This window comes from Miscanthus floridulus, chromosome 18 (assembly GCF_019320115.1).
Source record: "Miscanthus floridulus cultivar M001 chromosome 18, ASM1932011v1, whole genome shotgun sequence".
In the NCBI taxonomy this organism is placed as follows: domain Eukaryota; kingdom Viridiplantae; phylum Streptophyta; class Magnoliopsida; order Poales; family Poaceae; genus Miscanthus; species Miscanthus floridulus.
The window spans coordinates 2129464-2201552 of NC_089597.1; the positions used below are offsets into that span (position 1 = coordinate 2129464).

The 72089-nt window shown below is 45.4% G+C and overlaps 3 protein-coding genes across 5 annotated transcripts; 1 reads left to right on the plus strand and 2 right to left on the minus strand.

Annotated features, from left to right (window-relative positions):
* Positions 1 to 12717: 12717 nt before the first annotated feature.
* Positions 12718 to 15731, plus strand: LOC136520587 (cytochrome P450 709B1-like). Of its 2 annotated transcripts, XM_066514138.1 has the most exons (3): positions 12819 to 13996; positions 14117 to 14540; positions 14735 to 15730. In XM_066514138.1, the coding sequence occupies exons 1-3, from the start codon at positions 12851 to 12853 to the stop codon at positions 14863 to 14865; spliced, it is 1701 nt and encodes a 566-aa protein (XP_066370235.1). In that variant the 5' UTR covers positions 12819 to 12850; the 3' UTR covers positions 14866 to 15730. The 2 variants fall into 2 exon arrangements, with proteins under 2 accessions (XP_066370234.1, XP_066370235.1); XM_066514137.1 differs by having other exon boundaries at positions 12718 to 14540; positions 14735 to 15731.
* A 15102-nt stretch (positions 15732 to 30833) lies between these two features.
* LOC136521100 (mitogen-activated protein kinase kinase 5-like) lies at positions 30834 to 32529 on the minus strand. Its single transcript, XM_066514815.1, has 2 exons — positions 31406 to 32529; positions 30834 to 31326 (listed from the first exon to the last, which is right to left on the minus strand). Exon 1 carries the CDS (start codon positions 32471 to 32473, stop codon positions 31430 to 31432), a length of 1044 nt encoding a protein of 347 aa, XP_066370912.1. The 5' UTR covers positions 32474 to 32529; the 3' UTR covers positions 30834 to 31326; positions 31406 to 31429.
* A 1322-nt stretch (positions 32530 to 33851) lies between these two features.
* Positions 33852 to 38376, minus strand: LOC136521165 (DNA-dependent metalloprotease WSS1-like). 2 transcript variants are annotated; one of them, XM_066514864.1, is made up of 5 exons: positions 38107 to 38374; positions 37811 to 38006; positions 36358 to 36861; positions 34972 to 35187; positions 33852 to 34235 (listed from the first exon to the last, which is right to left on the minus strand). In XM_066514864.1, exons 1-4 carry the CDS (start codon positions 38262 to 38264, stop codon positions 34999 to 35001), a joined length of 1047 nt encoding a protein of 348 aa, XP_066370961.1. In that variant the 5' UTR covers positions 38265 to 38374; the 3' UTR covers positions 33852 to 34235; positions 34972 to 34998. The 2 variants fall into 2 exon arrangements, with proteins under 2 accessions (XP_066370961.1, XP_066370962.1); XM_066514865.1 differs by lacking the exon at positions 34972 to 35187 and having other exon boundaries at positions 38107 to 38376.
* Between the last annotated feature and the right edge of the window lie 33713 nt (positions 38377 to 72089).

Below are 72089 nucleotides of genomic sequence, written 5' to 3' on the forward strand. Positions count from 1 at the left end.
GTGCTCCAGGAGTCTTTGGAGGCTCTAGAGATGGAGCAGAGGGCCTAGTCAGAGGTTGACCAGGAAGTGCTCATGCTCCGGGGGCGGGCGCTTGGGCTGGAGGAGTCGAATGCCCGACTGCTCGAGAAGGTCACCCAGCAAGAGGAAGGGCTCTCCATCCTTAAAGGCACCTAGCTCAGTATGTATCTATTCCATCTTTGGTTGATGTCTTGGTTTTTTCCTTTCCCTTGCTTCTGAGCTTGTCGTCCTTCTTCCAGAACTAGGTGGAAGGGTTCGAACATTGGAGCAGGAGCTGGAGACAGCTAAGGCGGCGATTGGTCAAAGTGCATAGGCGCTATCTAAGTCATTCGAAGAGCGACGTGCTCTCAAGGGGGAGCTCGACCAGATCTGCAATGTCACCTAGGTCATCATCTTAGAGGTGTTTGGGTCGACGTCGAGTACCAGCATGCCTGCCATCTAGCTGGCGGAGGTCCCAAATGAGGTTCGGGCACTCATCTCTGATGGGATGTTCTATGGGACATCAGGGGTGCTGACCTCAGTGGCGACGCACCACTAGGACCTAGACTTCGCCGCCATCTACAGCGGGTACACCGATGGCTAGAGCACGGACACCATCCATGCACTTAGGGAAAGCTTGCTGCCACATCTATAGTTGGTGGCCGAGCAAGTCTCTGCGTAGTGGGTGATGGAGGCTCGCCGTGCGAGCATGGTTGAAGGCATGCATTAAGAAGACGTCACCTAGCCGGTGGATGGAGTGGAGGCTGGGTTAGAAGCGAGCATCGTCCTGCCTCCGACCAAACCAAATGTTGCCTAGTTGGAGAGCTAGCAGCCCTTATCTTCGTCGATCGTGCCGTCAGCCAATGCCACCGTGTGGCCACAGTAGTATTTAGAGTAGAAGTAGTTAGCATATGTAAAGGATAAGTTCATGGGGAAGCCCCCATGTGAACAGTTATATTGATGAATACATCAATTTTGTTTTGTGATGAATCACTTCGTAAGGGGAAGCTTGTCCCATCTGTTCTTTGTTTTTACACTAGCATAGCTCTGTTTTTTTCCTTCCTTTTTTGCACCTACCTATTTGACCCATAGGCTACAACCTTAAGAACCTAGGCATGGCCTGCGAGGCTCAGCTGCTCGTAACCATAGGTCATGGCAGGGTGTGATCGGTCAAGAATTTAAAACAAAGTTACAAAGGGTAATTAAAGGAGCGGACTACCCTTTCATTTGGACAAAAAGTATTTACTATAGGATAGTAAAAAAGAGAGATGGTATCACACCCTCGTGGAGCCCTCGAGTGACCCAGGCTGAAAGTGTGCTTTGTAGGAGCGAACGTTGAATGAAAGAAAATGGTAAGACTGAATTTTTAGGGGAAGAAACAACGTAACTATTCAATGTTCTAAGTGTTGGTGAGAATGTTGCCGTTGTCATCCTTTAGTCAGTAGGCGCCCGGTCGGATCACTTCGGTCACCGTATAGGGTCCTTCCCATGGCGGAGAGAATTTGTGTTTCTCCTTGATTGATTGGGTTCTCTGGAGCATGAGGTCTCTGACCTCAAGGATCCTCCCTCTGATTTTTCTTTTGTGGTACCTACGGAGAGTTTGCTGGTAGCGAGTGGAGTAGATGACGGTCATCTCATAAGCCTCCTCGAGTAGGTCGACCGTGTCTTGCTGTGCCTCCATGGTTCGGTCGCGGTTGAAGGCCTTCACTCTTGGGGCGCCGTGGTCGAGGTCGAAGGGCAGCACTGCTTCAGCTCCATAGGCCAGGAAGAAGGGTGTGAACCCTGTGGATCAGTTTGGGGTCATTCTTAGGCTCCAGAGGATCGTTGGGACTTTTGCAACCCATCGCCTGGCGTACTTGTTGAGTCAGTCGAAGATGCATGGCTTGAGTCCTTAGAGGACCATGCCATTGGCTCGCTTGACCTGACTGTTAGTACATGGATGTCTGACTGAGGCTCAGTCGATCCTGATGCTGTATCCATCATAAAAGTCCAAGAACTTCTTGCCAATGAAGTTAGTTCTATGGTTAGTGATGATATAGTTAGGAACACCAAACCGGTAAATGATGTTAAGGAAGAACTTGACTGCCTCTTCTGAAAGAATGTTGGTGATGGTCTTCGCCTCTATCCACCTGGTGAATTTGTTCACTGCTATGAGTAGGTGAGTGAAGCCACCTAAGCCCTTTTTGAGGGTCCTACCATATCGAGGCCCCAAACCACGAATGGCCAGGTGATGGGGATGGTTTAGAGCCCCAGGGTTGGCAAATGAGTTTGCCGAGCGTAGAACTAACATCCTTTACACCTACGGACGACCTCCTCTGCATCTCATAGCACGGTGGGCCAGTAAAAACCTTGTCGAAAGGCTTTTCTGATCAGCGACCTCGGGGCCACGTGATGTCCATAGATTCTAGCATGGACCTCAAGGAGGATCTATTTTCCTTGGTCGGTAGGGATGCACTTCATGAGTATTCCTGATGGACTTCCCTTGTAAACTTCGTTACCGATTGTGATGAACGTCTTGGCACATTGAACGATCCATCGTGCTTTAGTCCTTTCGAGTGGGAGAACCTCCTCGAGGAGGTAGGTGAGTAGCGACACTCGCTAGTCAGTTTGATCGAGTGCTACCACAGCGACGTCGGTGGGTGATGACATCACAGAAGCACCAAGGTCGGAGCCCCTAAGCACCAGGTTGGCATCAGGGTGTGTCTAGATCAGACCTTCCAGGATGCGGGCGGACAACTCATGAAGGTCATTGATGAAGACCCCATCCGGAGTCAGAACCTACCTGGTGGCCAATTTTGCAAGAAAATCGGCAGCATCATTGTCCTTTCGGAGGACATGATGTAGTTTGATCCCCTATAATTTGTCCTCGAGCTTGTGCACCTCCTAGCAGTATGCTGCCATGAGGGGGCTTTTGCAAGAGGACTCCTTCATGACTTGGTCGATGACCAACTCTGAGTCACCATGGACGTAGAGCCACGTAGCACCAATCTCAATGGTGATGCGTAGTCCATTTATGAGGGCCTTGTATTCTACGGTGTTGTTTGAGGCTGAAAAGTGGAGGTGGATCACATAGCGGAGCCTGCTCCTGTCTAGGGATATTAGAACCACTCCAGCCCCCAAGCCGGGTGCCATTATGGACCCATTGAAGTACATCGTCTAGTACTCATGGGTGATGTCTAGGGTTGGTAGCTAGACCTTTGTCCATTCAGCGAGAAAATCCATGAGAGTCTGAGACTTCATAGCGGTGTAGTGGATATACCTGATGTCGTGGCCCATTAATTCAAGTGCCCACTTGGAGATCCGTCCCATGGCATCACGGTTGCGGACGATGTCTCTCAGCGGGTATGAAGTGACGACTAGGACTTCGTGGTCGGTGAAGTAGTGTAGAAGCTTCCAGGTCACCATCAGCACGGCATATAGAAGTTTCTACACCTAGGGGTACCAAACTTTGGTGTCAGTGAGTACCTCCCCGACAAAGTATATGGGTCGTTGGACCTTAAGGTGGTGTCCCGGCTCCTCCCTCTCAATGACTAGGGCGGTGCTTACCACATGGTTGCTTGCCGCAACATAGAGGAGGAGGGGTTCTCCTCGTTCGGCAGCGACAAGGATTGGGGCCGATGTCAGCGATGCTTTGAGGCTCTCCAAAGCCTGTTGTGCTTCCTTAGTCTAGATGAAAGCATCTATCTTTTTGAGAAGCTTGTAGAGAGGCATTCCCCGCTCACCTAGCCAGAAGATGAATCAGCTCAGGGTGGTCTGATAGCTGGTAAGCCTTTGTACGCCCTTGACATTGCGTATAGGGCCCATGTTGGAGATGGCCGTGATTTTTTTGGGTTGGCCTCGATATCGTGTTTGGACATGATATATCCAAGCAGCTTCCCCTTTGGAACCCTAAAGACACATTTTTTAGGATTCAATTTGATGTTGAACCTTTGGAGGTTCATGAACGTTGCGGCCAAGTTCGCGATCAGGTCACAATTTTGAGTCGTTTTGACCACTATGCCATCAACATAGACGGTGATCGTTGGTTTTGGCCGCTCGACTTGGTTAGGCTGATCGAGCAGGTCAATTTGATTGGCGAAGCATTGCTGCATTCACCATTGATAGGTGGCGCTAGTGTTCTTCAGACCAAAAGGCATGGTTACATAATAGTACAAACCATACGAGGTGATGAATGAGGTTGCAAGCTGGTCAGACTCTTTCATCATGATCTGGTGATAGCCTGAGTAGGAATCTAGAAAGGAGAGGATTTCGCATTCCGAGGTGGAGTTGACTATCTGGTCTATGCATGGCAAAGGAAAATGGTCCTTCAGACACACCTTGTTGAGGCCAGTATAATCAACGCACATTTTCCATTTCCTAGTCTTCTTTTTAACAAGAATAGGATTGGCAAGCCAGTCGAAGTGGTATACCTCCTTGATGAATCCAGTTGCCAGGAGTTTGGTGACCTCCTCGCCTATGGCCCTATGTCTCTCGTCATCAAAGTGATGCAGGTGTTGCTTGGCAGGCTTCAAGGCTAGGATGAGGCATAATGTGTGCTCGGCGACCTCCCGCGGTATGCCTGGCATGTCAGAAGGTTTCCATGCGAAGACATCTCGATTGGCACATAGAAAGTCGGTGAGCTCGCATTCCTATTTGGTTGGGAGATGGGTCTCGATCCGCACCATCTTGGTTGGGTCGGTGGAGTCGATCCCCACCACCTTAGTTTCCTCAAGTGGGCAGAAGGTAGTCGAGAAGGTTGGCTTGTTGCAGTCCGAGACTGCTAGGGTCGATGATTCTCCGAGCCGAGGGAGCTCGGCTGAGTTGATGATGGCAGTGGTGAGCTCATAATGCTCGTAGTCGCACATATAGGCATGCGAAAAGGTGCAACCCACAGTGATGATGTCATTCGGTCTAGGCATCTTCAACTTCAGGTAGGTGTAGTTGGGGATCGCCATGAACTTAGCGTAGCATGGCTGCCCCAAGATGGCATGGTAGGACCCCGGGAAGTCCACCACCGTGAAGGTAAGGACCTCCGAGTGGAAGTTGGCTTGGTCACCAAATGTGATGGGCAGGTCGATCTGCCCAAGCGGGTATGCCTACGTCCTCGGGATTACACCATGGAAGGAAGAGCTCACTAGGTAGAGCTCCGATCAGGGGATGTGTAAGGCGTCGAGGGTGTCAACGTAGAGGATGTTGAGGCCGCTGCCTCCGTCCATCAACACCTTGGTGAGGTGCTTCTTGTGGATAATGGGGTCGATGATGAGCGGGTAGCAACCCAGTCTCACGACATGGGTAGGATGGTCCCTCTAATCAAAAGTGATCGGAGATTCCAACCAGCTAAGGAAGGAGGGGACGGCCGTTTCGGTGACGCATGCTTCTCCATAGTGCACTTTGTGCTGGCACCTGGAGTAGATGGCATCAGATGACCCAAAGATCATGAGGCATTCCTCAGGATAGGAAAAGTCATCCCCATCCTTGCCCGCCGTGCCTCCTTTCTTGGCTGTTGCCTCCTTGCCCTTTCCCACTTTTGGCTCGCTAGCCTGTTGCAGAAAGCGCTTGAGAAGTTCATAGTCCTTATAGATGTGCTTGACGGGGTAGATGTGGTTAGTGCATGGGCTCTCCATGAGCTTGACGAAGTGGTCAGGTAGGCCCTGCTGGGGCTACTTGCCCACGTGATTAGCCACAGCGACCAACACGGAGTCGGCAGGTCAGCACCGATCCTTCTTGTTCTTTTTGCCCCTTTAAGTGGAGGGGCCCTTGTCTTGGTCCTCATGCTTGGCCTTGCCCTTGTCCCAACCTCCACTAAAGACTGCTCCGATCGCCTCCCCGTCGGAGGCGTGGTTTGTGGTGATGTCGATCAGGTTGTGGGTGGTATGAGACTTTAGATAGCCAAGCTTGTGGATTAGGGACTCACAAGTTATCACAGAGAGGAACACGCTGATGACATCCACATCAATGACATCAGGGAGGGAGTTGCATCATTTTGAGAGCTATGGATGTAATCCTGCAGGGACTCATTGGGCTCCTATTGGCAGCTCTTGAGGTCCTAAGAATTCTCAGGATGGACATACATCCCCTAGAAATTGCCAATGAAGATCCTTTTGAGATCCACCCAGTCGTGGATGCTATCACGTGGTAGGGATTCGAGCCAAGCCTAAACATGTTCCCCCACATAGATGGGGAGGTACTGAATGATGAAGTGGTCATCATCACTCCTCCGACTTGGTAGGTGAGCTAGAAGTCTTTAAGCCATATATCAAGATTTGTCTCCTCGATATGTTTGGCGATGTTGGTAGGCGATTGGAAGCACTATGGGAACGGCGCTCTCTGGATGCATCGACAAAAGGCCCGTGGTCTTAGGCCATCCGGACTAGGACTCCGATCATTGGGTCGGTGACCATGTCTGGGGTGTGTTTCATTGCTCCCCTTGATGGTTCGGCCGGTGCCCATGCTGCCTGCTCTCACCGCCCCCTGATGGACATCATCATCATGCCAGGCCTAGCACCAGTTGTTCATGATGCTGTGAGCATCTCGGTTTGGTGGTGCAGCTGTGGCCTCCTGTTCTGCGCCTGGCGACTGTAGAGGTGAGCGGATGGAGCGGTGTTACTGGTACGTCCCCATGCCCCTAGTGGGGAGAGAGGCCATGAGTCGGTGTTGCAACACGGAGCTCACCGCCTACTGAATGGCAGCCATTTCCACCAGCGCTTGGAGGTTTCGGTGGATCGCCTGCTGCTGGGGGTCGACTGGCTCTAGAAGGCCGCGCAGAAGCATCACCGCAGCAGCGATGTTCTGGCCAGCCTGAGCGAACTATGGGGGATCGTTGCCCCAGTCTATGATGTTGCGCTAGACCTGGTGAGCGTGTCCTCGGGCATTGCTCGCCGAGTTATGCGCGCGTGGCGCAGCGTGCTGTGCCGAGCACGCCAACGCAGGTGGCGGCTGGTTCTACTGCCTTTGTCGTAGCTCTTCGCCGTGCTCCTGTGCACATGCAAGGGCCTCCACACGAGGGTCTGGAGGGGTGTGGGTCTGTAGAGACTCCACTACCACCGGTGGCTGTCCCAGAGCATCTGCCATAGCGCACTCCTAGGATAGAGGGTGGCTAGGTGCCACAACGCCACCAATGCTAGAGCCGTCGCTCTCAACCTTGTCATCCATTAGGTCATGGAAAGAGGCAGGAGAGTAGCAAGCCATCCCCACGAATTTGGATGTGAGAGGGGCAGCGTCAGCATCTTTCGAAGCCCTCGTGTGTATGCATCTGTGGGGATGCAAGGCCATAAGGGAACCAATTGCATGGCGGTTGCGGCAGGGACAATGGGATCCCTCTAGAGAATCGGCGGAAGATAGTAAATAGCGAGTAAATAATAGTATGTACATTACTCACAGTAGGGTTTGAGCCCAGCGTAGGCTCAGAGCAAAGCGTAGGATCCTCGTCGTTGAGGTCATTGGGTGTCCCGAAGCCGACGGACGGTGCTCCTCCTCTAACAGGCGCTGGGATAGGTGCCTCCTCATGGAGGTGAAGTACACCGAGTCGGTCAGCGATGAAGTCCAGGCTTCCAAAGAGGAAAGTCTGGGATGGCTTGAAGACGGGAGGAACCCACATCCCAACAGGTGGGAGCATGGGAAACTCTAGTGAGCCAAAGCGAGTAGTATCGCTTGAGCCCGCCATGCCGAAAATGGCAAAAAGGTGGGCCATCCGATGATCAAAAGCGTGAACGTACGGTGTTCTCCCCATGAACGGTGCCAACTGTCGTGCGAAAAGTGACCAACTAGTAAATATTTGTCGTTTTGTCGTACGTTGTGATCGGATGTGGCATAACACTCAATGACACAGGGTTTATACTAGTTCAGGCAATGTGCCCTATGTCCAGGTTGAGTCGGTCGATGACTTTATTCCTGAGCCTAGGTGCTCAAAGTTTGCTGTGGGGTTACAAAAGACTAGGAATAAGATGGGGGTATCAGAGGTCCGGTCGGACCCTGGACCGAAGGGCCAAGAGTGATGGGAGCTCATATGTACGCTAAGTATTGGAACATATACTCTGTGTAGCTTTAGAATGTCTAAAGCTAGCAGAGAGTGAGTCAAAAATGATCCGTATGTTGTCTGTTGTTCATCAAATCGATCCCCTCGGTGGGGAGAGGGCGCATCCCCTTTTATAGATAAAGGGGACGGCCTTACAAGTGAGAGAGAGAGAGTGTGTGTGTTACCTAGTCTTGTTGCCCATACTATCGGGTATGAGATGGTTTGTCGGTGCCTATAATACTATTGATGCCCTGATGGATGTGGTTGGTTCCATCGTGGTCTTCTAGAATGGCAAATGTCGACACCTACCATACTGTAGGACAAATGTCGGTGCCCGCAACACTGTTCATGTCCTAACATGTCTGGAAGGTTGCAAAGTACCCTTCTGACATGCCCTAATAGTATTGTCCTGCAGGTGTGCAGGGTACGATCCTCGGTATTGCGGTTGACTTGTGCGCCTTACCTTATCTGCTCCGTCTGATTTCTCGGGTCCTCACCGAGCGGGCGTCCCCGTTCGGTCATTCCTAGTCGGCTACGACCGCACCAGTCGGAGAAGAGCCACAGGCAGAGGCTTGGTGTGTTCCCGGTCGAAGACGCAGGTCAAAGTTGGAAGCGAGCATCGTCCTTCCTTGGCCAGGCCTTCCGGTCGAAGACGCGGGTCGGAGTCGGAAGCGAGCGTCGCCCTTCCTTGGCCAGGCCTTCCGGTCGGAGACGTGGGTCGAAGTCAAAAGCGAGTGTCGCCCTTCCTTGGCTAGGCCTTTCGGTTGGAGACGCGGATCGGAGTCGGAAGCGAGCGCCGCCCTTCCTTGGCCAGGCATGGGTCAGAGTTGGAAGCGAGTGTCGCCCCTTCTTAGTCAGGCCTTCCGGTCGGAGTCGGAGGCCTTCCGGTCGGTGATTGGATCACTCTTCTGACCTGCCGTTAGGTATCTGGGCCAGCCCAGGAGTTGCGCGTCGTCCGTAACGTCGTCTGTTGAACCGAGCTTTTTGCTAGGAAGCAGGCCTATTAGGGACCCCAGATTTATGAACTCGACATTGAATGTGCTTGGGAGCCCTTTAACTCGCTTGTGCTTGCAAGAGTGCGAATCGATTGCGAGTGAGTGATTCTAGTGCGTTGTATTGTGAGATTGCATCGAGTGGCACAAGGTGATCGTATTATAAGCTGGTGGTGCTTGTTACTCTTGGTGTTTGCCAGCACCTAAATGGCCCGGACATTGAGGGATCGTTGAGCGGAAGTGGTGATTGCTTTCGGCTTGATCGATTAATTGTGATGGGTGCTGTGCCTTTTCTGACAGAGCGCCAAAGGCAACTCTAGTAAATTTCTCGTGTCATTGAGCGCCCTCATTTGTGTAGGTTCATACAGCGCCCGAGTGCTGGGCTAGGCGTGATACCTATTAGGGCGTGAACCACCAAGTGAACGGCCAACACAACGGGGACTAATTTACCGGCAAACAAGTAAACATCGGGATAAAAATCATCGTGTCATCATCTTTCCATGGATTTGTAATCTCCATACATAAGCTTGTATTTATTCATTCATATATTGTGCTTGTGTAGTTGCTCTTGTAACTAGTTAGCTTGAGTAGCTTGCTAGTTGCTCTCTTTGCTTGTGTAGCTTAGAAGTAGCTCCCTTGCGTAACTAGCTGGCTTGAGTAGCATTACTAGTTACATTGCTTAGTTTGTGTAGCTAAATAATTTAAGCTCTGTAATTTGGCTTGTGTAGCTTTGTTATTAAGCATTACTAGTGAGCTTAGATTTTATGCTTCTACATACTAGTATGTGTAAGAGCTTTCTGATTGCTTGAGTACTAATTGCATATGTTTGTGTGACTTTACTGACTAGAATCAATTAGGTGAGCTCTACCTAACTCAGCACCTTAGTTGCTTTATTAGAATCTTTGTAAGGTACTTGAAAATTTAAATAGCGGAGTATAGTCTTGGCAATACCGATAATTTAATTTTGTTCTTGTTTTGGTTAACCAACATAATTAAATTTTTAAAAAAAAATTATTCACCTCTCTCTCGTCCACCGTCTCGATCCTACACCGGCGACTTCTGTATCAAGATCGACTCGTTCGCTTTCTAAATACTGCTACTAGTACCACCTGTATCGATTTGCTTCTTGATCCTTCAGGTATTTGCTTTTGTTTTCTGATTTCTTGTGTCCGACTCTGACAGACAGCCAGTAAAATGGAATTCTGTCCTCGGAGCCCTTGACGATATTGATAGGCAGCCATTTGTATTCCAAATTTTCAATACAAATATTGAAAAAGAAGTAGTCTACCAACTTTTCTTTCATAAGTCCACATGTTGATCTCATACATTACTCAGTCAAATCAGATAAAAATCATGTTACCATCGGAAAGGCAGAGATAACAAAGACATTTAAAAAAGGTTAAGTCCAATTTACACCCTCCAACTTGCAGCAAAGTTCGGATTTCAACCTCGAACTTCAAAACCGGACAACTTTGGTCCTCCAACTCTCGAAAAAATTCAACTTTCCACCTCCTGAGCGGTTTTGCGGGTGAACAGTAACTTTTGATATTTTCGGAAGCGCGCGAAATTTTATATTATTTTTTCGAGCATCTTAACGTCCTCAAATGAAAAAACTCAAAACTACAAAGTTGTAGATCTCATTGAGGTCTACAATTTACATATAAAAATTATCTTCATCCTATATCTTATTGAAGGGTTTTCCATTTTTTGAAATTTGAGTCTCGTCACGCGATAAAATATGGTGCTGAAATTTTATATTATTTTTTTGAGCATTTTACTGTCCTCAAATGAAAAAAATCAAAACTACAAAGTTGTAGATCTCATCGAGGTCTACAATTTACATATAAAAATTATCTTCATCCGATATCGTCTTGAAGGGTTTTCTAATTTTTGAAATTTGAGTCTCATCACGCGACAAAATTGTTTCACGCGTGATGAGACTCAAATTTCAAAAAATAGAAAACCATTCAATACGATGTCGGATGAAGATAATTTTTATATGTAAATTGTAGACCTCGATGAGATCTACAACTTTGTAGTTTTAAGTTTTTTCATTTGAGGACAGTAAGATACTCGAAAAAATAATATAAAATTTCAGCACCATATTTTATCGCGTGATAAGACTCAAATTTCAAAAAATAGAAAACCCTTCAATATGATGTCGGATGAAGATAATTTTTATATGTAAATTGTAGACCTCGATGAGATCTACAACTTTGTAGTTTTGAGTTTTTTCATTTGAGGACGTTAAGATGCTCGAAAAAATAATATAAAATTTTGGCGCTCCCGAAAATATCAAAAGTTACTGTTCACCCACAAAACCGCCGAGATGGTTGAAAGTTGAACTTTTTCGAGAGTTGGAGGGCCAAAATTGTCCGGTTTTGAAGTTCGAGGTTGAAATTCAAACTTTGCTGCAAGTTGGAGGGTATAAATTGGACTTAACCCTTTAAAAAAAAGATACACCCTAGCCATACGCATGCCACCAAACTCTATATAAGAACTATAAAGAGGATCTCATCCTCTCACATCTGAGGTTGATAATACCGAAAGTCTTCTAGTCCTTGTTCACACGACAAGATGATCACTCATGGCGATGTATGAAGAATCTATATGCTAAAAAAAGATATATATGACCGCTGAGGGTATATACGTATATGAAAAAAACGTATACGCTTCCAGCCTTCGAGAAAGCAAGTACGTTGTTGCTGTCCAGTATCCAGATGCTCAACCAAGTCATCCGTGATCTCACCAAAAGGCCCCTGCCGGCTGCCGCCGTGCGAGATCGTTCAAGTCTGCGCCCGTCCATTCGCAAGGCCGTCGCATCTTCCCTAGTCAGACAAAGCTTTTGCCTTGTACTTAGCGGCCGGTCGCTGGCGACATCGCCGGACGCCCTTTCCCACTTTGGACCCCTGCCGGAGGGCTGTCAACTTCGCTCTATCTTCCGTGTCAGCCAGCTTAAACAACGCCTTGGTCCTCAAGTTGTCCCATTCCCTAACCTTCCTCTGATTGATGATCATGGCAAGATCAAAGTGGCCCCAATTACGATTCTTCAACGCTGTCTTGTCCCTCGCAACAACGTATCAGTAGTCCAATGATTGATCGCCTTGGTTCTCCAGCGTGTTCGTTTGGGCTTGTTTTGCTTATAAGCCATGACTGAAAGTACTGTTGGCTGATTTGGTATGAGAGAAAAATAATGTGCGTTGGCTGATAAGCCATGGCTTATAAGCCAAATATGACCAAACGAACAGGCTAGATATAGTGGCTCAACCTACCTGCTTGTAAAGCTACATGGGAGAATGCAAATTTTATTAGGAAGATTTTTTTTTCCATCATTTCATCATTAAGGGCAAGGATTTTTAGACGGGAGGTGTTGTCAGGAACTCTGAATATTTGGCTTCAGTCTGTCAGTTCAGTATACGGAATCAGGCTTCAGATAGGGAGTGGGCAAGGAAGAGTACCGGTTCAGCGGTTTCATTTAGAGCCACACATCAAAAATCTGATGTAGATCTCACAAAGGCTTGCGAGATCGCTTGAAGTCTTCGACCGTCCGTCAGCAAGACAGCAACTACCCTCGTCAGACAAAGCCCTTGCCTTGTACTTAACGCCGGTCGCAACTCGCAATCAGTCGCTGGTGTCATCGCCGGAGGCACGACAAAGCTGAAAGTGCTAAGCAGAGAAGCAGTTGAAAATTTGACATCGACACCGTATTTTACGACGGCAATTCAGCTTCTGCTTGATAATATATATACACAGTGACAATGGCACACACGACGACATCACATAGCAGTACTACCCTCCTCCGTGCGTATTGCAGTTCGCTTCGCAGGGTGCACGCCGAGTTCTCGTTCGTATCCTCCTGTTGCTCGACATGGGCACGGGAGGTGTAGCGCTGGTCGCCGCCGCCGTCGCCGTGGTGGTGGTCACGAGGCTGTGGACGGTGCTGCTCCACCTGGTATGGCGCCCGTACGCCGTCGCGAGGGCGTTCGCGCGGCAGGGCGTCCGCGGGCCGCCGTACCGTGTCTTCGTGGGCAACAGCAAGGAGGTTCAGGCGATGCGGGCGGCGACGAGCGGCGACACGCTGGACCTCACCTCCCACGACTACATCCCGCGCGTGATGCCGCAGTACCGCGCGTGGATGTCACTCTACGGCAAGGTGTTCCTGACGTGGTCCAGCTCGACTCCGGCGCTGTTCGTGGGCAGCTACGACATGGTGAAGCGGGTCCTCTCCGACAAGTCGGGGCTGTACGGCAAGCCGAACCCGGGCCCCACCATACTGTCCCTGATGGGCATGGGCCTCGCCTTCACCAACGGCGACGACTGGTCGCGCCACCGCCGCGTCGTGCACCCGGCGTTCGCCATGGACAAGCTCAAGTCGATGACGGGGGCGATGGCGGCGTGCGCGGCGGAGGTGATCCGGGCGTGGGAGGCGCGCGCCGCCGCAAGCGGGGACGGGGAGGGGGTGACGGTGGAGGTGGGGCATCAGTTCACGGAGCTCACCGCCGATGTGATCTCGCACACGGCGTTCGGCAGCAGCTACCGGCAGGGGAAGGAGGTGTTCCTGGCGCAGCGGGAGCTCCAGTTCATCGCCTTCGCCTCCATCAACAGCGTGCGCGTGCCGGGCATGCAGTACGTGCCCACCAAGGCCAACGTGCGCCGCTGGCAGCTCGAGCGCACGGTGCGGGGCACGCTCATGGCCATCATCGGCGAGCGCCTCGCCGCTGCGAAGGAGGCGAGGGGCTACGGCAGCGACCTGCTCGGCCTCATGTTGGAGGCCAACGCCGCCGGCGACGACGGCGGCAATAGGCAGCAGGCCATGAGCATGGACGAGATCATCGACGAGTGCAAGACCTTCTTCTTCGCCGGCCACGACACGACCTCGCACCTCCTCACCTGGGCCATGTTCCTCCTCGGCACGCACCCAGAGTGGCAACAGCGGCTCAGGGAGGAGGTGATCCGGGAGTGCGGCGGCGCCGAGGTGCCCCTCCGCGGCGACGCCCTCAACAAGTTCAAGCTCGTGAGCCCCCTCCACCTTAAGCTTATTAAGCTAGCTAGCGCCGAGCAGGTGTATATCCGCACGGTGACCGCCTGCGAGCGTGCATGTGCATCACAGCCATGTTCTTATGTTGTTTCGCAGGTGACCATGGTGCTGTACGAGACGCTCCGGCTGTACGGCGCGGTGCCGATGATCGCGAGGCAGGCGACAGCGGACGCGGACCTCTGCGGCGTGAAGGTGCCCAAGGGCACCCTCCTGCTGATCCCGATCGCGATGCTCCACCGCGACGAGGAGGTGTGGGGCGCGGACGCCGGCGCGTTCAACCCGCTCCGGTTCCGGGACGGCATGGGCAAGGCGGCGGCGCACCCGAACGCGCTGCTGTCCTTCTCCTTGGGCCCGCGGTCGTGCATCGGGCAGGACTTCGCGATGCTGGAGGCCAAGGCCACGCTGGCGCTCATCCTGCGGCGGTTCGCCTTCGAGGTGGCACCGGAGTACGTGCACGCGCCGGTCGACTTCCTGACGCTGCAACCGTCGAAAGGGCTCCCGGTCGTGCTCAAGCTCTTGGGTGCGTAGTAGAGAGGATTGGAAGCCATCCTAGTCACAAGTTCCATTTGAACTAAAGTAGGAGTATAAATTTCCTACAACGTTCATGTGTAACCTGCCGAGTCATTAATTAGGCTTCCGTCCTCTGCGATTTGTTTCCTTAGTTTCTTTATCATATTTCACAATGGACCTACAATATTATGATTTTGTGAACAGATTTACTCCTTTGCATTCTCGCCAAAAATTTAGCAATTGCATCAGTCACGTGCCTCCCCACGCTCTTCCTTCCCCGCGTCGTGCATGCGCGCCCGCACTGGAGACGAAGAAGAAGATGGCGGCGGCGTTAGGGTTCCGCCAGCGACGGCGCCCTCTCCCGAATCTGGTACCCGATGCAAGCTCCAGCTGCCGTAGAACTCCATGTGCAGCGCCCATGTACGTCCTGCCGACAGCCACATCCGCGACGCGCCCTGCTCGTTCGCCTTCCTCGTCGACGCGCTCCACCTGAGGCGACGGCGGCGCTCGGGCCCGGGACTCGTCGTCGCGAGGAACGCCAGCAGCACGGACCGCTCGCTCGGCGGCGGCCCGCAACGACCGCGACGGCGCGACATGCCAAGAGGCAGGCGGCAGCGAACAGGGCCGCCACGGGGCAAGCGCGTGCCGGTCGGCGCTCTGGATGGGGGCGGGCCAAGATGACGAGAGAAAGGCGCGGCCGCTGGCGAGCCTCCTGGCGGTGCGCCGCGCGCTGCAGATCGGCCTGGACCACGGACCAAGCGCGAGCACGACGGTGTCGGCATCCACCACGCCGTCGCGCCGCTTCCACCATGCCGATGACGACCTCGGCGCCAGACGGAGAGGTGTCAACGGGGCAGAAGCCGGGGTGGAGTCACACCAGTTGAGCGCCGCCGTGGTCCGCGGCGGAGGCGAGGTGGTAGAGGATGCCGGAGTCGTCCGCGTCTCCGAAGGCTGCCAGCCCCACCCGCGGCGCCGCGGCCACGCAGCGCCGCAGGCCCGTGTCGGACTCCTGCTAGCGGGCGGCGGTCAGGGAGTAGAGCGCGTGAAGCTGCGCAGACACAGCGTGCCGAACGCCGGCCTAAGCCGGGCGCCGTGCGCCATGCGCAATTTGCTTTGCGAGCCATGCATCATGATGATGTCATATACATTCTTTTTTCCTTTGTAAAATAAAGAATAAATATCTTGAAAATACAAAGCTATCATGAGCCGCCCATCCTTTAATCTATGGCAAAAAGGGGAGGAGGCATGATGATCTTTTCGCATGAGACTGCTCACTCGGATCCTCGTTGGAGTGAGGTGTTGGCGTGCCACGTGAACAAAAGTGACAATTTTATATGAAATTTCTTTCTCTACTGTTAAATCTGTAGCGCCAATTCTAAAAATGTTATCTTAAAAATTGCCATAAGTTATAATGGTAAATAGTTAAATATCCCACGGAGACACACACCTTTGTGAATGGATGGGCTTGGTCCAATCATCTTTTTTTTAAGAATGAAGAGGTGGCTTTGCTTGTTCAAAGTCTTGTGAGTTCAGGCGGCGTGTCTGGATTGGCTAGTCTGATCTAACTTTTGTTGTCCTTACCATATTGAATTTTTTTTTCATTATAGTATCTGCAATTTTCTAAACTTTTCAGCATATGTGTCTCCTTTGGTATGTTGCTATAGACGACCTCATTTGGATCAGGGATGTCACAATCCTGTTTACTGATTTTCTCATCTTGTCTTGTTTCGATTTCCACTTCTCTGCCCCTTTCTGGTTTTATTTGAAGCATGAAAAAGTTAAGTATGAGTTACATAATGATTGAAATATACTTTTAAGGAGTTGAGCATACCTTGTCCAAATAACTCGTATCCATCCTCGTTGTCTTGTTCATATATAACTCCTTCATTACCTGCATTGTAATCTGTAAGAAATTTGTGATGTATATATTGTTATATTTTCTACTCTCTGAGTATATATATGAGTATATAATATTGTGATTTTGTGAATGAATGGGCCAGGTCCGATCATTTTCTTAAAGAAAAAAAAGGAGGAGAGGAGGTGGTTTGATTTTCGGCTAGACGCCACCTCGTACTTCAACAACATTTCAACTAGACCGCATCCTTCCGGTTCTTTGATTCTTTCGCTGTTCCTCGGGTTCCCGAACGAGCACAGCACTCGGTACAGGCATCTTTCGAAAAGACAGTACAAAAGGAAAAGGCAAATAGTATGCATAAAACCTCTAATTTTAAATTATGGTTGATTTAATTTTATTCTAAAATAAAACCTCTAATGTAACTAAATTTTTTAAAAAAAGTTAAATGCATGTCACTGAACTTATCCAAAGATACCAGTGAGGTACACGAACTATAAAAACACATTTCTAGTCTATAAACTTGTTGAATGAGGCACCACTTGTCAAAGGATACCATCGAGGTACACAAACTATAAAAACACATTTCTAGTCTATAAACTTGTTGAACGAGGCACCACATAGTCGGTATGGTCTTGAAATGAACCTACAGTGCACTTGCACCATTTAACAAGTTTAGACATGTGCGGAGCACTACTTGATAAGTTTATAGGAACTCACAAATGTGTTGTTTCAAAAAATTTGCGAACCTAAGTGGCATTCGATGATAAGTTTAGGGACCACTAATGCATTTAACTCTTTCAAAATAATATATTATCATCTACAAGACTACAACCTCATATAAATACCCATCAAAATATATTTTATGAAATATCTAATAAAACTAATTTAATATTGTTTTTTCCTACCGTGTCCTTGTGACACGTGTTTTAGGTGATTAAAGTAAGAGAAATTTATTTAACTTATAATAATGCCAAACTAAGCTATATATAATTTATTAGAATGAAGCGACAGCACGAGAGGATGAGTAAACATCACCACAATCTTCCACAAGAAAAGGAATCCGTCGTGACCCAACAGGACTTCGTGGCGTAGCAGATGACCACAGCAGCAGTCTACAGAAAGTCCATCGGAAAAGCCACCGTTGCCCGGACGGAACTATAATACGGCCATTAGGAAGCAGATTTCGCAAAGATATATATTCCGTTTTCTGAAACGTCTTGTACTAGCAAGGAAACATAGAGGCGAAACCCTCCTCCAAATCTATCAATCCTTTTCTATAGGCTCTAGACAAAGATGGCTTCCAATCCTCTCTACTACACATCACATTTACAGGCTGCCGAGACGGAGATGGAGTTGTTATAAAACATGTTAACAAGCGGTTAGGATCTTTTCTCTTGGTTTCTCATGATTAAAATAGTATATAAAAATAGTAGAACAAATGAACACAAGATAGAGAGACTATTCTTTATTTCTCTGAAAATTAATGATTATAATATAGAACTCCCACGTATATATAGTTCTACCAAGGTCTAAGAATTTGATAAGAGCTCACATACAAACGAACTAGGATTAGAATTCCTCCTTCTCCTTTCCTTTTAGAATAGAGTCCAAATGTTTTACAACACTCCCCCTTAGGCGATTACCACGATATGCACATGCCTCATTAAAAACTCTATCCGAAAATCCAGTGGAAAAAATGGTTTTTGGAGAAAATAGTACATCGTATTCGTTAATTGCATTGCACATGTTGTCTCGTTAAAAACCTTGTGTGAGAAACCTTCAAGTAAAAACTCATATAGAGAAAAAGAATACAACATTTAACTTTCTTGGTCATATATACTTCATGATATTCTATTCTTCGTGAATATATTTTTATCTTCATGATCAATGCATAAACTTCAATGTTTTAACAAAAATGATCTACTTGATCTTTGTAATTCTAGTGGTTTACCTTCGAGGTAGATTTAATAAAAATATGTTCCCCCTCATAAAGCCAAAATTTGAACTTTATTGTTCCAACCACACTTTTCATAAATATGTACTTAATTAATGGTATGCAGCACCCGGTACTATATCTTTCAAAAAGTTGGCTCATAATTCTTCTATGAATTATATGGGTATAAACAAGAGCAATATGCTTCATGCATAATAACCACTTATTAGTTGTGCAAAAACAAATAAATTTTATCATTCAGGGTAATAAATCCTTTAAGAGGATTATAGGGGTAAATAAGTTAATATTCAATGTCTTCTAGATAGTGTATCAAACTTATACTAGAGTTTGAATACTGATAATTATTTCTTAGTGGATTTTCAAATTATATGTTCTCTAAATCTTCAGGACTTTGATTGTATCACTAAATAATAAATCCAGTCTTGCATTTGACTTTAAGGGGATAATTCAATTACCAAAATCACCATTATTCTTATACCTTCTATGATATTTACAGGATATCAACACTTCATTGCTAGCATGCACTTTTCTGAGTGTTCATATGACACCTTCATGGTGTTTAGGATTCTTTATTTTCTTTCACTCGGGTCTATATAAACTTCAGGGATTAATGATGTTTATTCAATAATCAATTGGTAAATCCTTTATTGATTAATTTCTTCAAGGATGTTCTCATTTTGGATGAATTATATTTCTCTTCTATGAGATATATTCTCTACTGCATGAGAGATTATTATGAGATGTACACAATAATTGTGTTATTCACTACAAAGTCATTCAATGACTCTATTCCTTCTAGGACATGCCCTTCTTAAGACTTCGATATTCATTCAGGAATATATTCTACCTTAGACTTCTTTAATACTTAGTATGAGATTTAATTTTTATATGTTGTGATTTATATTCTTCATGAACTATATGGATTTTTAGAATCCACTTACTAACTGCATATTTCATATTCATTCATTTTATTTGCCAGAGATATAGCAAAACATTTATTTTTTCTTAGTAGGAGATTCCACCTCAATTGCTTTCTTCATTGACCCGATATAATCGCTACAGACGACTTTGACATAGACTTTGTTTTCTAGATCCAGCTTCTCATAAGAGAAATATCTGTAATTATAAAGGTAGCGTTGTCGACAACTATTATTTTCTCACAATATTCTCACAATGTGAGATTATTCTATCTCTTTGTTATTTTCCAGACAAAAGATGATTTGTTGTTCTGCATACCCAACACTAATTATGCACATGCTTAGTGTGTTGGATTTTATCTTTACGATGATCCTCTTCATAAGGTGCTTAACCTTCTTCGTGAGGTATTCTCTTCATGAGAATGAAGGAGTTTGTTCTTATTTCATTTGATAAGTATACACTAAACTAGAATCCATAGGCATCCTCGTAGATTTTAGCTTAATAGTATATAATACTTAGTTTACTACTAGTAAAATTTTTTGGTTTATAACTTCAAGTTACTCCTCTCATTTTTTAAAAATATCTGACATATGCTCCTCTTCATGCTTCATAAGAGCATTTGTCAAACTATTGTTTGATTTAGTGTGTGATAATACTCCTGCTTCAAGCTTTTGAGGAATATTTTCTTTAGATCATTCTTCTTCTGTGGAAATAATATTTGGCATTCAAAATAGGCTTTCTCTCCCCCTAATGCCAATATTAGATCTTTATAGCATACTTCAAAAGATATCCCCTATTATGGGCTTAAAATAATCAAATTCATGCATCTCCAACTACAAGCGGAGGCCCATTCATGTATGCTATGATGAAATTTTATGGAAAATATCCACGCACATAGTTAAATATGGGGGTTATTATGTAGCGAGCTAGAATACATAAAGTGCACTTAAGAATATTTAACATTCCTACAAATTCAGAGATGTTCTCTCTCTGATTTGCACATATCATAGTTTAGAGAACTATTTCATTGTCTAGCTTCTTTATAGTTGAGCCAAAAAAAATTAATCCAATTACTCATACATAATAAAAAAATAGATCATATACTTCAAATGTATAAAATACGCAACATTCAAACTTACATGGAATTTCTTCTAGAAATTTCTAATTGCCATTAATGCAAAAATCCCTAAATGTCTTTTCTTCTTAAATTCCAAATCATCAAAAGTGTGTTATCCACCATCTTAATTCCCCAATTATTCATCTCATTAATTGGGTTAGTCTCCATTAAGCTAATTTTATATTAACTCACTCCCCCGATCGTAGGCTGCTCAGCCTTAGACCAATCGTATTGCTTATGCATACAATGCATGAAAAAGTAACATATTTATTACTTCAATAAAAACTAGCTTGGCATAACATGCTAGTGAACCAATTTGATTAGGTGGAGAAAGTAGTAGCTACAAGCTACGAATATAGCTTCTATGTTAATATTGATGTAGGAGTGGAGATATGTAGTTGCGGCTCAACGAGAGCACAACATAGTGATACACATTCATGTGTAATGTGAAATATTGATATTTAATTCAACATAATAGATAACAACAAAATACAAAGCTATAAGCTTGCTTGAAATTAGTGCAATGTAGAGAAAGTTAACTCGGACGAAAGGGACGCGGCTAGGGCTTCAAATCCTAATACATGCACTTAAAGATGGATTTAGGAAGGCTATGTCTATTAAATATATATTATCCATATTTTCTTATGCCTTTACCCAAAATTCCTCCCCTTTTCATGCAATTATTACTTCAAGTAGTAATATGCTTCATGCATCATCTATGAATAATCATTTCTAATATTCCATAGAATCCAATCATACCTCTAGTATTCATTGGTTGTGGCATAAAATTCATGTATCGAGCATATATTCAGTGTACAACAATTTAGGGTAGGACATAAACTTCTAGTTTCTAGGATGAAGTATTAAATAATTTGTTTATGGATACTATCTCTTGGCTAAACTGGTCCTTCTAAGATCAATTCATATGCCAATATAGTCCAATTGTTCATGTGGTTTTAGGAAATTCAATTTCCCTTCTACCTACGTGGTAGTGTTGCACGAAGAACTATAACCTTCATGGTTAACTGATACTTCTTTGTGGATAAAATTAATGCAAAACTTATTTAGATAGGCAAAAATAGGCAATTATTTATATGCGAAACATATAATCTTATCTATTCCATGTAAAGTTAACACATATTATTGCATGTAAGAATTGTAACTAAGAATATTAAATGTTTCATATTAGTCTTCAAGCTATTAAAATAACCATTAACTCTTCTACGAGTTTACAAAATCTATCCACTTAATTCAACGAGAATTAAAACTTAAAGCACCGCCACCACTAATACTTTAGGATAGTAATTCCAAAGACAAAACAAGTTTGTAAGCACATGATTTAAGTTCTTCTTCAAGAAAACCTTAAATATTCTAATTATTATCCATTCTTACATGTCTTAGATTCTATGCTTGACATTTAGCAGCTTCATGCATGCTCTACTTCATAGTGGTGATATGTAATCATAATCCTTCTAGGAATACATCATATGCAAGTCATAACCTAATTCAAAATGTTGTCTAAAAAATCTAACTCAATTTCTACTTGATATCGAGTAATTATGGATGATAAATTTGAATACTCCTATCACTTCAATGCTCTTGGTCTTTCTATTTCAAGAAATATTTCTTATGGAATTAGAAGAAGTCTTATTTATCATCTCGTATTCTATGACTTTTAATCACAAAGCTTCAAGCTCATTGTATTTGTTTATATAGCAGCATTATATCCCATATGGTCATATAGCTTGAAAATTCAATTTTCAATATTTCTGGCATTATACAATCATAATATAGGATATCTTCTAGAATTTCTCATTCAGTGAGTCTTATAAGACCTTTCAGATTTAGCTTGGTCACGTACTCATTCTTTGAGAGTAATATTAGGAGCAATGCTTAAGGTCCACTCCACTTCAGTGGCACTAGAATATTCTACTAGGATTTAATAAATGACCATGCTATATAATTCTATCATTTATGACAAGTCTAGGATATTCCTTCTTCACGAAGGTATGCATATGTTATTATTACCGGAATCATCATGTGCGTATGAGTTTACTACATGTAAACAAGTGGCAAAGTGTAAAAAGATAGCGGATGGTTATACAAAAAGATGTGCATATGAGTTTACTACATATTTAATGTTGTATATACAAGTTCTTATATATGCGGGTATAAGATATATATAGTAAATATGCATAAAGAGAGGGTCTAGGGTTAATTAATTAGAACCATAATTTCCAGAAAGCATAAATGCAATTCTTCAAGAATAAACAACTTATGCATTGTTTCTACGGGAAACATAGGCTTCTTTGTTAAAATTTAGCCTTTTCCTTTTTTCTGGTTTTTTTTTCATTGCTATAAGGCCAATTCTGCCACGTATTCTTCTCATCCCGTTAAAAACCTTCTTGGCCTTCTCCACTTCTTACGGTCCGATCCGATGTGGATTAGAGTTTTTTTTTTCATAGTAAAACTCTAACTGCCCCTTATCTTACAGTAAACCGGTCCGTCACCACAGCTACATGCTTCGCGTGAACGACTACGGCATGTTTCCGAACTGTGAAGGTGGGGTCTAGATTGGCAGCCGGTCGACACATGACACTTGACAAGCCAGCTGCGAGTTGACTATGCGGTGCCATGATTGCCTTCATTAGCATGGTGTGCGGCCATCTACCGTCTACGACATACTGGTTGCGTGCCAGCAAAAAAAACGGGTGATTATACGAGGCACCGGTGGCGGTGGCATGCAAACCACAAGATCAATGGCCATGGCGAACAGAGAGCGTGAGGCACGGGCAGTGCACGGTTACAGCGCGTGCGTGCCGGCCGTGTGCGAGATTGGTGGCAACCGACGCAAAAGGGTTTGACGGTGGCTGTCACGGCTGCAAGCCGGCGAGGGGCATCCTGTCAGCGAGTCGTGCATGGCATCCAGAGTCCGTGATTCATCTGGGGACGGCCATGGTGCCATGGCAGCATACCAGCCACATGGTCATGTGCGCTCATGCAGGAGTTTAGGTTCTGATCAACGTGATATCAAGTTTGCTGGCTACAGGACAGCCTTGATGCTCTTGTTTTTTTTTAACAATTAACCCTAGAGTCAACTCACGTCTGCACTGCATATACCAATTTTACGTACTACGTGTACCGTAGCCAGGAGCAAAGCAAAAGCCTATCTTGCTGGTCAGGACAAACGCAATCTACGAGATACGATTTCTTTCATACCTCATAGAGGATGTCAATTTGATTTACCTCATATGCCACATAGAGCAGTGGTTAGTAGATATATACCGCGTAGGGCGTTTTGTATTATCGTAAAACTGCCTACTTGACAGCGACGGTGCATATCGATGCAGTGCAGATTCGTTGCAAGTAGAGGTTGCAGATCCGTTCCGCTAACAACGTCGGAATGTCGACATCGTCGAAGTATTTGCAGCAGGGACATCGGCATGAGCGTCGGCATCGAAGATCGGCGGCGGCTTCAACGGCGATGTTGACGTAAAACTTGTCGTGCTGATAACGTGTTATAAAACATATTGCCAGCAGTTAGGACCTTCCCCTCTCCGTCTCTCGTGATCAACATAGTATATGAAAATAGTAGAACAAAATAGACACGAGATAGGGAGACTGTTCTTTATTCATCTGAAAATTAGTGATTACAACATAGAGCTTCCACGTATATATAGTCCTGCCCAGGCATAAGATTTTGGTAAGAGATCACATATAAACAGACTAGAATTAAGATTCCTCCTTCTACTTTACTTATAGGATAGAGTCTTAATGTTTTACAACAGCAGACTCCAAACAGGGCCAGCGACAGCAACCGGTGCCTGTTCCAGAGGATCTTCACCTTACCCACTGCTGCCGCCTTGATTATTTTGTTATTTATAACTTCCCCTATATCTCACGTGTCTGAATTTTTTTTTGTTGCTTAGATAACATGCAATTTTATTACTATTATTTAGCTAAAAAAAAGTTGTTCACTGTAGTTGTCCTTTTAATTGTATTAGTTGTCTTTTACGAATTGTTGCCTGAAACTTACCAAAAATTCAGACAATATCGGCGTGCTGTGCAGTTCCGTCGCAAGTCCCGGTTTCGCATGTGCAAGGATTCACATCATTGGCTTCTTCTATTCTACTACTGGGATTGGGAGAAGACAAGAGCTGCGTGGGCTGGTCTGCACACTGCACTGCGTTCATTCATCAAGCACGGACAGCATTCACAACAGACGGATCTCTCAATCTGTCGTGGCACACACTATCATCCCCACCAACTAGTACAGTACCACTCGCCAGGAGCCTAGGACGACGCTCTTCAGTTGAGGGAGCTAGCCACATTGTGAGACTTTTCCCTCGCGCTCTCTATTTCTTTGCAGTGTTAGAATCCACAAAAAGTCTCCAAGATCATGGACATCACAGGTCTGACACTCTTACCCTATGCAAGTGCAATGCAACGCACGTGTCGGTGCAGAAAGTAATAACACGTAAATATTTATAGTTTTGCCATACGTTGTGATCGGATGTGCCTAGCACTCAATGACACAGGGTTTATACTGGTTCAGACAACGTGCCCTACGTCAAGTTTGAGTCGGTCGGTGACTTTATTCCTGAGCCCAGGTGCTCGAAGTTTGCTGTGGGGTTACAAACGGAAGGGAGAAAGATGGGGGTACAAGAAGTCCGGTCGGACTCTGGTCTGAAGGGCCGAGAGTGACGGGAGCTCTGATATGTGCTAAGTGCTCGAGCGTTTGTTGTTCGTTGGGATCCTTGGTCGTTCGGATTGTGTGTGTTGTTCGAGTTGTTGTGGACTGATTCCTCTTCTTTGGAAGAGAGCGCATCCACTTTTATAGATGAAGGGGATAGCCTTATAAGTGAGAGAGAGTGTGTACGTATGCTGAGTCTTGTTGCCCACGCTGTCGAGTACAAGATGATTATAGGCGCTCATAACACTGTTAATGTCAGATGCATGTGGGAGGTTGCATCGTCTTCATCTGGTATGGCAGACGTCGACGCCTGCCATACGGTTGATGCCCAGAGGCATGCAAGGGGTTTTTACCGTGTTCGTCCGGTATAGGAGTTTTATGGGCGCCCACAACACTGTAGGGCAAATGTCGACGCCCACAACACTGCTTGGGTTCTGACATGCCTGGAAGGTTGCAGGGCACTCTTCTGACATGTCATGTCAGTACTGTCATGTAGGTGTACAGGGTACGGCCCTTCTCGGTATTGTGGTTGACTTGAGTGCCCTGCCTTACTTTCTTCATCCGTTTCCTAGTCCTCACTGAGCGGGCGTCCCCGATCGGTTGGTCTCAGTCGGCTCTGATTGCGCTAGTCGGAGAAGAGCTGTAAGCAGGGGTTCTACGCATCCTCGGTTGGAGACGCGGGTCCAAGTCGGAAGTGGTGTTTGGCCAGGCCTTCCGGTCGGAGAGGCCGTCTGGAGGCGGGCTGGAGTCGGAAGCGACCGTTGTTCCTCCTTAGTGAGGCCTTCCGGTCAGAGAGGCGGGACGGAGTCAGAACCGGGCGCCCTTCCTCCTCGGCCAGGCCTTCCGGTCGGAGTTTGGATCACCCTTCTGGCCTGTCGTTTAGGTATTTGGGCTGGCCCAGGAGTTACGCGTCGTTCGCAACGTTGTCTACTGGGCCGAGCCTTTGTTGGGAAGCTAGTCCATGAGGAACCCTGGGTTTATGAACCCGACAGGAGCCCCGAGCCCCCAGACGATTCAAGGTAGAATCGTCTAGGTGGTTTTTGTCTTTGACGGCGGGTGCGCGCGAGTGCACCCGTGGGTGTAGCACTCGAGCACCCGGGCGATTCGGGTAGAATCGTCTGGGGGGTTCTTCGTACCTGCCTCCGATCGAGCCGAACGTTGCCCAGTCGGAGGACGAGCAGCCCCTACCCTCGTCGGTCGAGCCGGTAGCCTATGCCGCCGGGGAGCCGCAGTACAGGTTTTTAGAGTAGAAATACTTTAGCAGATATAAAAGATAATGTCGTGGGGGAGCCCCCTGTGTAAAGTGTTTTTGTGTATTTATGAATACAACAACTTTGTTTTTGTGATGGAACTACTTCGTTCGGGAAAGTTTGTCCCGTTCGTTCCTTATTTTTTACCTTAGCATAACTTTATTTTTTATTCTTTCTTTTTCGCACCTGCCCGTTCGTCCCGTAGGCTGCAACCTTAAGAGCCCAAGCGTGGCCTGCAAGGCTCAGCTGCTCGTAACCGTAGGTAGAGGCAGGGTGCGATCGGTCAAAATATTTAAAGCAAAGTTACGTAAGGTAATTAAAGGAACGGACTACCCTTTTGTTTGGGTAAAAAGGTATTTACCATATGATAGTAAAAAAGAGAGGTGGTATTGCACCCCCGTGGAGCCCCCGAGCGACACAAACCGAAAGTGTTCGGGTTGGGGCACTTTATAGGAGCAAACATTAAGTAAAAATGGTAAGACTAAATTTTAGGGGAAGAAACAACGTAGTTGTTCGCTATTCCAAGTGTTGGTGAGAACGTCATCGTTGTCGTCCTTCAATCGGTAGGTGCCTGGTCAGATCACCTCGGTCACCGTATAGGGACCTTCAGTCATCCGGATCCTTGCCCGCCATGCCCCCTTTCTTGGCTGCTGCCTCCTTGCCTTTTCCTTCCTTCGGCCTGTCGGCCTATCGCAGAAAGCGCTTGAGGAGCTCGTAGTCCTTGTAGAGGTGTTTGACGGGGTAGGCTTGGTTGGTGCACGGGCTCTCATGAGCTTGTTGAAGTGGTCCGGGAGGCCCTGCTGGGGCTGCTTGCCCGTGTGATCAGCCGTGGCGACCAACGTGAAGTTGGCCGATCGGCAACGATCTTTCTTGTTCTTTTTGCCCCTCTGCGTGGAGGGACCCTCGTCCTGATCCTCGCGCTTGGCCTTGCCTTTGTCCCGACCTCTGTTGAAGACCGCTCCGACCGCCTCCTCACCGGAGGCGTGGTTCGTGGTGACGCCGAGCAGGTCACGGGTGGCACGGGGCTTCAGGCTGCCAAGCTTGTAGATTAGGGACTCGCAGGTTATCTCGAAGAGGAATGCGCTAATGACGTCCACGTCGACGACATGAGGGAGGGAGTTGCATCTTTTGGAGAACCTGCGGATGTAATCCCGCAGGGGCTCGTTGGGCTCCTGCTGGCAGCTCTTCAGGTCCCAGGAGTTCCTAGGACGGACATACGTCCCCTAGAAGTTCTCAACGAAGACCCTCTTGAGGTCCGTTCAGTCGCGGATGTTGTCGTGTGGGAGGAATTCTAGCCATGCTCGAACATGTTCCCCCAGCAGATAGGGAGGTACTGAATGATGAAGTGGTCATCATCCACTCCACCGGCTCGGCAGGCGAGCCGGAAATCTTCAAGCCATATATCGGGGGTTCGTCTCCCCGGTATACTCGGCGATGTTTGTAGGGGGTCGGAAGCGCTATGGGAATGGCGCTCTCTGGATGCGTCGGCCAAAGGCCCGTGGTCCTAGGCCATCCGGGCTGGGACTCCGGTCGTCCAGCTGACGACCACGCCTGGGGTGCGTTTCACTGCTCCCCGCGATGGTCCGGCTGAGGTATGTGTCGCCTGCCCTCATGGCCGCCCGATGAACGTCATCATCATGTCGGGCTCGACGCCGGTTGCTGATGACGCTGCGAGCATCTTGGTTCGGCCTGAGCCGCTCATGCACGGAGGGGCGGTGTGGAGCGGGCGCCAGGTCAGACCGTGGCGCGGCTGCGGCCACCGCGTCGCGCTCGGCGGCCGTAGCGGTGAGCGGATGGAGTGATCCGTCTGGTGCGTCCCCACTCCCCTGGTGGGGAGAGAGGCCTCGAGTCGGTGTCGCGATGCGAAGCTCCCCGCCTGTTGAACGGCAACAGTTTCCACCAGTGCCCGGAGGTTCCGGTGGATCGCCTGTTCCTAGGGGTCGTTCGGCTCGGGAAGGCCGCGCAGAAGCATTGCCGCGGCGATGATGTTCTGGCCAGCCCGAGCGAGGGATCGTTCCCCCTGTCCATGATGCTACGCTGGACCTGGCGGGCGCGACACCAGGCGCCGCTCGTCGGGTTACGCGCACGGGGCGCAGCGTGGTGCGCCGAGCGCGCCAGCGCAGGTGGTGGTTGGTTCTGCCGCTGTTGTCGTAGCTCCTTGCCGTGCTCTTGTGCAAGCGCGAAGGCCCCCACACGAGGGTCCGGAGGGGTGAGTCTGCAAGGACTCCGCTACCACCGTTGGCTATCCCGGAGCGTCTGCCATAGCGCACTCCCAGAATGAACGGTGGCCAGGTGCCACGTCGCCGATGCTGGAGCTGTCACTCTCAACCTTGTCATCTATGAGTTCATAGAAACAGGCGGGAGCATAGCTCGCCATCCCCACGAATTTGGATGTGAGAGAAGGAGGCGTCAGCATTTTTCGGAGCCCCGGGCGTACGCGTCCGCGGGGGACGCGAGGCCGTAGGGGAACCGGTCGCGGACAACGGGGTCCCTCTAGAGAATCGGTGAAAGATAGTAAATAGCAAGTAAATAACAAAGCGTACGTTACTCACAGTGGGGTTTGAGCGGAGCGTTTGCTCGGAACGAAGCGCAAGCGCCTCATCGTTGAAGTTGCCCGGAGTCCCGGAGCCGACGGAGGGTGCCCCTCCGATGGGCGCCGAGATGGGTGCCTCCTTGTGGAGGTGCAGTACGCCGAGCCGGTCAGCGACGAAATTCAGACTTCCGAAGATGAAGGCCTAGGACGGCTCGAAGACGGGTGGAACCCACGTCCCACCAGGTGGGAGTGCAGGAAACTCCAACGAGCCGAAGCGAGTCGTATCGCTTGAGCCCGCCATGACGAAGGTGGCGGAAAAGTGGGCGATCCGATGACCAAAAGTGTGAACGTACAGCGTCTTCCCCACGGACGACGCTAACTGTCGGTGCAGAAAGTGACCAACACGTAAATATTTATAGTTTTGCCGTACGTTGTGATCGGATGTGGCCTAACACTCAATGACACAGGGTTTATACTGGTTCAGGCAACGTGCCCTACGTCCAGTTTGAGTCGGTCGGTGACTTTATTTCTGAGCCCAGGTGCTCGAAGTTTGCTGTGGGGTTACAAACGGAAGGGAGAAAGATGGGGGTTCAAGAGGTCCGGTCGGACTCTGGTCTGAAGGGCCGAGAGTGACAAGAGCTCCGATATGTGCTAAGTATTCGAGCGTTTATTGTTCGTTGGGATCCTTGGTCGTTCGGATCGTGTGTTGTTCGAGTTGTTGTGGACTGATTCCTCTTCTTTGAGAGAGAGCGCATCCCCTTTTATAGATGAAGGGGGTGGCCTTACAAGTAAGAGAAAGAGTGTACGTATGCTGAGTCTTGTTGCCCACGCCGTCGAGTACAAGATGATTGTAGACGTCCATAACATTGTTAATGTCAAATGCATGTGGGAGGTTGCGTCGTCTTCTTCTGGTATGGCAGACGTCGGCGCCTGCCATACTGTTGATGCCCAGAGGCATGCAAGGGGTTTTCACCGTGTTCGTCCAGTATGGGAGTTTTGCGGGCGCCCACAACATTGTAGGGTAAATGTCGGCGCCCACGACACTGCTTGGGTTCTGACATGCCTGGAAGGTTGCAGGGCACTCTTCTGACATGTCATGTCGGTACTGTCATGTAGGTGTACAGGGTACGCTCCTCCTCGGTATTGTGGTTGACTTGAGTGCCCTGCCTTACTTTCTCCGTCCGTTTCCTGGTCCTCACCGAGCGAGCGTCCCCGGTCGGTTGGTCCCGGTCAGCTCTAATTGCACTAGTCGAAGAAGAGCTGTAAGCAGGGGTCCGGCGCATCCCCAGTTGGAGACGCGGGTCGGAGTCAGAAGTGGTGTTTGGTCAGGCCTTTCGGTCGGAGAGGTCGTCTGGAGGCGGGCCAGAGTCGGAAGCGAGCGTTGTTCCTCCTTAGTGAAGTCTTCCGGTCGGAGAGACGGACCGGAGTCGGAAGCGGGCGCCCTTCTAGCCTGTCGTTTAGGTATTTGGACCGGTCCAGGAGTTGCGCGTCGTTCGCAACATTGTCTACTGGGTCGAGCCTTTGTTGGGAAGCCGGTCCATGAGGAACCCCGGATTTATGAACCCGACAGCGCGTTTCATGACTCTCCTCTGCGTCTGCCATGGGCCTACCACCTACCATGATATATTACCACGTGCCGATATGGTGATGTGCTTGGCCTTGTAGTGCCAAGTGAGGAGATATACTAGAAGAAACGACTCTTCTCAAGTCTCAAGAAACAAAAGAACATCGGCATGCCAATTGTCACCGCCACCTTTGCCCGGGGCTAAGAAAAAGGCACATTGGATTTGGCAAGAGAGAAAGGCATGGTTCTCAGATTTCAGGAGCAACATCAAGAGAGACACGAAACTAATTAAAGTTGGGTTCTATTCGCATTTCCGGATTCGCTCTATGCAATCATATATCCGGATAAAGGAATCCAAGAACCTATCAAGCAGCAGCAGCTGCGGCAGCAGTATCATCATCATCATGCGCTCAATCATCGTCAACCAATTATGCGCCAAAAATATCAGAGAGAGATGCTAGCAGCCTAGCACAATTGCCAGCTCATGTGACAGCTCTGCTACATGGAGATTGGAGATAAAAAGGAAAAGTTGAAGTTTCTAACCAAACCTTTTTAGAACAATGAAAATTGGTACGAAGTGGACCTCTCTGTACTTGACATATGATATGATTTGATCTTTTACAAAAATCATTTGCACACACTTTTTTCTTTTTCTCATTTATGCTATCATCGCTGGAAGTAAAGAACATCAAACAACAGGAAGGAGAAAGAACCTTAATCGCAGCGAGGAGCTGGTTGAGGACGATCGTGGTGATGAATTGGTGATGGACACAACACCCAAAATTGGTTTGAAGAACATCAAGGGGGACCTTAACTGCAGCAGCAGGACGACGATGATGGAAAGAAAACCACCGAAACTGGCCAGCCAATTCCCTTCACACAGCAAGCAGTTCCGTCCATCCAAGGATACACCTGACAGACATGGGAATGAATGCCGGATTGGAGTCCACACTGCCTGCAGCCAAAGGCCGAACTGGGATGAGATCCATACTCTACTCCCAACCCGAAACGGTGGTCATGACGGGGGAGGAGCAGCGAGGGGCTGCGGCTGCGGGCCGGCGACAAAGGGGTGCTGCAGCAGCTGCGCGGCGGTGAGCCGCTTGGCCGGGTTCTTCTGCAGGCAGCAGCTAATGAATCCCCTGAACTCCGGCGAGGCGGTGGGCGGTGGCTCGGGCGGATCGGAGTAGCAGATAGCGACCATGAGCGCGGCCCAGTCCCCCTGCCTGCCGAGGTTCTCCCCGAAGGGGAACCTGCCCAGGTAGAACTCGAGAATGCTGAGGCCGAAGCTCCAGATGTCGCCGGCGTATCCGTCGTAGCTGCCGTCGTTGAGGTCGGTGTTGATCCGCTCGGGGCTCATGTATGCGATGGTGCCGACGGAGGAGTTGCAGGGGTCCATGGTCTGGTTGAGGATGCGCCCCACGCCGAAGTCGGCGATCTTGACGCGGCGCGCCGAGTCGATGAGGAGGTTGGAGGGCTTGATGTCGCGGTGCACGATGTGGCGGCGGTGGAGGTAGGCGATCCCGGACAGCACCTGGCGCGCGACGTCGGCGAGGAACGGCTCGGCGGCGATGCGGCGGCCGTCGAGGGAGCCCCCGTCCATGTACTCGAGCAGGATCTGCAGCTCCCCGCCGCGCTCGTACATGCCGTGGCAACGCACCACGGCCGGGTGCTCGGCGGTGCGGAGGATGGCGATCTCGCGCGCGATCTGCCGCCGCACCGCGTCGTCGTGGTTCCCGTAAAGCACCTTGAGCGCGAAGGGGCGACCCGTCCCGCGGTGACGCACCATCCACACCGTCCCGCCGGCGCCGCTGCCGACGCGGCGCACGCGCTCCAGCTCCGCGAGCGGGGGCGGCTGCTGCTGCGCCGCGGCGGCGGCGGGAGCGGGGACGACGCCCGGCGGGGTGGGCCCCCCGGAGAAGGCGGGGACTGGCGGGAGAGGGAGCGGGACGGCGAGGGAGGTGGTGACCTCGCGCTGGGGCATGGGGAGGGTGAGATCCGGGCGGCGGCGCGCGCGGCCCGGCGTGCCGGGCTGCTGGGTCGGCAGGCCGCCCGGACGCATGGCGTGGGCGGGGTGGGGAGGAGTTCGTTAGGCGGGGGGTGGTGGTGATGGCGTCTGCGTGACTGCGTCTCGGTTCTTTCTTCTCCTCCCCGCTGCGTCTGCGTGATTGCGTCGGGGTTTGTCGTGTGGCGCTGCGGTGCCCGTTGGGGAATGGGACGGGAGGGAGCCCGGACCCCGGAGGCGACTACAGTAATTAAGTCGCTGTTCCTCACGAGGCGACGACCTCGCCTGACGGCAACCCCAGCAGCTAGAGGACGAACGGAGATGCGAGGCGATGCCTCGCTGGAGACGCACGGCACGCACCGTGGCTTGCTGACCTTCACTACTCACTGCCCCCGTACAATTATTGCTCGGGATTATAAGGAATGCTAACGGTTTCGGATGCACTGTCCTACCGTGTCAAAGGTATGCGATGTTGATCCATGACCCGTACATGTACTACGTCATCCATGTTCGTACTCACAAGAGCATGCTCGCTGTGTCGAGGGTTTATTAGCGTGGTTTATCAGTCATAAAATAATGTTTTTCTCTCACAATAAATTAGTTTTCGTCGGCTTATCAGCCATAGAAAACATCAGCCAAACATCTCCGTATACTCTTACGTGCCTGCCTGACTTGCAAATCCCACACAGCGGGTGTGTGATAAGAAGTGTAAAAATCTCAGGTTCAAGACCTAATTCAGGGAGAATCTGGCAACGCGCACCTGGCCGCTGATGGCCAATCGTCGTAAACGATCGTGGATTATTTACTGCGGACTGGATTAATGTAAGAGAAAAATATTATTCCAACTTATAATCCACGATCATATATGAGCAAGCGAACAGGCTGAGGCCCGCTTTCAGAGAACGTGCTCAAAATTCGAATGATCAGCTAGTGACGAACAGCGGGAAAGGTTGGACGACGCGACGTGTCAATACATGAAGTCTTTGGTGATCTTCCTGTGATCAATGATTATAAGGCACACAACTCTACCGAAAGAAGCTGCGAATGTCATCGTTGAGCATCTTCAACACCACGTGCGATAAAAGATTTATATGCGGTCCGTGCACGCGCCTGTGTCCAGAAAAATGGCAAAGATCGATGGACTGCAGAACCTGTCGACCTCACTTTTCAGTTTCTTACACGGGGATAATGGGGATGCCTTTCAGGCCAGGGTGATCATCTGCTTCTAAAGTGCTAGCAAGTTGAACCTGACGATGCGGTACCAGTCAGTGGCGACCCTGCAACACTCGTCGCTCTAACTACAGAACTTCCACGAGGATAATTCAAATACAGTATACTTGGTTACCACTGAAGACGCAAAGCGTGACGGCATGGATGAGCAAATGTAAAAGCTTTGGCTCTGGATTTTCTGGGTTAGATCTGACGAGCAGGTAAATTCTTTTAAAAGAACATTGCAGATACTTGTATTAACCCTTACATTAATGTAATTAATAAATTTCCTCACCCAGTCACCTATACGGCAACATGAGCAGACGACATCGGAACAGATAAAAGACCAATTCACCACAGTGTGCCCTTAGGTACCAGCTGTTATCTGTCACCAAGAAGGCGAGGCATGGATGGGCAACCTGGTTCAGAGGTTGTATGCCCCGGGCTTGCGGCTAACGTTAACAGCCATGGACTAAGATTGTTTCTTTCTACCAATCCGCTCATTGCTCCAAGCAACGTCCACAAAAGAGGGTGGTAATAGAGCAAGAACTGTTGCAGATAAGGCAACTTATATCGACGATGCAGCAGATGCCTGCTCAGAAGTGTCATCCTGTAAGAACCACATGAAATCATTATTAGAGTTGAGTTATGCAGATAACTTTAAATAAGGGTAACTCTTCAAATGTTATTGCAGTGGAAGCAAATGCAGGAAACAGAACATTCAAATGGCGATCAACTAAAGCTATATCCTGAACCAGCCTGTGTTAGTTAACTAAAACGAGCTGCAGCTTTGCACATTCAGATATACACTTCAAGTGAAGACTTAGTTCCAAGAATAGTCTGCGTGTTAAGTGGCTTATATTTCATTTCAGATGTGCAAACATGCAGTTTAAAACGATTTATCAAGAAATCAGTTTGTGTAGGTCCAAGTATGGGGTCCTGATAGAACTAAATAGCCTAGAAAACAAAAGGAAGTTTACTAAAAGCTCCAAGCAAAATAACAACTGCAGAGAATATTTAAAGTGTTAGACATAGTGTCCCACACTAATGCAAAAATAAAGTATCAGATGAAGGGCCACTATGTCTATAGATACTTTTGCCTTCGGTGCATACACCACAATAAAATCTAGCATAATGTCTATTTGGGCATGCAAGCACCTAATGTTAATTGGAAATAACAAAGCAATCTTGAGAAATAAGGTGTGCAGAACACTAGTGGCTGTTATAAATCCAACAGGTCAGTATAAATGACATGCGCTTCAACACAACAAAATTAAAAGTGAATAGTGCACACGGGAAAGTTAAAAGATTATTATAAACCTGACACGGTACTCTGGGTTACTTACTGTACAATTATAGCCTTCACTGTTATCTCAATCATAGCTTGGGCCATATGTGGCTACAGGTGGCCCATATGAGTATCTCCATTGATCACATGCTGAGCATTTGTCAAGCTTAGTGCTGTTCTCTAGAGTACAAAATTTACAAGACCAAGTCATGTACTTCGCCTTTGCAATTTTGGGTTTTGTGGTACCACAAACTTCACAGATTGGTGCCAGAGGCTGCAGAGGTTCAGATTTTGTAATGTGTTAAGAGAAAAGCGTGCTAATAACTATAAGTAAAATGTGTAGTAGAAAAAAAATATGGAAGAAGTGAAGACTAGATGTAAGACCAAACCACAAGTATATATACCACAGAATGAGAAAAGAAGTATAGTTAAGCAAGCAAATGTGACTACAAGGTAATGTTTTTCTGGGACAAAAGAAACTTTCAACACTTTGCAAGGATGGAACTATGTTGGTGATTTTGGTAGCTTAAATTGGAATTTGGCTTGCGTACAGTCAAATTAAATATAGGTGATGACCAGTACACTAGGCTGCTAGCTATAAGTCATGAAACCTGAAGATAGAAACTCTCTGCATAAATCACAAACAGCAGGTTTCCCAAAACTAAACAGGCATACAATTATCATGCAGTTCAATACTAGGCCGAGTATGTTACTATTATGAGTGGAGTTATACATTACAGGAAATGCCAAACATTTTGATAATTGAATCTACTCCTTGACTTTGATTAACCATGATGTGACTAGCAAATTACTATAAGCTCAAGAAAAAATGAGAAAATATAAATATAGGAGGAACTTGCAGTAATAACAAGAAAGGTACCAAAAACTACATGTTAGGGGCTTGTTTGGCAGGGGTAGTAATGTTAATTCATCCTTTCTGGCCTCATTCAAGGATCTGGAGCTAACCTGCCAGACAAACACCCACACGGACAGAGTGGCTCTACAGATAGAGTTGTAGAGCTGTGGAGCTGTAGCCTGTAGAACAAAGCTGAAACTCTAGCTCTAGAGCCCTGCCAAACAGGCCCTAGAGCTGTACATCCATAACCCTCACCAACTGAGCTTGGCTCAGAACTTATCAACAAGCACCACAATAAATACACATCTGAAGCTCAGACATGCATACTCTAATCTAAACAAGCATTTAATTAAGATTCTACAGGGTTATCATGTTCAGCATATGCATATGTGTTAATGAAATGGATGAATTTCAAAGATAAATTTAAATGGATCAGAATGAAAAAGATTGTTTGTCCTACTATAACATCTAAGAGATTTCTCCTATAAATTTTCTATATAGAGTAAAAAAAATGAGCCATAATCCATGAATAAACTCACAGTTTTGTAGGTGAAATGGATATTTTAATTCGGCACTTTGAAAACTTGCCTGGTTCAGAAGAGTGCAAGCACCACATTCCCACTTTGAACTATCCAGTGCATCACTTGTTGTCCTATCATCTCGTGCTGCTCTATGAATTCCAGAAGAAGTGCTGGGCTCTGCAAAAGTGTTGGAGCAGCTACCCTTCGAGTTTTTTCCATCCCTTGTCACCAAATTTGGTGATTCTTGAAGAATAATAACATCATCCGAATCATCAATACCAGATTGATCATGCGATCCACACCACAAATCATCATACATTCTCCTTTCAGCCGCCATTGCAGCAGCTTGTACTGGACTAAGTGCACTCATAATTTCACTGTTTCCACCCAACTTTCTTGGTCCAGAAGGCAATAGAGCTCCATTCCTTGCCCGCTTCTGTGCAGCAGCTAACGTAGCTTGCCGCAGAGATGGTGGTGGTGGATGTACTGTAAATCCACCTACTCGCCTTCCTGTACCATCAAACCCTTGTCCTGTTCCAGTGATACCCTTTGAAACAAGTTCTTCGCATTCCTGAAAGATTTATCATAAACAACAGAAGGATCATTATTAAAAAAATATATGGCACCACATAAGCAAAACTGAAATTGCATTCAAGAGCACAAAACTGACACAAAGAAAATGACAAATGACAGAACTAGATGTTCTTGGTCACAAATAAGGTACAAAGATACAGCAAAGCTCACTCAAGTACAATAAAAAAATTACAGATTCACTACCTCAATCTTACACGTCACCAAATACAAACTTGAGTTAAGATCAATTTAGTAATAGAAACCGTGGTCCTGAAACATAACAGGATTTTCATTTGTTTTTTGTAAGGATTTCAACAGAAGTAAAACTCCATTCCAAAGACCTTGCCAATTGCCACAACTTTTCCCCAAATATAGTCCAGTGTCCTCACTACATCTTCATTCTGATTTGAATACCCTCATTTCGCGTTATTGTTTGGCAAACACAGGTAAAGCTCTTCTCCCCACTCCACTCCCAACATCTCCAGAGTTTATAAACCATTACGAAGTAAAATAATAGTCGTATGCCTATGATACAAGTGGGGTAATAATCATATGGATTGATAGAGACAAAGATGTTCCCATTGAATTAAGTTTGGATGTTGCACAGAAAAAAAAAACAAGTTCCATCTATTTTAGTTTTTGATAACCATAGTAGGACATCCAATCAAATATCAATCTAGGTTAGATGTACTAGAACTAAAAATCACTTTAAATTTCTAAGTACAGCATCATTACAAATAATCATAATCCTTTTAAGAGGAGGAAATTTTTGACATGTGCAACAATGAATCATTCAATCAGGGTGAACATTGTCTTGGGATAGTTTAAACCAGAGCAATACATTCACTTGTGCGCATATGCAAAAGCCATTCCACGCCAATATATAAAACCACCAGTATCCCACATTGTGTAAGCAGCAGCACAAAAGCACAGAGCAGCCGACGCACCTTGCGGAGCTCGTCCCAGAGCTTGTAGAACTGCGCATCGTGGGGCCCGCGCTGGTTGTGGCAGAGCTCGTGTAGCATGGTGTCGAGCACCTCCTCGTAGGGGATGAAGTCATGGTCGCGGCCGGCGCGCCGCAGCCGCAGCTTGACCTCGACGCCCGCGCCGACATTGAGCCCCAGCAGCCTCGGGTCCCGCGGCCTGATCAATCACACCCCCCCGGCACGCACGGGGTCCATCAATCGGGGGTCGTGGAGGGGGAGAAGGGAGGTTAGGGTTAGGGTTCGTGTGGGACGCTTACGAGAACTCGGAGAGGACCTCGACGCGCCACTTGTGGCGGCGCATGATTGGCTGGACCTGCCTGGCGACGCGGTCGAGGGTCGCCTGGGCGGCGGCCGCGTCGGGCTTGGTCTTGAGCGCACGGACCTCCCACACCTTGTGCAGGTCGCCCAACTCCATCGCCCCCGCCGCCGCGGAATCGCCGATTACACGCAACGCGGCGTGATTTGGGGGCTTTGGGGTGGATAGGCCTAGGCGAGCGGGATTTGTTTACACAGGTCACACAGTACACGCAGAACGCATTGTTTTTGAGAGAATTGTTTGGAGAAGCAAACCGTGGATTTTTAACGGAATTTATATTGATTGCGCGCATTCTGTATTTCGTTTGTCTTATAAACACATCGTTTCGACGTCAGGACAAAGTTTGGTCGTATCTTAAAAACTACTCCCTTCGTCACAAGTTATAGGTTATTTTAACTTTCTTGCAGTGCTGAGATGGACGGTCCGACTCGAATATTCAGATAGTAGAAAAACTAATTAGACAGGTAATCTATGTATATCGACCAGCAACCTCCAGCTTAAGCACCTAAGTAGTACTGTCACCGTATTGTCTCTGTTTTCATTCCAAGTTATGTCTCAACTGTTTCTACCTCATTCATGCATGCTCAGTGTAACTCATATGAATCATGTTTACTTATGTTACATTGCACTCATATAGGAACTGAAGCACCTGAGGAGACGAGACATTGAGCAGGAAGTTGAGTTCGTTGCCAAACTCGAACCAATTGAACCCCAAGTTGATCCTTAAGACAGGCTCCTAAGCATCATGTTTCATTTATTAAATTGCATAACTTGATTACGTTACTTAAGATGCATGTTTACGTATGTAGGCCTATAACCTATCATTTCACTCTTTGTTCATTAACATACATTGGAGTGTTGGTTGATTGCTTTCTAAGCCGTAATCCATGCTTAGTGTGCTTTGACTAGTAGAGGGGGCATGTAATGGGTTTCTCACTTTTCACATGAGTTAGGAGCTGACTATGGTAGCCAATGAACAAATAGATGAGCATGATCTAAAAGATGACTAAAAATGATTAATGTGACTGAGGCTTGGCAAGAGGCGGGGTCATGGTGAGCAGAGGCTTAGGCGACATGACTTAGTTGAGCTGGTTAAGGGTTGTTGCATTTGTTGCAGGGAGTCTTGAGGACGTCTCATGCATACCGTAAATCATGTATGAGTATGGTTATTTTAAGAACAAAACCAGATACACATCATATATGAGTCTAGAAAGTCAACTCTCACATATAGCTACAAATAAGGATAATATCGAAAGACAATGCTCAATATATAACGTACTTAGTATAAAGGATATAACCTTAGACAGCAAACAACGGAAAGACAACTCCGATCTTCGGATGAAGACTCCAATTCCACACGGACAACTGACTGGTTGGTTACGAGCCTAATTCCTCCAAACTCTAGTAATCTGGTACCCATCCGGGATTTTTATCCAAATAATAAAAATAAACAAGCGTAAGTGCATGTCGTACTCAACAAATATAACATGGGGTTCATGAGGCTCAAAAGGCTGACACTGGTTTAATTGCAATTAGCTTTTAATTGTCACAATTTTGGCATAGGAGTAACAACAAGTTTATCACAAGCCCATATAAACATATGATCAGGTAAATATGAATAATGAATAGCATAAACAGTAATCATTAATGAGCATCTTCATCATTCGTATCATTAGTGTTCATTATCTATTCCGTAAATGTTCCAAGGCCGCTCGTGACCGTGAGTACAACTGATATACCAGTTTTACACTCTGTAGAGGTTATACACTTTCACTGTGAGTCGTGATTTACCATTTCGCCCGAGGTAGCTAATCTCTTGACCCACTTCTAAGGAAGGTCAGTATGGTTCACTATAAAGCCTTTCAAAAGTTCGTTTAACAAGTTTGGCCATTAGATTCACTCGGCAAACATATGTAGGAACCCCACTTCCCGTTGGCACAATGACACGCAGCCTATACACAAGGGGATAGAGGTTGTCCTATACCCGATTCATCAAGCCATTCTTACGCCAATAAAGGTAACCACTAACAAGCTAGAAAATGTCCTTATATTGAGCTAAAGCTAGAGCCATGTAACCCTCACAGCTATACTATAAGTCACGGATAATCACTTACAGATAAGTCCTTAGGAAGAGGAATCTAGAGCACCATAAAAACAGCCCAATGCTTTAGCCCCCTGGTTCCATGTTGCTAAAAACATCTTTTAGTGTTTATTGTAGATAACATTAGTCAAGTTACAAGATCATGGTCTTTAATTGAGCACTAGCATCATACTACCCAATGCATATTCCATATGAGACAAGGTATAAGTTCAATTCTAGGGAATCCATATCAAGGTGACACATGCAAATATGAATTAAATGTATTAAAGTTGATAGGAAACAAGGATGATCCTATGCTATACTTGCCTTAAAACTTTGATCCTTCTTCAAGTCCAAAACTTTAAAGAAACTCCTTCTTGATCAACACGTAAAGCTCACCGACTGGATAAGATCATAAAGCACCACACAAGCATCCATGCAATCATACACGAAACAAACAATAGAAATAAATTAGAATAATACACCAAACATATTATGGCAGAACCGTCCAAAATAACACACTTACGGAGGCGCCCGTCTTCCACTAGACACTAAACACTCCGAAAGCAAGCTACATCGGGCGGGTTTCGTCAGGCACACCCCAGGGGAGAGCCTGAATAATCCACATTTTCCTCGAAGGATCCAATAATAAGAACGAGTTACAATACTTAGTCCATTTCATACATCCAGAGTTTTTAGAAATATATTATTATAGTACCAATTTTAGAGTGCGGAAATTTAATAGCGGAATGAAAAGAAACATCTATCGATAATATACAATGATCCATCTGTGCCCACTAGAGAAATCCTTCACACAACGATTACTCCTCAAGCAGTACCTGCAACAGGGGTAAATAAACCCTGAGTACACAATATACTCGCAAGACTTATCCGACTAGTGGGAATAATTTCCCGACTCCAAGGGATATGATAAGCTTTATGGTTTGCTAGATTTCCTTTTTGCGGAAAGCAATACTAATAGTGAATCATTATTTATATTATTATTAGCAGTCCTAATTAATTCATTATCTAGCCATTCTATGTAAGCACATGTTCTACTTTCAAGCAACAGTTGAGCAAACCGTTCCATTTCATCAACTTTCATCTTTCAGTTCTTACTACGGTGCTAGACTGTAGACAAGCCATACCAGAACGCCAGCGATTCACGAATCAATGTGCCAAGCTGGGTACCCTGAAACACATGCCCCGCTTGTACCCCAAGCACAAGCAGGACCAGCCCATCGCTCTTCTGTCACGGGGTCCAGGTCTCCATCCAAACTTGAACTCCAAGCCCCCGCTCCTGAGTCCTGGACTTAGTGCGGTGCTTAGACCTCCACCATCCCCGCCTCCAATCAGTCGGTCTGGAAAGAGCCGGAACCCATGACAAGAGAGCAACAAGCCTTCCCTGCGCCCATACCCAAGTATGTGATCGAGATAATAAGTCTGTGACTTGCCTAGAACCCAATGCAACGGTCGTTCCTTAACCGACATAGACAGGAAAAAAGTGTAACCAAGCTATGCCCTGTTGGTCGCAGGACATAACCTCTTACACCCACTAATACCAAAACTATATCCCTGCCTAGTCTCCATTTTATTTTCCACCATTTTATCATGAGTGATCATAATTATCACCTATTGTGAGTAACGACACGTTACTCATGCTACCGAATTTCTGAGCATAGCAGCTACTCGACCTATACTAGTAGGACTCATAGGTAAGTATGTCTATGCATGTAGTTTCCATAAAATGCCTATAACGTAAATGCATATGATATATATATTCAGTGATCATTCAAAATAAGGGTTATGCACCGGGGCTTGCCTTGGGTGTCAACAAAGTCAGCAACTGATGCCTTCGAGGCTCCCTCTAGAACGAGAATCTCCTTCTCGTACTCTTCAATGATCTCCTCGTACTCCTGGTCGTCCGCAGGCACGAACTCTACCAACTCGTTATCTACATGCATGAAATAATGATGCAACACTTAATAATACGACAACAGCAACTCTTAAAATTAAATACATCTATCAAGCTACTAAGCTAGCTCTACCTACTAAAATACTAAGTTGCCTATCATTTCCACTAAACAAGTATGAAACATTTCATGTATTAACTTATCAACTAAAGGCATTCTTACTCTTAATACCGATTTACTATATATATATATATATATATATATACTAAAACAAGGAGTACTAGCTACTCTATTTATCAACCTACTCAAGGGCTACAAAACTTACAGTGAGCACCTAATAATCTAATGAACATTCTATAAAAATTTCATGGCAAAAGCTATCACCAATTTGCCACAAAATTTTCTACAAATATTAACCTAAATAATACTAAACTTTCCTAAATGAATTAACGAATATATCATTATCATAGATAACTGTAAAATAATTACACCAACAGATAGATAGCATTTTTGTGAACCTAACAAATTTTGTTTCACTATTTTTGGATACCTATAGAATTTACTATAATTTTACAAAGATAACCTCAAAACTAAATTGAATAAACATTTATTAATTCACTGGAAAAAAGAAAACTAAATCCACCGCGTGGCTCGCGAGTGAGCAGCGTGGCCCACTCCCGCGCATCACGTGCGTGCATGCGACCCACCAGCGCGGCCCACGCGGACACGACCCAACCGCACGACGACGGCCCACGACGAGGAGGTGTGGTAGAACCGCCTAATCTAATGCCTCCTAGGAGTGCTTGTCGTCCATTAAACACTAAGCACCCAAAGGAGAACACTAAATTACTCGGTTCCATCGGGCACACCCTAGGTGAGAACCCGAAAATCCATATTTTTCCATCAGGATCATAAATGAGAGAATAAAGCTTACATCATTCTTAACCATTTCTTACATCACTTTTAATATGACATCAGAGTATAATAGTTATTGGATAACAGCGGAATATAATCATCTTATCAGAGTTTATGAATAATTTAATTAAATAACAGAATATAAACATATGATCAGAATTACAGTGGAAATAAGTATCTACTCATAACATGATGAAACATTGATAAGTAACTAGGACAACAGATTGGAAAACTTTCATTTATAAAAATATTTTGTGAGAGTTATAAATAAAAACTATGATCGTAGCATAAAGGAAATTATCTCTGAGCCCACCAGGAGGAATGCACACATAAAGAGTCAGCTTTAGCATCCACCTGTCATCTGCAACAGGGAGAACAAAACCCTGAGTACTCAATTATACTCAGCAAGACTTACCCGACAAGAGGAAAGAAAAGACTCTAAGGATATGCAAGGCTTTTATGGCAGAACCGCCTAATCTAATGCCTCCCAGGAGTGCTCGTCTTCCATTAGACACTAAGCGCTCAAGGGAGAACACTAAATTACTCGGTTTCATTGGGCACACTCCAGGGGAGAACCCAAAAATCCATATTTTTACATCAGGATCACAAATGAGAGAATAAAGCTTATATTATTCTTAACCATTTCTTACATCACTTTACATGTACATCAGAGTATAACATTTATTATTATAACAGCGGAATATAATCATATTATCAGAGTTATGAACAATTTAATTGAACAGCGAAATATAAACATGTGATCAGAATTAAAGCGGAAATAATTATCTAATCATGACCTGATGAAGCATTAATATGTAAACTATGACAACATATTATAAAACTTTCATTTATAAAAACATTTAGTGAGAGTTACAAATAAAAACTATGATCACGGCGTAAAGGAAATCCTCTCTAAGCCCACCAGGAGAAATCCACACATAAGAGTCAGCTTTAGCATCCACCTGTCACCTACAACAGGGGGAATAAAACCCTGAGTACCCAATTGTACTCAACAAGACTTACCCAATAGGAGGAAAAAAAAGACTCCAAGGATATACAAGGCTATCTGGCTTATGGGTTTATTGCATCTGCAAGAAGCATTACTAAGCGTGCGTCCTTATATTCAATTTTTATTAATAACCGCATTGGTTCATTAACTAACCATTCTATGTAAGCACCTATGCTACTTTCAAGCTGGTGGTAAGCAATCAGATTTTCTTTTTCCATCTTCCATCTTTCATCTTTCAGTTCTTACTACGATGCTCAACCGTAGACAAGCTATACCAGATCGCCCGACGATTCGTGAATCAATGCCCCTAGCTGGGTACCTCAAAAACACATGCCCCGCTTGTACCAAAGGCACAAGCAGGACCAACCCGTCACCCTCCTGACCTAGGGTCCTAGGTCCCCATCTAAACTGGGACTCCAAGCCCCCGCCCCTGAGTTCCAGACTCAGTGCGGTGCAAAGACCTCCTCCACCAAAAAAAACCCTAATAGTCGGTCCGGAAAGCATCGAAACCCACGACAAGAGAGCAACAAGTCTTCCAAGTACCCATACCCAAGTATGTGCTTAGGATAATAAGTCTGTGACTTGCCTAGAGCCTTATGCAACGGTCGGTCCTTAACCAACACAGACAGGGAAAGCAGTGTAACCAAGCTATGCCCCGCGTCCACGACGACATAACCTCTTACACCCACCAATACCCAAACCATATCCCTACCTGGTCACCATTTTTCCTTTCCACCATTGATATTTTTCAAGTGATAATAATACAGTAATATATTTCCTATCTCTCACGAGTGACAGCCATCACTCGACTTCTACCGGAGTCCTGTAGCATAGCAATCTACATGATTCTGTCATACTAGTAAGACTCATAGAATAAAGATATGTATATGTAAGTGGGTTTCATTCAACTCCTTAAAACTTAATGCATAAATATAATTTAAACTACAGAAAGTAGGGGTTATGCATCGGGGCTTGCCTGGGTAAGATATATATTAAAAAGTTAGTATCTACATCTTCAGATCATCCACATCATCATCCGAATAGAAAACCCATTGCATCATCTCCTAGAGAGAATACCATTACATCATCTCTGGATTCCCAATCATCCTTCCATTGATCCGTTGATCCATCATCGTACCTATATGATATGCATTGATGCAAATGCATAGACGTAAATAATCAATGACAGCCGAATTGCTTAGAAATCCAATCACGCCTCACAAGCTAACGAGCTAGTTCTAATGCTGGTCTACGTATCCATGTTATTGAATGAGACATTATTTCCTAACAATTATTTTAGTTATATAAACCCAAGTTGTTTATTTATTCTATTCTATCAATTTAATCTTTATTCGCAACAGGACATCATTACCTATCTAGCAAACTAATTATTCTAGAGCTACAAAAATTACAGTGAGCGGTTAATAATATTAATAATTTACTGTGAAAATTTTAAAGTCAACGCTATCACCGATTTATCACGGAAATTCCTACAAGTTCATATTTTAGCAATATTACACATTTTAAAATAATTAGAGCAACCCTAAAATCATACGGAATCTATGTGAACAAAATACATTACTAGGTAGATCATAATTTTAGGAGACTAACAAAATTAGTTTCACTATTTTTGGACACCTATACAATTTTATATTGATATTACAAGTTTGCGTCAACATTCAATTATAAAATACCTCAGAATGAAAAAGGAAATGGCGGCACTACAACTGGCCCAACAGTGGCGATAACCACGCGGGCGGCCCACCAGGTGCGCATGCGGTAACAAGCGTAGACGGCCTAGCAAACCAGAAGCGATCGGCCCACACAGGTAGCCTAGTGACGACGACATCATTTTGCTAAGAGGCCCTTATCCTTTCCTTAAATCAACCCGCAGGACATGAAAATTGTTTACGTGAGTCACTGATCTTGCATCGAGAACCCTAGAAAAGACTTATTCCTTACCCCACGGTCCCTCTCGTCATCCTCAAAGCAGAGTGCACAGTGGGGGAAAATTCCACCGACCGGTGGGGCGACTTGCCGGCGGTGGCGCTATCGCGGCGGGCGCTGCTGAGCGCGACAGTGGAGATGAAGTGGCACGAGGAGGTGAGCGGGCCATGATCGGGCCCGGCCTAGCCACGGTGCGGACCGATGCGGAGCTTGGCACAATGACCACATGCAGCCATGATAGGGGAGGCGACGGTGAGCGACCATGGCGCACCGGGGGCGACTGCAGCATGGCTGCTAGCGAGAGCAGTCTCCTCAGCATAGAGCGGACTCGGCGCGCTCGCGCGCGTGGTGGTGGCGGTGGAAGCGGCCACGGCGGAGTGCGATGGTGGTAGCGGAAAGAGCCACGGGGTGCGAGGTGAGGTGGGGCCGCACGGGACCACATAGCTCGGCTCGTAGCATGCACATCGGCAGGAGATGGCGGCACGCCGCATGGCCACGGTGCGCGAACTACGGAGGAGGCGTGGAAGGGCAGCGCAGTGGAGCTCGCGTGCACTGGCAGGCTTCTTGGCACCGACGGACAAGGCGGTGAGGAAAGCACTTGGGAGGTAGTGTTGTGGGGCCACAGTACCAGCGTGGGGCCGTGGGGCTCATGACAGCGGGTAGAAGACGTGGCACGACGACTTCGGTGCGTAGCGGTGCTACAACTTAACCTTGGTGTGCACAAGAAGAAGTGTAGGAGAGGGAGCTGTAGGACGTGGGCACAACAGAGGCAAGGATGGTGAGGTAACAATGAGCTCACCACTGCAGCCTGCTGTAAAGGTGCGCTGGCCGCTGGTGCTCTAAAAGATGGAAACGTCACCTAAGCAGGACAGTGGATAGGAAATTAGGCACGCGACATGCAGGATGAGATGCTAGCAGTGCTCGATCTCGCTCACCGCTAGACCTAGCCCTAGAGAAGGAGTGGGAGCAGAGGAGAGACTACTGCTGCGAGCTGGTAGTGCAGAGTGGGGTGGGCAAGTCGAGCAGCGGCCTAGCGTCCTCAAGAAGTAGAAGAAGTAGGTAGCAGCAGCTTGGAGGTGTACCGGCCTGCCTGGCGTCCTCGGCGTACGCAACAAGGATGAGTTGCGTTGCTTGCATGCGTGCTTTGCTCTGGTGGTAATGATTCTAAGCTGCTTGTCTAGTAGAGTGAAAAAGGAGAGCAAAGACAAGCAGAGGCAGGCAGAGACAAGACCGAGGCCGTAGAAAAATAGAGGAAGGGGAGCAGCACGAGGCTCGACAATAAGTCAAGCAAAGCAATAAGAGATGATGCGACAAAGCAGGCAAAAGGACGGTGGCGCTTAGCAGGGACGTGGGCATGACAGAGCTCGTGCTCCAATTAAAAATTTTAGACATGACGCAAATGATGGAGAGAAAGATAGGGACACAAGCAAACGGACATGCCGGGGTGCAGAGCCACGACGAGAACGAGACGATGAATAATTGTCATGCAACGAGTACGCTGTACGCCAGGAAAAATAAACGAAACTGTTGCGCTGTCTCTCTCGTCAGTTCATGCTTATCAAAATAAACCCATGAGTATATATATATATCATTCTATTTATTAATGGATTTTGTTCTATTTATAAGAGTTGCTTTTCATGCTTAATGTAACAGAACAAACCGTTCGCTAGAATCGTCGTTCGACATTCCTAAATATCTTTATGCACTGAGTAATTTAACTTGGCATTGATTTGAGTCCACAAAACTAAGTCACACATGATTCCCTCATCACGGCAAGTGTGTTTTAAATCAAAAATTCAAGAAACCCACTTCAAAAATTTTACTTAGGCCTAAATCGTGGTGCTAAACGAGCTTATAACTCTAGGGGTGTTACAACTTTCTAGCTTGTGGGTTATTATATTTGTAGGAAGCATCACTAAGCGTGCTTTCTTATATTCAATTTTTATTAACAGCTGCATTGGTTCATCAAATAACCATTCTATGTAAGCACCTAAGCTACTTTCAAGTAGGTGGTAAGCAATCAGAATTTCCTTCTTCCATCTTTCATCTTTTAGTTATTACTACAGTACTAGAGTTAAGACAAGTCGTACCGACTCGGCGGCGATTCACAAACCAATGTCCCCAGCTGGGTACCCCGAAAACACACATCCCACTTGCACCCCGGGCACAAGTAGGACCAACCCATCACCCTCCAATCCTGGGTGTCTAGGTCCCTGTCCAAACTAGGACTCCAAGCCCCCACCCCTGAGTCCCGGACTCAGCACGGTGCAAGGACCTCCTAACCCAAAAACCACCCTGACAGTCGGTCCGAAAAAGAGCCAGATCCATGATAAGAGAGCAACAAGGCTTCCAAGTGCCCATACATAAGTATGTGCCTGTGATAATAAATTTGTGACTTGCCTAGCATCTTATGCAACGGCTGGTCCTTAACCGACACAGATAGGGAAAGCAGTGTAACCAGGCTATGTCCCGTGTCCGCGGCGACACAACCTCTTACACCCACCAATACCCAAACCATATCCTTGCCCGGTCACCATTTCTCCTTTCCACCATTTTTATGTATTCCAAGTGATAATAATCCAATAATATATTTCCTATCTCTCGCGAGTGATAGCCATCACTCGACTTCTACCGGAGTCCTGTAGTATAGCAATCTACATGATCTTATCATACTAGTAAGACTCATAGGATAAATATATATATATATATATATATATGCAAGTGGGTTTCATTCAACTCCTTAAAACTTAATGCACAAATATAATTTAAACTATAGAAAAGTAGGGGTTATGCACTAGGGCTTGCCTGGGTAAAATATAACCAAAAGTTAGTATTTGCATCTTCAAATCATCCGCATCATCTAAATAGAAAGCCCATTACATCATCTCCTGGAGAGAACACCATTACCGCATCTTCGGATTCCCAATCATCCTTCAATTGATCCATTAATCCATTATCGTACCTATATGATATGCAATATGATCTGATGCAAAGACGTAATTAATCAACTGCAATTGTAACTCGATAAAATATGATTTACGCCTCTCAAGTTAACGAGCTAGTTCTAATGATGACCGTACTTAGGCCACATATCCATGTTGTCAAATAAGACGCTATTTCTCAACAATTATTTTAGTTACATAAACCCAAGTTCTTTCTTTATTTCTTTCTATCGATTTAATCATTATTCAAAATAGGGCATCATTATCTATCTAGTAAACTAATTATTATGGAGTTACAAAAATTACAGTGAGCAGCTAATAATATTGGTAATTTACTGTAAAAAATTTAGAGCTAACACTATCACCGATTTATCACGAAAATTCCTACAAGTTCATATTTTTACAATATTAAGTACCTCTAATTAATTATATAGCTTCCAAGAATATTATCAAACTGTGTGAACAAAATACACTATTAGATAGATCATGATTTTAGAAACTTAACAAAACTAGTTTGGCATTTTTATGATTTTTCTATGATTTACTACAATTTTTACAAGTTATTTCTGCAACTAAATTGACAAATGCTTCATAAGACTAAAGGGCCAGCGGCCACCCATTCGGTCTAGCGGCCCAAGTGTGGCAGGCGTGGCCCAACGCGTGTGGCACTACGCTGGCCTAAGCAAGCGCACCGATGACAGCCCAGGCGGGGCACGCGTGACCTGCCCAGTCGCGTCGGCAACAGGCCGGCAGCGCGACTTGGCCCAGAACAGTGGACGCGCGGTCTAATCAGCGAGCAGGCTGGCCCAAGAGGGGAGGCCCAGCGGTGGCGGCGCCATTATGCGAAGACACCCCTACGTTTTCTTGAAACTAACCCGCAGGACACAAGCACTATTCACTTGAGTCACGTATTTAGCATTGAGGACACTGTACAAGATTTATATGGAGGGCGTATCTGCAAGCAATACGAGTACTTCAATGCACAAGCAAGATATGCATGAATGCATGTCCTATACATCCTTCCACTATTGCCAACATATAGGTCAACCGTTCTTAGATTTTTGGCATATCGTTCTCTCCCTGTACCTAGTCGATACTATCGGACTATGCTCGATTCAGTGTACCTACAGAAAAATTAATTAAGCCTACCTAAGTCAGCAGAGTGCCATCTATCTTGAATACATAACCATAGTAATAGGGCTACTTATATAACTTCACAGTTGAACGCCCTAACTTTTTGCAAAAATAGGTTGTCAAATTTTAGTTTAGAAAAAGTTTTCGAAACTTTATTTCCTCATTTATGCTCTAATACCACCTATGGCAGAACCGTCTAATCTAATGTCTCCCAGGAGTGATTGTCTTCCATTAGACACTAAGCACCCAAAGGAGAACACTAAATTACTTGGTTCCGTCGGGCACACCCCAGGAGAGAACCTGAAAATCCACATTTTTCCATTAGGATCACAAATGAGAGAATAAAGCTTACATCATTCTTAACCATTTCTTACATCATTTTTAATACGACATTAAAGTATAATAGTTATTGGATAATAGCGGAATATAATCATCTTATCAGAGTTTATGAACAATTTAATTGAACGGCAGAATATAAACATATGATCAGAATTACAACGGAAATAAGTATCTACTCATAACATGATGAAACATTGATAAGTAACTAGGACAACAGATTGGAAAACTTTTATTTATAAAAATATTTTGTGAGAGTTATAAATAAAAACTATGATCGCAACATAAAGGAAATCCTCTCTGAGCCCACCCGGAGGAATCCACACACAAGAGTCAGCTTTAGCATCCACCTGTCACCTGCAACAGAAGAAATAAAACCCTAAGTACTCAATTGTACTCAGCAAGACTTACCCGATAGGAGGAAAGAAAAGACTCCAAGGATATGCAAGGCTTTCTGGCTTGTGGGTTATTATATTTGTAGGAAGCATCACTAAGCGTGCGTCCTTATATTCATTTTTTATTAATAGCTGCATTGGTTCATTAACTAACCATTCTATGTAAGCACCTGTGCTACTTTCAAGCAGGTGGTAAGCAATTAGAATTTCCTTCTTCCATCTTTCATCTTTCAGTTATTACTATGGTGCTAGAGTTAAGTCAAGTCATACCGACTCGGTGGCAATTCGCGAACCAATGTCCCTAGCTGGGTACCCTGAAAAAACACACCCCGCTTGCACCCCAGGCACAAGCAGGACCAACCCATCACCCTCTTGTCCTAGGTGTTTAGGTCCCCATCCAAACTAGGACTCTAAGCCCCCACCCCTGAGTCCTAGACTCAGTGCAGTGCAAGGACCTCCTAACCCAAAAACCACCCTAAAAATCGATCCGGAAAGAGCTGGATCCACGACAAAAGAGCAACAAGTCTTCTAAGCGCCTATATACAAGTATGTGCTCAGGATAATAAATCTGTGACTTGCCTAGCATCTTATGCAACAGCCGGTCCTTAACCGACACAGACAGGGAAAGAAGTGTAACCAGGCTATGCCCCGTGTTCGCGGTGACACAACCTCTTACACCCATCAATACCCAAACCATATCCCTGCTCGGTCACCATTTCTCCTTTCCACCATTTTTATATATTCCAAGTGATAATAATCCAATAATATATTTTCTATCTCGCGCGAGTGATAGCCATCACTCGACTTCTACCGGAGTCCTGTAGCATAGCAACCTACATGATCCTATCATACTAGTAAGACTCATAGGATAAAGATATAGATATATGCAGGTGGGTTTTATTCAACTCCTTAAAACTTAATGCACAAATATAATTTAAACTACAGAAAAGTAGGGGTTATGCACCGGGGCTTGCCTGGGTAAAATATAACCAAAAGTTAGTATTTGCATCTTTAGATCATCCGCAACATCTAAATAGAAAACCCATTGCATCATCTCCTAGAGAGAACACCATTACCCTATCTTCGGATTCCCAATCATTCTTTAATTGATCCGTTAATTCATCATCGTACATATATGATATGCAATGCGATGCAATGCAAAGACATAATTAATCAACTGTAATCGTAACTCGGTAAAATATGATTTACACCTCTCAAGTTAACGAGCTAGTTCTAACGACAACCATACTTAGGCCACATATCCATGTTGTCGAATAAAACGCTATTTCCCAACAATTATTTTAGTTACATAAGCCCAAGTTGTTTCTTTATTTCTTTCTATCGATTTAATCATTATTCGAAATAGGGTATCATTATCTATCTAGTAAACTAATTATTCTAGAGCTAAAAAATTATAGTGAGCAGCTAATAATATTAGTAATTTACTATAAAATTTTTAGAGCTAACACTATCACCGATTTATCACAAAAATTCCTACAAGTTTATATTTTTACTATATCAACTACCTCTAATTAATTATATAGCTTCCAAGAATATTATCAAACTATGTGAACAAAATACACTATTAGATAGATCATGATTTTAGAAACTTACCAAAACTGGTTTGGCATTTTTATGATTTTTCGATGATTTCTTACAATTTTTATAAGTTATTTCCGCAACTAAATTGACAAATGCTTCATAAGACTAAAGGGCCAGCAGCCACCCTTTTGGTCCAGCGGCCCAAGTGCAGCAGGTGTGGCCCAACGCATGTGGCACCAGGCTGGCCCAAGCGGGCACACCGATGACGGCCCAGGCGGGGCGCGCGCGAGCGGCCCAGTCACATCGGCAACAGTCCGGCAGCGCGACTCAGCCTAGAACGGCGAACGCGCGGTCCAACCGACGAGCAGGTCGGCCCAAGAGGGGAGGCCCAGCGGCGGTGGCACCATTATGTGAAGACACCCCTGCATTTTCTTAAAACTAACCCACAGGACCCAAGCACTATTCACTTGAGTCACGTATTTAGCATTGAGGACCCTGTACAAGATTTCTACTTCGTTCTTACCCTTCTCCCTCTCTCAGCGAAACAGGGGAGCAAAGGATGGTGGCTCCAGCGACCAAATCCCGGCCACCCTACGTACCCGCCAGTGGAGGGGAGATGGCGTAGGGCAGCAGCATGGGCGAAAGCGAAGCGGTGTGGGAAGGTGCGCGGCCACGACCAGCTCGCCTAGCCACGGCACGGACTGAGGCAGAACACAGCGCATCGGCCATGTGCGGTCGTGGCAAGAGGGGCGGCGGAGCTCATGCACGTGGGTAACTGCACAGCGGCGATGCGCGTACATGAGGAGGAGGGCATGGGCTAGGGAAGGAGCGCAAAAGGGTGGCGCTCCAAATCGACCGTGGGGCTCATGAGGGGCCAGAGATGGTAGCGTAGCCAAGGCAGGGACCTGCGCGAGGCAGCAAGGCGACCCAATGCGGACAACGGTGGGGTCAACGTCCAAGGCACGGAGGTGGAGCAGGTCATGGAGGTGGCGTGATGCTGTGGCAGTCATAGTCGCAGGCGTGGGCAGTCGCTGCTCGACCGGACACTCTGCGGTGGAAGCGACACTATGGGGAGGAAGAGGAGGGGGCGCTGGTGCTTCACGAGACTAGGCACGCGGCTGAGGGCACACACGCACATGTCAGCTAGGAAAAGGGACCAACACAGCGGTGCGACCATGGGCGCCTTGTGCTTGTGATGGCCGGTGCTGCGGACAAGCTAGGAGGTAGAATAGGCACGCGAGAGGAGGAGCGAGGAGCCGATGGAGGCTCGGGCGTGGTGCTATGATGGCGAGGAGTAGGGAAGGGAGAGCAGAGTGAGAGCAGCAGCGCAGCATAATCAAGAAGCAGAGGGAGGGCGAGCTAGGGAATGGCACTACGGTGACGGCCGAGGCCCAGCGGCATAGTAGAGCAGATGGAGGCCAGGAAAAAAGCAGATGCGTGAGAGGGAGAGCGAGGAGCCATGTGGTTCATCATCAACTTCCTAGATGCGACGTGGGACAGAACCACGTGTAGGCAAGGTGATGCAACGAGCAGGCAGCTAGCGTAGCCAGGACAGACAAACCCACACGCACGCATGCGTTACACGCGACCACAACCCTAGCAGATGCTCAGCTCGGTAGAGCAAGCGGAGATAGGTGCGGACAGGGTAGGGTAGCAGAGGCAGCATGACAAGGTTAATGGTTCAACGAGACAATGGAGGCATTAGTTACTCGATGGTGCACGACAGAGAGAAGACACGGCGTGGTATAGACAGAATAGCATGAAAAATAGCAGCAAACGATGAAACAAACAAGGAGTGATGGAGGGAAAACAATGAGCGACTCGACAACCTTCCCAAGCAAGGATGCAAGAAGGCAAGCGCACATGGCCACTGCGGTTGCTTGGCTCAGCAGAAGCGGGTAGAGGCAATCAAGGCAGAGAGAGAAGCAAAAGCAAAGACCGGGAATTAAGGATGCGGATGGATGAGGAGACTTTGCACTACCGCGCCACGACAGGAGACGAGATGGTGAATAATTGCCATGCAACGAGTACACTGTACGCCGAAAAAATAAACGAAGCTACTGCGCTCTCTTTCTCGTTAGTTCGTGCTTAACAAAATAAACCCATGAGTTTATATATATGTATTGTTCTATTTATTAATGGATTTTATTTTCTTTATAAAAGTTGCTTTTCATGCTTTAAATAAAAAATCCGAGAAACTCGCTTTGAAAATTTTCATAGGCCTAAATCGCGGTGCTAAGCAAGCTCGTAACACCATAGGTGTTACAGGAGGCCCACGTGCATCGGTTCATTTGCTAAAACATCCTCGTGCTAATACCGAATCCAACCGAGGTCCACACCACTATTCCTTTAGTTAGCTATTTTACAAATACGCCCCTCCCCTTTCCTTCTTTACCATGGACAGGTCCCCTGGGCACCCGCGCGTGCACCGGCATGGTGGCACTAGCACCGGGTAGTTACACCGGCTAGACCAGCCCCTCCCCGCCCCCAATAGCGAGCCAATGCTCGCCTAGATGAAAACTCAAAGCGATGGGTGATGAAGCGACAAACGGAGACGTGGTCCAGAGCTCCCTCCACGGCAGCGGACCTCCTACAGCGGCGGTGGCCACATTCCCATGATCCAAGCACAAATGACGGAAACAAAATGAAGAATGGGCATCAGCAATTCACCTAGAACCTACTAGACATGGTGTCTTGACCGGGGACGGACCGGGTGCGTTCGGCCATGAGCGCACGACAAGCTTCGCGACGGCGGCGGTGGCGCAACCGAGCCAGCGCCGCTAGGAAGGCAGTGGTGGTGGAAATGGGGTATGCATAGGATGGAGGGGAACAGGGCAAAGACATAGTGCCAATGAATTGAACGGAGGTGGAAGGTTTGAGGTGAATTGGGTGAGCATCGCCGTTCAGCCTTAAGAGGGCCGATGGGGGAGAAGACTCCAAATTAGAGCTCTACGGCGCATGACTGCGACCAAGGGTGGGCTCAGCATGTAACTAGGTTCCCACTCAACCGCCTGGCACACTCAATTGCTTGGATTAGACCGGTGTTGCGAGCTGGCCTTGGCGCGGCTGAGTGACTCCAGCACGACGCTATTAAAGTCGGAGATGACCAAGGAGAGCAGCGTGGAGCTTACCACTCAATAGAAGAGGACAAGGTCACCCACAGGTGGCTACACATGCGCGTACAGAGTCGACATGGCTCGTGTGGCCACAGTGCCTTAATTGGCAATCCAACGGTGACACGGCCATGTGCCAGTGCCACAGGCACGCGCAGTAGTAGCAGTGACGATGCGACGAAGCAGTGTGGGTGCACGTGAAGTGACAACGCGACATAGAGGAAACATGTGTGCTGGTGATGACGGCTGTGGCCCTAGAATCACCACTGCACCCGAGCGGACCGGCGATGGTGACTAGTGGAGTAGAGCCAGCACGAAGTGATGCAGGTAGTCCTAAGGCATCGACAGCGATGTGGACAGCAGCGCACGTCGTGGCAGTGGGGGAGGAGCAACTGCACGCCCGATAGCCAGCCACCATGACCAGTCGGGTATGGCTAGACACACGCGCGCATGTGACCGACACGCCGATGACGGCACAGGGACATGGTGACCGCGTCAACACGAGGAATCATCCGAGAACGTTGTGCGCACGATTTTTAAAGCACTCAAAAACCCCTAAAACATTGATCTAATCATCAAACCACTTATACCATTCTCAAGAGGGCACATCAAGCTACTAAAACCAGCCATGAAACCACACCACCCCTTAACCTAATTGCTCTACAAAAATTGCCAAATTTGGCCTTGTCAAACCATTTTCTAACTTAGGAAATTTGACTAAGTCTCGATCATATTCGCGTCGAATTCGATTTCCATGCTATTCGGTATACTAGCTAGTGAATTCTTTCGCGACCTCAAGTATTTCATCGTCACCTACACGGTTTGTACTTCTAACTTTACTAAAATTCTGTATATGCGTTCTACAGCATTTTTGCTTAATAAAAATTGATTTAAAACCCTAAGTAATATAACTTGACTATGAAATGTAACTTTCGTTTCGCGTTACAGAAATTGATTTACACACTACTTTACATACACTATCACATAAACATGGTGCCCATGCAGTGTTTTAGTAGAATTTTATAGTGTAACACCGAGGGTGTTACACATATGAAACAACAAGTAAAAATGTTTTAAAGATGTTTTACACGTTGCTACGAGCACACAGACGCGAAAAGCAATGTAATCAGAGCTATAACAAAAAAGTTACATCTATCGATAGGTTTGCTTTATACGTGGAAAATAAAACTATAGGCTTCATTTATTATAAAACATATATAAGAATATCTAAATTGTTTTAAGCCAAATTATATTTGTATTAGAAAACCAATATAAGATTTAATCTTATTTTATTTACAAAAGATAGAGGTAAAAAACCTAAGTTGCTTTTAATTGAAAAAGTAGCTTCATAAAGATTAATCAAATTACTATGTTATTCAAAAGCTCTAAACATGCTAAACAATGTTACTAACACGTAGATTACGTCGTTACGAACCTAACACAACTTGAACGGGTCAAATCGGAGTTAAAACGGAGAAGATATGGCCTAAAACAAGGTCAGTGGCACTTATGTAAATAGCTGGAAATTCATTTTTGAATTTAAATTAATATAATTAGAATTTAAACTAAGCTAGGGACTGTGGGCATGAATAGAAGAAAGGGCATGGGCTCTGTAGAATAAAATCAGGGACGGCGGGTTAGAATCTTAAAAATTATAGGGGCTCTTTAGCAAAAGAGATAGACGAAGGGGTACGGTGAATCTTGGGCCGTTGGATCTAAAGTGGATAGCTCAGATTAGAAGGAGGGAGGGAGGGAGGAGAGCCGGCCGGCTAGAACAGTGGAGGTGCGGCGTTGATTTGGCCGGCATGGATGATTTCTCATCGGAGAAATTAGGGAAAACACCTACGGAGCTAAATTGGGCTCGGTATTGGCATTGGGAGATAGATTGGGCCCTGGTGAATTCATCTATGCAATCTATGGTAGCTATTGGTGAGCATTGGCCGCTGGCGATGAGCAATGGCAGTGGCGTAGCGATGGTGTAGCGGTTCCGGTCAAAACAGAGCGAGGGAGAGAGGGATTAAAGGGGTTCAACAAGTTCGCAAACTCAATTTGGAGCTCTATGTGGTACTTACTGGTATGATGGAGTAGCTAATCGGCACAGTGGCAGTGGCTTCTTCTCGGTGAGCTCAGGACAACGAAGCTAGGGCATAGGGTGGCGCGACTACTGGTTCTATGGTTCGGTGGGGGACGACACGACCGTGGAGGTCGATATTTAAAGGCCGAGTAGCTTAGGGCGGACGCTACCAGGGGAGGTGACAGAGGTGGACATGGATGCTACGGAGTCCACGTCGAACACAAGCCAAGGTGGGAGATGGAGCTAACGTGTGGGCCTAGGCTATCGGTGTAAGCAAGCGAGTGGGTGAGCTATCAGAGAGATAGAGAGAGCGCGGGCACGCTACCGATGTCATGCGGTGATGCTGGGCCTTCAAGCTAGCTTGGGTCGAGCAAGAAAAAGAGAGGATCAGCCCGAGAGGAAGGAAGAGTGGGCCGACACTACTACTGGGCTATGAGGAAAGGAACCTAGGCCGCGGGGCGCTGGCGCTGCTGGGCCGGGCGGAATTGGAGAGCGGAGGTGGGCCGCATGGGGAAGCAAGGTCGAGCGGGCCGAATGTCTGGTAGGGAGAGGGAAGGAAAAAGAAATTCATTTTTATTTTCTTAAACACATTTTCAAATCCAATTTCAATTCCAATTTAAATCCTTTTGAATTTTTTGATCAAACTCAGGCATCACAAAAATAAATATGCAGCAACATCTATGCACAAACATGTTGCTACCTTATGTAAATTTTAAATTAATGAAAAATTTTATTTTCCTATGTTTTCATGAGCACTTAAATTCCAAATTAAATCTTTTTAGCTCTATTTCCAAAAATTCAAATTTTAGGGTGTTACAATTCTACCCCTTAAAATGAATCTCGTCCTCGAGATTCGGACGATGGTAATCAAAGAGATGCAGATTCTCTGCCTTTGGATTCTTCTTTACTTCCTCATATAGCTCCGTCGTCTTGATAAGGATCCCACTTTACTGTGCATATGATAACCTTACTCCAAGTATCTTGCCAAACTAATTCCAAGATTTTGACAGGTACCTTGAACAATTCTCAAGTAACTCCAATCACTAGGCCACCTTTCTTTTTTAGTCCATAATATCAATGCTTTTTCTTAAAATATTCCATTCCAATGGAGCCTGACGAATCTCTTTGTCAGAAGGAGATTCTACTACCAATCTTTAAAATATTAAGGATTTTGATTAAGTTGCTCGAACTTGGAATACAATTCTTAGTCCTTGGTGTCACCCAAACTTTCTTAGCATAACTCTCCTTTGCTAAGGCATCGGCCATGACTTTGCTTCTCAAAGTGATAGCACTTTTCCAAGTCATAAAACCTTGATTGCTTTAGTCCAACAATGATGTCACAAACTTAAAACCATGAAGATGTCCTTTAGATTCCTATGATCCACCTAGATGTCACTTGTTATGCTCAAGTAGATAGTACCTCCATGCTCCACAATGGATAACTCTAGATCATATGTCAGATGTTCCATCTCATGTTTTCTTGCATAAGGACACATCCCACACCTTTGACAGGGTGCATCATAGTGGATATAAAGCTCTTGTCTAGATCTGGCAAAGCTAATATTTTGGTTTTACTTCAACCCTTTTTTTTACTCCTTTAGAACTTAGCTGAGGTCTCTTGATCCAAGCAAACTTAAACTTCTTCAGTAACACTATCAATATCTTGATGGTCCTAGATAAACTTCCCTTGAACCTCTAACCAAACCTCATTATTAAAGACTCTAAGTTTCTCTCACATCTTTGAGTGGGTTCCTATCACATCACTAACTTTCTTCAATCCAAACCTTCTTATCATGCTTAGTATATCATTGGGACTTCCTAAGACTCCATAGAACCATCTATAGTTATCAGATATCTCATTCCTATGTCATCAATGCCTACTTGTCTTGGGTATGTTGAAGATTGGACTCCCAACTGATGATAACTTGAATTGGATCAATCTTGATGAATACATAAGCTCTTGTAGATAATCCAACAACTTATCAACCAAGCAAAGGATACTTACTCTAGCTTATGAAGACCCTAAGTGAAATACATCCTCTGGGTACCACCTTTCTTATCAGATTAACCGATTCTTCCAAATGAGAGCTAGAGAGCATAACTGAACTTCATATGGCACCTTGAGCATTCGGACCCTTCTTAGTTGGATAGTTTGCATAGGTGTGGTCATCTATCTTATTGATCTCCTCCAAAGGTTTTGATCCTAGAACCTGTGGGTTATGGGCCCACCACGCTTCCGCTGCACAAACTAGAATGTATGACACTTCATCTTACAAATTCTTCAACTTGGCTACCCCCCTTAAGAAAAGATAAAGTAGGGGACACCAAAAAAGGTAGCTTGCACCTTCTTCCCAGATGAGCTAACTAGTATCAAGACATTCTGACATCCCAATGATACTCTCATGTATGGGCAAGAGCAAGAAATCAGAAATTCCTCACGAATAGAAAGACAACAGCATAGTAAAATAGCTGTAACTCTCATTCTGTTAATCCAATTAAGTAGCAATTTATACCGTTGGAAATCTTATCAAATCCTCCACAACTTCCTTATAGAACACGTTTCCAAATTCTACAGTTCAGGCAGTCAAAAATAGTGCACAATAGAAACTACTCTAGATTTGGAGAGCACAGTTGCATCATTTTGTGATTTTCATAACTCCATAACCAAAATAGCTATTAGGGTGATTCTTGTGGTCGGAGAAAGATATTAAAGTCTACTATTGTCCATTATTTTCTCATGATTTCTAATCATCCAAAATCAGAGATATAAGCTGAAGAGTGTAGGCTGCTCTGAAAAGATAGGATAGAGGAGACAGGAGATAACCAAAACCCGACTATTTATTTCATTAATCCTTATACCTTAGGCCTATAAGCTAAATGAAATTGTGGTCAAACCTCACAAGATCATTGCAATCATTACAGAGATTCAACTCAAGCATTATCATAAAGACAACCAACCAAACACTAAAGGTTCACATAGCACACATACTCGACTTTCGCTATTAGCGTTTTCATTACAAAGGGACATAAACTCCTATTCCTTAAACACGGTGTGGTTGCATGGGCATCTAGGGTAGCATCTCTTGCATGCGAGTGAGGGCGACACATCATCCACTTCATCAATTTCATCATGGGCTTCCTTCGTGTTGCGTGTCACTAACACTTGCTAGTGGCAGTCCTGTAGTGATCTGACTCTATCTACTTCCATGGTGAAAGGGTCGAGATGGCGGACTAGAGGGGGTGAATAGTCTTTTCTAAAATTAAACACGTCGGCTAACCGAAACAAGTGCGGAATTAAGACGATCGGTCTAGCCAAGACTACACCCCTCTATCTATGTTCTCTAGCACCTTCCAAAGATACTAATTAAGTAACAAAGGTGTCGGGCTAGCTAGAGCTCACCTAACCAATTCTAGAAGCAAGGTCACACAAACCTATGCCGCTAGTACTTCAAGCAACAAGGGAGCTCCTACACATGCTAGTAAGCAAAAGCACAAAGCCAACTAAGCTCACTAGCAATGCTCAATAACAAGGCAACCAATGCCAAATTAGAGAGCGTAATTACTTAGCTACACAAACTAAGCAATGTGACTAACAAGGTTACACAAACCAAATTAGCCACGCAAGGGAGCTACTTCTATGCTACACAAGCAAGAAGAAAACTAGCAAGCTACACAAGCTAACCAATTACAAAAGCAACAACACAAGCTCAATGTATATGAAAGTAATCGCAAGCTTGTATAACGGGGATGCAAACCAATAGGAAGAACAAGGTTGACACGATGATTTTTCTCCCGAGGTTCACGTGTTTGCCAACACGCTAGTCCCCGTTGTGTCGACCGCTCACTTGGTGGTTCGGCGGCTAATTGGCATCACCCACCAAGCCCACACGTTGGTGCCGCAAGAACCTACCCCTTGAGTGAGGGTAGCTCAATGACACGCTTTACTAAAGTTACTCTTCGTGACTCCCGCGGGGCGAGCACAAGTGCCCCTCACAAGCACTTCTTTGGAGTGCCGCACAAGCTTCTTGCGGGCTTCCACGGAGACCACCACCAAGCCGTCTAGGAGGTGGCAACCTCTAAGAGTAACAAGCACCACCGGCTTGCAACTCGATCACCTAGTGTCACTCGATGCAACCTCACGATGCAATCGCACTAGAATCGCTCACTCACACAATCGAATGATCACTATCAAGTATGTGTGAGATGGAGGGCTCCTAAGCACTCTCAAGCATAGACACAAAGTCCCCCAAGGTGCTCAGCACCAGCTATGGCCAAAGGCCACTTCTATTTATAGCCCCAAGGGCTAAACAAGCCATTACCCCTTTTACTGGGCAACTGTCGGGTCGACCGAACGCTCCAGTCATGTTGACCGGACGCTGGTCCTCAGCGCCCGGTCGCCCGATGATAGCCACGTGTCACCTACGTTCAACGGCATTCTTCCGATCTCAACAGTCATCTTCTAACCGAACGCGGCAGCTTCAACTGACCGGACGCTGGACCTCAGCGTCTGGTCATTTACAATAAGGTACCAACCTTGACCGGACGCGTCCGGTCGCACATGATCGGACGTAGCCCAGCGTCCGGTCACACTCCAGCTCCTGCGTCACCATGCGTCAGCCTGACCGAACGCGCCCTGCCAGCGTCCGGTCACTTCCAGTGCCAGTGTCCGATGCACTCTATGAGACCCTGTCTTTTTAGTGTAGGGCACCGGTGGCACCATCGGACTATCCGCACTCTACGGGCGGACACTCCGTCGGTGGAGTTTCTTCACCAAGTTGATCCACATCAACTCCATCTCCTTTGTAAATGTGCCAACACCACCAAGTGTACACCACCATGTGTGTGTGTGTGTTAGTTTTTCATAAACATTTCCCAAAGGATGTTAACCACTCAACTTGCCACGCCACTCGATCCTAGCGACGATGCAAAGTTAGATCACTCGAGTGGCACTAGATGACCGATATGCAAACAAGTTTGCTCCTCTTGATAGTACGGCCATTATCCTAAACCCAGTCATAAACTTCTCTACACACCTATAACCGGTGAAATGAAATGCCCTAGGTTATACCTTTGCCTTGCGCATTCCATTCCACCTCCTCCAATGTTGATACAACACATGCACTAACATGATTAACAATGATATGATCCACTTCATATCATCATGTGATCATATTAATTCATCGATCTTGACTTCACTTGTTCTTCACCATTGCCATCGTCCATCGGCGCCAAGTCTTGCTCAAGCTTCACCACCACGCGGTCTATCACTCCAAAGCCTTTGACTTGCCCTTCACGCTTGCAATCGGTCCATCAAGCTAAGTGTTGTCTTGATCTTCTCCACCTTGATCACATGACTCAATGTCATGTCTCATGTGCATTTAAGCTCCTTCATCATCACATGTTGTGAGCTTTGCAACATCTCCAAGCCATTTTCACCTTCATGGCATATGTTGCTCACACACATGTACCTGTGGACTAATCACCTGTGTATCTCACATAAACACAATTAGTCCACCTAGGTTGTCACTTAATTACCAAAACCAAATAAGGACCTTTCACATGGTGCAGCTATTGATTCTTTTGTGGATAGGATTTAATATAATGTCCTTCCTGTTGGCAATGATAACACTTCCTCTTAGCTCGCTTGGTCTTTTGAGGTTGAAACTACTTATAAGTGATCGTCCACCCATCGATGCATACCTCATCTAAAGTAGTTTTAGCTTGAGAAGCTTCTAACTCCTTATAGTTTGGATTCATCTGACTAGGAATCAGAGCTAGATGTGACAAGGTAGTAGAACCCAAAATGTTGATCATTTCCCAATACTGGCTCTAGTGAGTTTTCCTTCCTCTTCTTATCCACATCAATTTCATGACTCGGGTTTACCTTAACTTCCTCCTTATTGGGCTAGTTTTGAAGATAGAGAAAACCATAATGCTGGCAACATTGACATCGATACTAACTTCCAAGTGTCTTACTACCAACAACTTCATTGGACTTCATATTCTTCCAAGCTTCTGCTACTTGTCTCTTCACTAGTCCCTTTGGTATGTTGACCTGACCTTGCAATGAGTACTGTTGAGAATTCCCATGTTGAATTATTCCTTCTAGTACATATTTCTGCATAGCAAATAGCTTTTCCTTGTCAAATGCGATCAAAGGCGACATAGCTTGGTCTTCCTGAGATCTGATATCGTGGTCTCCTCGTTATGATCTATCTAACAGACAGAGAGAGAAGATTCAGAATAGAGACAAAGCTTTATAACAGAATAGAGTCAGAGGTGAGAATATTTTTTAGAAAATATCAAGGTTAGAGAGAAAGCAAGAAGTAGGCAAGGTGAAAGCATGCTAAAACATCCAGTTCTAACTAGGCTTACGTCCTACAGTTAGTATTGCTCTGATACCACTTTGTAGCACCTGGTTTTAAGAACAAAACCAGATACACACCATATGTGAGCCTAGGAAGTCAACTCTCACATATAGCTATAAATAAGGGTAATATTGAAAGACAATGCTCAATATATAACATACTTAGTATAAAGAATATAACCTTAGATAGTAAATAGTAGAAAGACAACTCTGATCTTTGGGTGAAGACTCTAATTCCATAGGGACAACTGACTGGTTGATCACAAGCCTAATTCCTCCAAACTCTAGCAATCTAGTACCCATCTAGGATTTTTATCTAAATAATGAAAATAAACAAGCGTAAGTATATGTCGTACTCAACAAATATAACATGGGGTTCATGAGGCTCAAAAGGCTAACACTGGTTTAACTATGATTAGCTTTTAATTGTCATAAGTTTAGCATAGGAGTAGCAACAAGTTTATCACAAGCCCATATAAACACATGATCAGGTAAACATGAATAATGAATAGCATAAACAGTAATCATTAATGGGCATCTTCATCATCCGTATCATTAGTGTTCATTATCTATTCCATAAATGTTCCAAGGCTGCTCGTGACCGTGAGCATGGCTGATATACTAGTTTTACACTCTGTAGAGGTTGTACACTTTCACTGTGAGTCGTGATTTACCCTTTCGCTCGAGGTAGCTAATCTCTTGACCCACTTCCGAGGAAGGTCGGCAGGGTTCACTATAAAGCCTTTCAAAGGTTCATCTAACAAGTTAGGGCCATTAGATTCACTCGACAAACAGATGTAGGAACCCCCTTCTCGATGGCACAATGACACGCAGCCTACACACAAGGGGATAGAGGCTGTCCTATACCTGATTCGTCAAGCCATTCTTATGCCAATAAAGGTAACCACTAATAAGCTAGAAAATGTCCTCATACTGAGCTAAAGCTAGAGCCATATAGCCCTCACAGCTGTACTATAAGTCTCAGATGATCACTTACAGATAAGTCCTTAGGGAGGGGAATCTAGAGCACCATAAAAACAACCCAATGCTCTAGCCCCTGGTTCCATGTTGCTAAAAACATCTTTTAGTGTTTATTGCATATACCATTAGTCAAGTTCAAGATCATGGTCTTTAATTGAGCACTAGCATCATACTACCCAATGCATATTCCATAGGAGACAAGGTATAAGTTCAATTCTAGGGAATCCCTATCAAGGTGACACATGCAAATATGAATTAAATGTATTAAAGTTGACAGAAAACAAGGATGATCCTATGCTATACTTGTCTTAAAACTCTGATCCTTTTTCAAGTCCAAAACTTCAAAGAAACTCTTTGATCAACACGTAAAGCTCACAACACGTAAAGCTCACTGACTGGACGAGGTCATAAACCACCACATAGGCATCCATGCAATCATACACGAAGCAAATCATAGAAATAAATTAGAACAATACACCAAACATTTGAAACAACAAGTAAAAAGGTTTTAAAGATGTTTTACACGTTGCTACGAACACACAGACGCGAAAAGCACTCTAATCGGAGCTATAACGAAAAAGTTACATCTACCGATAGATTTGCTTTATACGTGGAAAATAAAACTATAGGCTTCATTTATTATAAAACATATATAAGAATATCTAAATTGTTTTAATCCAAATTATATTTGTATTAGAAAACCAATATAAGATTTAATCTTATTTTATTTACAAAAGGCAGAGGTAGAAGGTGTAAGTTGCTTTTAATTGAAAAAGTAGCTTCATATAGATTAATCAAACTACTATGTTATTCAAAAGCTCTAAACATGCTAAACAATGTTACTAACACGTAGATTACGCCGTTACGAACCCAACACAACTTGAATGGAGTTAAAACGGAGAAGATATGGCCTAAAACAAGGTCAGTGACACTTCTGTAAATAGCTGGAAATTTATTTTCATATTTAAATTAATATAATTAGAATTGAAACTAAGCTAGGGACCGCGGGCATGAATAGAAGAAAGGGCAGGGGCTCTTTAGAATAAAATCAGGGACGACAGGTTAGAATCTTAAAAATTACAGGGGCTCTTTAGCAAAAGAGATAGACAAAGGGGTACAGTGAATCTTGGGTCGTTGGATCTAAAGTGGATGGCTCAGATTAGAAGGAGGGAGGGAGAGAGGAGAGCCGGCCGGCCAGAACAGTGGAGGTGCGGCGGCAATTTGGCTAGATGGACGATTTCTCGTCGGAGAAATTAGGGAAAACGCCTATGGAGCTAAATTGGGCTCGGTATTGGCATTGGGAGATATATTGGGCCATGGCGAATTCATCTATTGAATCTATGGCAGCTATTGGTGAGCAGTGGCAGTTGGCGATGAGCAATGGCGGCGGCGTAGCGACGGCATAGCGGTTCCGATCAAAACAGAGCGAGAGAGAGGGATTAAAGGGGTTCAACAAGTTCGCAAACTCGATTCAGAGCTCTACGTGGTACTTACTTGTACGATGGAGCAGCTAATCGGCACGGCGGCATCGGCTTCTTCTTGGTGAGCTCGGGATGGCGAAGCTAGGGCACAAGGCGGCGCGGCTACTGGTTCTATGGTTTGGTGGGGGACGGCACGGACGCAGAGGTCGATATTTAAAGGTCGAGTAGCTTAGGGCGGAAGCTACCGGGGGGATGTGACGGAGGCGGACATGGACACTGTGGAGTCCGCGTCGAACACGAGCCAAGGTGGGAGACGGAGCTGACAGGCGGGCCTGGGCTGTCGGCGTAAGCAGACGAGTGGGCGCGCTGCCGATGCCGTGCGGCGATGCTGGGCCTTCAGGCTAGCTTGGGCCGAGCAAGAAAAAGAGAGGAGCGGCCCGAGAGGAAGGAAGAGCGGGCTGGCACTGCTGCTGGGCTGCGAGGAAAGGAACCTGGGCCGCGGGGCACTGGCGCTACTGGGCCGGGCAGAATTGGAGATCGGAGCTGGGCCGCGCGGGGAAGCAAGGCCGAGCGGGCCAAATGTCGGGTAGGGAGAGGGAAGGAAAAAAATCCTTTTTATTTTCTTAAACACATTTTTAAATCCAAATTCAATTCCAATTTAAATCCTTTTGAAATTTTTGATCAAACCCAAGCATCACAAAAATAAATATGCAGCAGCATGTATGCACAAACATGTTGCTACCTTATGATAAATTTTAAATTAATGAAAATTTTTATTTTCCTATGTTTTTATGAGCACATAAATTCTAAATTAAATCTTTTTAGCTCTATTTCTAAAAATTCAAATTTTAAGGTGTTACAATGGTAAGCCGAGTATAGTGCTTGATTGGGTAATCCTATGGATTTGGTGTGACTTAAGGCGAGTGGTAGCTAGAAAACTAGTACTCCTGACTATCTCGATTGTTTGTTGCCTGACTTGGTCGGGTATAGGAAAGATTGAGGTAGCGAGTTACCCACTATAGACCTGCGGGTCATATGGACGGTGACCCTAAACTCTTGTGGGTACAAACGTAAAGTTGTACACCCCTTTTTTAAGAGATGGTTTTTATCATTTCAAAATGTTGTGCTATTTTTCTTCAAAAAAATGTTATGCTCTTAGTTATGAGCAAGCTATTGACTTCTAGTCTCGAAGTAGACTTGTTAGTGCAAAACGTAGCCACCCATTCTAGGTTTTTTTTATCCTTTCATCTCACTTTGATGTGAATGATAGTAAACTTATCGTATCAATATACTTTCGCTTTGATGTGAATATTAACCGAGTATGCCCTTTTAACTAAGTGAGCTGCAGCTTAACTACTCACTTAAGTAAGAATCGGCTGTGAGCTATATAATGGAGTCATTATGCAATTGATCATATGAAATTTATGCGTACTGGATAGTACGGATGGTATGGCTCCAAAGATGACCGAATTAGTCATATTAAATTAAGTACAGTGATACAGTGAATAGATAACATATCGATTTTAGTATGATTGATCGGAGGGTCCTTAATTGCACATAAACTCTAGTGCATCGAGTATTTTTTGTTTGAACTCGTGAATCGAGTATTCTTGTTTGAAACCCAACCTAAAGTGACACACATAGAAGTTATGACTATGCGAAGAAAGAAGAAGATGAAGTCGCAAATAAAAGGGACGTATCCCTCCTCCATTTCAAAAAAGAATGACATTCTAGCTTTGTCATAAGTAAACCATCTAAGATTTAATCAAATTTATTAAAAATACCAATATTTATTACTAAATAAGTGTTACTAAAAACACCAATATTTACATTACTAAATATATGCATCGTTTCACCTACTTATATATCATAAACATTAATAAACCTTTTTTTATGAACTAGATAGAATAAATTTAGATAATTTGGCTTAAAACGAAACTAATGTATCATATTTTTTTAAACGGTGGTACTAGCTATAGCATGGGAACTAGGAAGACAGACAGTGCATTTCGCGAAGTAGTGGATTGACAGGAGTAGTGGGTGACCAAAGAACTCAACTGTTCATCTTTGAAGTATAAAATTATTGTGTGTTAAGTTCCTGTAGCCGTCCTAGTTCAGTCGGTAGAGCGAACTGCTTTTAACCGTGTGGTCGGGGGCGTTTGAGTTTTTTTTTTTCTTTTGTCCTTCACAGAAAACATCTCATAGAAAATGAAAAACTTGATTTCTTTTGTCCTTCACAGTCCCACGGACGGCGTTTGGTTTCTGTTTTTGATTTTTTTTTTCTTTTGTCCTTCACAGAAAACATCTCATAGGAAATGAAAAACTTGATTTCTTTTGTCCTTCACAGAAAACAACTCATAGGCAATGAAAGCTTGATTGATTACCCTACAACTTTTCTTTTGCCCTTCACAGAAAACATCTCATAGGAAATGAAAACTTGATTTTTGCCCTTCACAGAAAACATCTCATAGGAAATGAAAACTTGATTGATTACCCTACAACTTTGTTGGTTTGGCTGCATTGTCTGCACACTTGCACAGGCTTTCGCGCCTGTGAGTCGACGCCGCACTGCTTTGAGTGCTCTGTGCTTTCTCCCCAGAAGAACCGTCGACTGCCAGCATTGCCTTCTCCGCAGGAAACATGTAGATTGCCTCCTCTAAGGGCATGTACAGTAGAGAGACAAGCTGCTGCCTATATGTTGTTAAAATTTACAGCACAGACGATACAACCCACATACACTTGATGTCTATTTGGCTGTACACAAACCGTTTAATGCTTGCATGTTGCGATGATCACTTATGAATATCAATCATATATACCATTGTGTTGCTAATTGGTGCAAAACAAATCCTTCAAAGTAAATCATATATATTATATATATAATGTAATATAATATATTTGATCATAAATCAAATATAACATACGTCTTCTTTCTCATCATAAACCAAATATAGCACTGAGAGATGGATGGTTCACATGCTTGTTGCCTGTATAGGGTACGTATAATTATATTCCAGGTGTATTTCTTCTTTTGTTTTTCTATAGGAAAAAGCAAGGTGACATGGGTGTGACCTTGCTCGTCCATTAAACAGCACGGCATGCACAGAGCACACATCAATGATCAGTATTTTTCAGAAATCTAACTGGTTGCAAGAACAAAGAAAAATATTCTGCCACTCAACACCAAGAATCACAAGAAGTTTTCCAGCAGAATAGTTTTGAGACAGCAAAAAAATTGATCTTAGAACTGACAGGGGAATAACAATTCATATCTCGTCAGAACAGTTCTTTTCGTCAGAACAGATCTTCACAGGGAACAGAACAACAAGATTGATGACTATAGAACTCGCTGGTGGAGGAAACCGTAGTCAGATCGACCATATGCTCATGCGCCGCCGCTGCCTCATGGTCGCTGCAGATTTGGGGAGGGAAGGAGCTGTTGTTGCAAATCGACAGGGCAATGGAGAAGAACTCGCGCGCGCGAAGTAAGAGGAATTCACGCCAAGTTTGGCTGCAGGTAGATCCCCATGCGTGCCGCTAAGAGACGACGTCCCGTACAACAGCGCTTCTGTCGTCGCGTTAGCCTCGGAGCACGCGCCGCTACCGTCGCCTCACGAGAGGATGGCTTCCCTTTCTCGCTTCATTCAATGCCACCGGAGGGGGTGTTTTTTGCAAATATACATCTCTACAGACGGCACTCCGGCGTCCGTTGTACGTACCCTAAGAATAACCTCTCCATTCGATCTCACCCTTCCCCAAGAAAACATGTAGACCGGGAATTTTGGTGTAAATAACTACTAGTCCATCACCCGCGCCCTCGCGCTCGTTGGCGAATCACCTGGTTAAGGCACTGGTAAAAAATATATGTTCAATCTTTGCATAGAAATAATATTAGGGGAAGCCCTCGCACGCGTCGGCGACTCACCTGGTTAAGGCGCTGGTAAAAAATATATGATCAATTTTTGCATGGAAATAATATTAGGGGAAGGAGTTTAATGTAGATATGTCATGCACAGAAACTGAAAGATTTAAGTTCTTTTTATATGGTGCAGGACACATGTACTCTGCATACTTTTCAGATCATGGCATTTTCTGTGCGTGGTAATCATAGACACGGCACTTCCAGATCATACACATATCTGAATTTCGCACTGGGATGGAGTCTATTATGAATTTCTGAAATCTTGGAGAGTAACAATGCTCATACATTTAAGCAAATTTGAGTTCCATTCCAAAGGAAAACAAATCATAGCACTGCAAAACATAGAAAATAAAAGCTCCACTCCAACCCAAGGGAAATAATCTTTGCTCTCACTCTTGCTATGCTTGCTCAAATTCCTATACCTTCTACCAACCATTCCAAACATCTATGTTTTAGAATCTATAGTTTTTCACTAGCCACTGTATCCTATTTTAGTTTTTTTCCAATTCATCTATTTTGCATTCCTTTGTTGCAGACAAGCCCTTGCTGTCAGCAAAGAATTGTTAGATAGTTGACATAGATGTACTTCATAGTGGGCTTCTCCTAGCGTTTTACGCGAAGCTTCTCATGCGTCTCTTGTTCTTCCCCAGCAGCATGTGCCTCACCCGCTCCTTTGATGGTCGTTGCACCTTCATTTCCCACTTCACCGTTCCTTTGATGGTCGTTGCACCTTCATTTTCCACTTCAGCAATGACATGGTTAGTGCTACTGATAGTATAGTGTGTGTGACATTACGATACCACCCAAGGATACTGAGAATGGCAATCAAATTAGGCAACTGCCATAAAATCAACCAGTAAATATCAATTGCACCTGCATTTATGTTTTTTCCAAAAAAAAATATATATCTACATGGGGTTCATAGTACAGGGTGGTCATTTTGGCCAACATGTAAGACAGAGAAGCCATTACCATCATGTAATGAAAACATCACGATCAATTGAAGAAAGAAACCTAGGCAATAGTTAAAGGAGGAAGCAGTAGACAACCTGGGGCTACTCCAAACATGGTGTCGGTCATGAACAGATAAAGGGATGGCAATAAATTCCAGTAATTCGGCCCTACTTATATCGCCAAATTCATAATAGAAGTTCTTATACTTAAAAAATGGCAAAAAAAAGGAAAGAAAAAAGGTTTGGCATGCTGCTAAAGCACATTCATTCTGTATTTTGTTATTTTAATGTACACCTGTATATTTTCATATATTAAGGATTTTATTATGGATCTGGTACATTTAACTTCATGGAGGTCTAAATCTGAAAAACAATCCCATGACCTTTAGTTGTTAGGAGCATTCATGCATATATCCTATGAACATGCTACTAGGACATGTACCTTTGTAGTCAATGTAGGCCACATAGAAGGTTGAGGAAGTCGGCCATGTAGGATTCAATACATGTGGCCAATAGATGTAGACACAGAGAACATTGACATATAAGAAGGTTGTCCTTGCATCTTTGACACCACGGCATGCGCCACCACCAACAACCTCCTCACTGCCATGCCCAGGTCTTGTTGTTGCTGCAAAGAACTATAGTGAGGTTACTCTATTTTAGATTATAGAATTATGTATGCGTGCTAAAGAACATAACTATGATAACAATATCTGTGCAAAGCCAAGGGTGCTATACAGTTATTCCATGATGATGCACATCTCTGGGATATGGTAATATATTGTTAAAAGATTCGGGTATTCATGGAACTCTATCAGTGTCATGCTATTGAGAACTAAAAAACAAAAAGTTAGTCAAATTAAATTTGTGAAGCGAATAG

Bases quoted from the DNA above. Each gene is read 5' to 3' on its own strand.
- LOC136520587 (XM_066514137.1), top strand. From the start codon at position 12,851: ATGGGCACGGGAGGTGTAGCGCTGGTCGCCGCCGCCGTCGCCGTGGTG. The intron at 14,541-14,734 runs GTGCGTAGTAGA...TTTTGTGAACAG, and splicing joins GGTCGTGCTCAAGCTCTTGG to ATTTACTCCTTTGCATTCTC.
- LOC136521100 (XM_066514815.1), bottom strand. From the start codon at position 32,473: ATGCGTCCGGGCGGCCTGCCGACCCAGCAGCCCGGCACGCCGGGCCGC.
- LOC136521165 (XM_066514864.1), bottom strand. From the start codon at position 38,264: ATGGAGTTGGGCGACCTGCACAAGGTGTGGGAGGTCCGTGCGCTCAAG. The intron at 36,862-37,810 runs GTGCGTCGGCTG...TAAATCTTTCAG, and splicing joins TCTGGGACGAGCTCCGCAAG to GAATGCGAAGAACTTGTTTC. The intron at 35,188-36,357 runs GCAAGTTTTCAA...GAACCTCTGCAG, and splicing joins CTTGCACTCTTCTGAACCAG to CCTCTGGCACCAATCTGTGA.